We start from the raw sequence: 72,089 nt of genomic DNA, 5'->3' as shown, positions 1-72,089 counted from the left end.
ACATAGTTCCAGTTTCCAAAATATATTTTCAAATATATTCCAAAAAGTATTAATAATATTTCATAACCAGGCTATTACTACAAACTGATGCCATGGTCAACCCATTGCTGTGGACCGGCCTTAATAACAGCTAAAATAGCTAACCCTCATTGAACATGAGAATGAATGAATGAGTGAGTGTTTATCGACAGACACTTGACATTCTATTAGTCATACAGATAGATAGTGTGCAGGTAGTCTAGTCTTCTGTACCAGTTGTGTTATTATTGTGGCTACTGTACAAAGTCCTTACTTACTTACTTACGTCTATTACCCTTCCGTCTATTACCCTTCCCGGGGCTTAGGCTGTCACCCAGGGTTTCCCCTTGTTTACATGGCCCATATGTACTGTAGTCAACAGGTTTTTTACAGGGAAATGTAGCTAACATTAACCTCTGGCCCAACCCTCCTCCTCTTTCATCCAGGCTAGGGAGGGAGTGAGTGGCCAGCTCTCTGTCTGTCTGTACAAAGTCCAAGCAGCAAGTGTTGCTAAGCTTCTTAACCTCATTGTGACCTGGAGCCCAGCCACCACAGCAATCTGAAAATACCCACAATCCTCAGCTACCAGACAGTACCACCGCCTGCAATGCTATCCTACAGAATCAAGCAGCATGAACAGTACACAGCCTCTGAGCAGGGTGAGCAGGGTGACTCCTGTTCTGCTGCCTGGCACAGAATTAGATAGTTAGGTGTTTAGCAGCTTTTATGTGCACACAAGTATTGTACTGTTGAGTCATTTGAACGCTTGGGTTCTTAACAGCGCTCTTGTAGCCTGGCTTAATTGGGCTGCCTTAAACACATTGGACTTATTTAACAGAAAGATCTCAAGCACTCTTGCCAGACGTGGCTGTATGCAACCCATGGCTCCCTGAATAAAACGTGGCTGTATGCTACCCATGGCTGTATGCTACCCATGGCTGTATGCTACCCATGGCTCCCTGAATAAAAAGTCCCTAAACAATAGATTAGGGATGGACAATGAATCGGTCATCACGTCGGTATCGGCCGATGTTGGCCTTAAAATGCAATATCTGTATCGATCAGATATCAAAATAACATATCGGTTTTAGCCGATATTTTATTTTATTGCGGCCGTAGGTCGCAGTTTAGTATCAAAACCTCCACCGGCCGTCCGTCGGTCGGTCGGTCGGTCTGTCGGTCGGTCGGTCACACGTCACACCTTTGCCCTGCTCATATCTCCGCATCAGTATGACATCACACCACATGTGTACACAAACCTTTGTGTACGTTGCTGTGGCAACAGTCTGTTGTTGCTGGTCTGTTAGTGTACGTTAGCAACCACCTTAGCAACCATGGTTTTACCCTAGCAACCAACTGTTTACCCTAGCAACCAACTGTTTACCATAGCAACCATGTTTTTTTACCCTAGCAACCAACTGTTTACCATAGCAACCAGATACGCAGAGCAGGGATCTCCATATATGGGCATAAACAGGTGACATCACACTGATGTCAGATACTCAGAGCAGGGATTTCTCCATAATATATGGGCATAAAAGGGATTCTGTTAGGGATCTCCATATATGGGCATAAAAGGGATTCTGTTAGGGATCTCCATATATGGGCATACAAGGGATTCTGTTAGGGATCTCCATATATGGGCATAAAAGGGATTCTGTTAGGGATCTCCATATATGGGCATAAAAGGGATTCTGTTAGGGATCTCCATATATGGGCATAAAAGGGATTCTGTTAGGGATCTCCATATATGGGCATAAAAGGGATTATGTTAGGGATCTCCATATATGGGCATAAAAGGGATTCTGTTAGCTGTTAGTGATCTCCATATATGGGCATAAAAGGGATGCTGTTAGGGATCTCCATATATGGGCATAAAAGGGATTCTGTTAGGGATCTCCATATATGGGCATGAAAGGGATTCTGTTAGGGATCTCCATATATGGGCATAAAAGGGATTGTATCCCAGATGATGCCCTGTTAGGAGATCCACACTAACAGAATCCATATATGGTCCTACCGACAGCTGCTATAAGCCAACCCTGGCGATAAGGTCTGAGTCGAAGAAATGCTTCTTTCCTGGCAAGAATTGCCCCTTTATACTGTAGGGCTCGTTTGTGTATTGTATGACATCACGCCACATCATCGGCTGAGGACTGTGTGATGTCATCATATCTCCATATATGGAGACATAAGTTGCTCATGCCCAAATATGGGCTGGTGAGGTCAGACTTAGTGTGATGCGGAGGTTATCTCCATATATGGAGATTCAACTTCAATGAGTAACCATGGCAAACTGTCAACTGCCCGTATGTCTTGATAATTGGTAAAACAAACTTTTGGCCTATTTGTGGAGATAAGCGACCAACGGTCGCTTATCTCCCGATTAGGGAGTCTTACTGGTAATAATTATATTTGAATGTGAAGCTGAGAAAGCCGTTTGTGACGATGATGATCAAGGCTGCAGATTCAATCAGTGTTTTCTGGGGAAGCTTTCAAAAGGATCAACATGGAACATTTCTTTATAAAAATACTCCATTCAAGCAGTGTTTATGTTGGGATGTGGGCCAACATTTCAATAAGGATGTATCCCTAGTTTTGGAGAATGAAGAGGCATTGCTTTTTTGTGTGTTTATATGCTTTTTTCAATATAATATTTGAACTTGTTTTTATACAGATTCAACATAATTGCGACCGTCAGGTCGCAGTTACTATCAAAACCTCCACCGGCTGTCAGTCTGTCAGTCACCTCACGTCACACTTTTGCCCTACCCATATCTCCGCCATCGTTGCCATACTTTGCACACACACTCCTTGGCTGCCGACCCACAACCTCCACCCCTCATTTCTAACATGGCCCTCTTCTAGCGCCTCCATCAGGCCGATTTTTGCAAAACACATTTTTGGACACTGCTCCAACAGATTTTGGCCTAAAATCACGCAAAGCGGTACACAGTATCTCTAGAGTCATGTCATCAACATGGATCTGTCCCATTTCCCATATTCCCTCCTGATTGGCTGCCTTCTAAAGTTTGTGTATGTGACCCGATGGTCGTTTATCTCCCGATTAGGGAGTCTTACTGGTGTACTGTAAATATCGGTTATCGAACATGACAGCAATGTTGACATCGATTATCGGTAATTGGACAGAAATGTCACATCGGTGGCACGTACATCCCTACAACAGATGTTTGTTTTTTTCTCTGTTCATACGAGCTCTTCTGAGCAGAAGTGCATCCGGTAAAGAGACTACTTGTTGAGACTTGACTTGTCTGCTGACATCATCATCACATTCTCTTCACTTCAACACATGGTCTTCCTGACTCCGCCATGATCAGACCAGGCAGTGGCATTCAAATCTCCCAAAGAGTGCAAGGATCAGATCCTGGATCAGCGACCTTACAATCAGTGGTGTAAAGTGACTAAGTACATTTACTCAAGAAATGTACTTTGAGTTTGAGTTTTAGTTTACTAGAGTATTCCAGTTTTCAGTAACTTTACTTCTACTCCTCTACATCTCAGAGGCAAATACTGTACTTTTACTCCACTACAAGTTTGAAAACTTTAGTTACTAGTTGTAGATTTTGATTATTATTGATTATTATTACAGTAACCACTTCAGCCCTAAATACATTTCAGCCACTTGAAAATAGATAGCCGATCTACAAGCTCACCATGCGCCGCATCGCGACGCCATCTGCTAATTTTCAAAAGATTTACTATGCATTTTATAGTAAATTTGAAGACTTGCAAAATGGGACATTCTGCATAATGAGTACTTTCTACTTTTGGAACTGTAAGTACATTTTGGCAAGAATACTTTTGTACTTTTACTCAAGTACTTTTTAAATTCCAGACTTTTACTTGTTACAGAGTGTTTCTACTTAGCAGTATCGATAGGCTACTTTTACTTAAGTAATAAATATGAAAAGGTTTTCCAACACTGGTGGAAAAGGACAAGAACAAGGTCAGCGACGTTAAAATCAACAGGGATCCTAGAAAGATGGTGCAGGGAGGAAGTGACATCACCAGAATAAGAACATCAGATAAGGAGGAGCGTCTTGCGGTGACACGCTTCCTAGTTTCTTCTTCTCTGAGCTATTTTTTTGTTTTTTTCGCACTGATTTTTGACATTGCACTATTAGGTTGTGTTGGTAGTTTCTGAGTATTTTGCTTTGTTTAACAATGACAGTGAGATACTCGTTGCACTAACTAGCATTGACTGCTACAGTCTCTTTTTGTAAGACACTTTATGTATATATACTTATATATTATTCGCCCCCTCTATTGATGCACCTTCTCTTTATTGGTACTGTACTGCTCTTGTTTTTTTGTTTTTTTTACTCTTATCTATCTTTTTTCTTACTTCTCTGTAACTTTGTAAATAACAGTATACTGCTGTGCTACAACTGGACAACTGAATTTCCCCCTTGGGATAATAAAGGTATCTATCTATCTATCTATCTAGCTAGCAGATCACTTACTACTCTAGGAGTGTTTACTTTGTCTCTGTCATTATCATTTCACCCAGAATCAAACTATGAGGTTGAACTCTATATGAACCTGGTTCACACTGTAGAGTTTTCATTCTGTGAATCACAAAACAATATTTACATTAACACCTGACGCAGGGTTCACCAACAACTATTGGCAAGAACCTCACGATACGATGCGTATCACGATACTTGGGGTCACGATACGATTGTATCACAATATATTGCGATGTGAATGACATACTTGCGACTAGTTGCATTGGTGCGGTCTGGCCTTAAGAATGATGTGTTATTACTGTGTTATTAATCATTAATTCAGACGACAACATTATCACAAATCCCAATTCATAAATCCAGCTACACGATTACACTGATAGATGATAAATTATACCTTTCTATTGTCCTGCCCTTTAAAGGAGTACTGGAGGTCTCTGGACCTAAAGGGTCATGTATAGTTACCTGCACTGTTGTGTTCAGAATCAGGGACAAATAACTATTCAGTAGCAAGCATTGGTTACAAATGATTTAGTAAACATTTACAAATGTATATAAATGGTTTATTCATTATTAGTTTACTACTCACTAATACCTTACTAATAACATGTAAATGATGTTTAAAACAGTTATAAATGTTTAGGTAAACATTTACAAAATGTCAATAAACAGTTTGTTCATGTTTATTACTCATCTACAAACTGCTTATAAATGTTTATAAATGATTTATAACAGGTCATTATTGTAAAGTGTTACCCACAATTCTATAAAATATGTAGTGAGGGGGTCCCTGCTTCATCTCTGTCTCAGCCAAGGTTCCTTAGACTAAAAAACGTTGAAGACTCCTGTAATAGATTATTAATATACTAGTTTGATCAATTATATTGGGCTCCCAGTATGAAACCAGTTGAGAATGAATGACTGGTCTGTTAAATCAAAGCCTGTAATGACAGTGGAAGTGAAGTTATCATAAGTTAAAATGGACTGTACAGTATGTATACAGATTGAGCATCCATGTTGGTCAAATATGTATGTTGTGTTTGTTGCTATAAGCTCAGGTTCTAATAGGATTACTTTGTTTTCACATTTCAGACTCCGACTGTGAAAGCTCAAGTTACAGTCTAGTAGTCTAGTCTGCCCCGCGCACACACACACACACACACACACACACACACACACACACACACACACACACACACACACACACACACACACACACACACACACACACACACACACACACACACACACACACAAACAATGTGACCTCCCAAAACAATGATATTTGAACTTGGGGACCCCCCAACCCCGGGGACCCCCCAACCCCACCCTGACAAGCAGTTGGAATGTAGGAGTTGAGAGATAAAAAAAAAAAGTTTGCCTCTTTCTTATATTATTTGACAATTTGGCCAGTGGTTGACCAGGTTTTATCACATAGTTTGTTGATTATTTTTGATGCAGTAATGGACTTTTTTTCCCCTTTTCTTCTCTCCTTCTTTTTAGGTATTAAAAGGGTCTTGAAAGTCCTTAAATTGTCTTTTCAGTGTCCTCTGCCCCACCACCACTGGTCTAGTCTGCCACAGAGAAGACAGACTCATACACACCATATCCTACCCCATTCCCATGTCTGTAGACTAACCCTCAGGCTAAACTTAGTATGTAGACTACAGACAGACTGACTGACTGACTGACTGACTGACTGACTGACTGACTGACTGACTGACTGACTGAAGGACATAAAACAGACAACACACTGAACACAGACACAGAGAGATATCCTGTCTACAGTGGCTAAATCCTAAAAGAGTCCCTGTCTAGACTAGTCAGACACACAAACAGACACCCTGGCTATAAAACTCTCTACAAATGCAGTGCAAGGCATAATAAACCGGTCCATAGCGTTAGACAGGGAGCAACTCATTCTAGAGCTAGCATAAACCCAAGGACTCCTCCTTAGTCCCAAAATAATCGTTCATTTTATGAAGTACAGTCACTTCAAATGAGTCAGCAGGCTGGTCAGTGTCGTTATCTCCTACCACACCACACCATCGACCAATGCCACTACTTCAACAACAAGTAACAACCGATTCCTTAATAATAATAATAAATACACACTAAAAAGTAGAGTTTGTATCAGGAGAGCTGCTCTGCTGTCCTCACCTGGTGTGACTCCAGCGTCCAGCAGCACCGCACACACACAGCAGAGGACCTGGAGCCAGGAGGACTGGGACAGGAATGTCACCTCCATCTTCTTCTAAAGGGGAAAAATGTGTGTCAACAAAACGAACCCCAAACCCCCTGTCTGTCTGTCTGTCTGTCTGTCTGTCTGTCTGTCTGTCTGTCTGTCTGTCTGTCTGTCTGTCTGTCGGGCCGATCAGGGGACAGGAGGACACAGCAGCAGAGTGGAAATCAAAGCAACGCCAGCATTAACGGTTATCTTCTCAGTTCTTTAACGGTTATCTTCTCAGTTCTTTAACGGTTATCTTCTCAGTTCTTTAACGGTTATCTCCTCAGTTCTCCTCTGTGAAGGCGTTTCCTTCCTTCTTCTCCTTCTGATGTGAAACTGATGTTAAAACCACACAACTGCTTTTTTCTTTGGCCGTGCCATCATCATCATCATCATACTGCTGCTCTGCTCGCAACTAATTCACTGTTTACAGACAGTCAGAGGCTAAGAAGCTGCTTGGGTTCTTGTCAACTGCCTGCAGTGTCTGGTTTCCTGTAAATCCACGCGGTCCTTGATAAATCTACCGTTTAAAAACTTAAACAAACACGATCGCTGCTTCGGAAAATCAATTTGGAGCAGATCGAGATTTCTCTCTCTCTCTCGTCCCCTGCTAGAATGTATCAATCTGTTAGTGACCGCAACAATGTAACCAGACGTCCTTCCTTCTGGTGTTTGACAAAATAAAGGTCCTTCTAGAACTCTTCTTTTTCAATACCAAGCTGTTTCTCAAACAAAACATTTGTCCTGAATTAAAAATGTCAACTATTTTCCAAAAGAATTGCATGAATATGCCTGATTGAAAAATAACAGGAAAAAAATGAATTCCATACATTTTAAAACAAATTGATGTTATTAAAGAAGTAGTGAAAATATCCGATCTACAAGCTCACAGCGTGGCGTGAAGCGACAGGTTCTGAACTTGTAGATCTGCTATTTTCACTATTTTGGGAACCGGGCAAACGTCTAATTATTATTATTATTATTATTATTTTTAAGCTATATCAGTATCCATGATTAAATGTTAGATGTGTAGGCTACTCTCCGAAAAGAACTGCTCTACAACAATTAGTGTTTCATGTAACGGTAATAACGGTTAGTTTTCATATTTTATCTTGAAACAAACCTCTCAGAAGATAACTCTGGAACTGGAACTTCCGTTTTGTCCCAACAAGGTTCACTTTGGAAGGGCTACAGCAGCTACAACCACGCATGCGTATAAAACTGGACCGTGGCATCCCTCCCCTCCTACGGACACCAAACAACAGGGTCAGAGACTTGTGATATCAGCACTAAAATGCATTAATAAAATAGATAAATACAAATAAATAAATAACATCTATTCTATTTGTATCTCGAGATCCACATGATGGGACCTTTTGAGGCTTCACCTGAATCTATGGAACAAGTTGCCAGGCTGTGACGTCTTTTATGACATATCTATGACGTAGGTATTGTTACTCTAAATGTACCCCCTGGGGGTCCCCAGTTCACTAGTAGGATCTCCCCATCTCCCTGGGGGTCCCCAGTTCAGTAGTAGGATCTCCACATCTCCCCAGGTCTTAGGTCTTTAGTAGCCTAACTGAAAATATGGTGAGACACAATTCCATCCAACCAGGTCACCAGGAGAGCTAAAGGGTGAGGGTTCATTTGTTCCAGTTTTGTCTGCTCATTAAAAATATATAAATATCATGATAGTTATTAAATATTTTGAGCCAGGGACCCCCATACTAGATTTGTGTAAAATGGTTCAGAAATAGGCTATTACACATTACATTAAAATGTTATTTTTTTTTATGTTAAACGTTTTCTGAAGATTATTGAAAATATTGCCACATGAGCTTGTAGATCGGTTATTTTCAAATGATTTTTAACCACTTAAACCCTGTCTATTTGATCTGATCAGATGATTCAAGAAGCGCTCATATCTAGGTTCTAATAGTTATGACCCTCTGTCATTCAGTAGAGAAAGTTATTATTACAATCCACAGTATTGACTGAATGAACAATAGACATGATAATATTGTATGAATGCCTCAAATTGAAACTAGTTTCCTCCCCACCATGTTTTGTTTTAACTCTGGGAGCAGTAGATCGGTCCTGGGAGACCTGACACTTCTTCTCAAGGGTCTTCATCAGTGCAGTATCATAGACCTATTAGCCCTGATGAAGACCCGCGCAGTGCTGGTCGAAACATGTTGACTGCTCAGATCTCTCCTCTTTTTCAAGTTTTGGTTGATCCTAGAAGTAGCAACCTATGTTTTTAACTCTACTTTTATTTCCACTGAGCACCTGGTTGATCTCTTCTATCTATACAAGTCAGAGATACAGTATATTTTGTTCCTAAACCATTGAGTGATTTAAAGATATACAGTATATATATTTTACAATCAAGTGACATCAACAAACACAGTCCTACCTGTGCTCCAGAACAGAATGAACAACATTTGATGCATTTCTTTCTCCAGAGGATTCAGTAACACTTTTAGTCTGAACTGGACCTTCACTGAACAAGACAATCTGTCTTATATCTCGTATTACTGACCCTGTCAACTCTCCTCAACATATTTATCTCTTCGTGGATGTGATTTCTCTGTAATGTCACATGCAGTTTCTTCAAAGACTTTCTGAGACAAACGCTTGCTTATCAACACATCCTGAGCAGGAAGTTGGTCGGATCGGTCCGAAACTACCTATAAACGTTAGATATTACCTCTATGCCTGCCTTTAAAGCTGCAAATCTCCATATCTGTGTCCAATCCATTTTATGCCCAGATACAGACTTACAGAGATCTCTGTTACTGCCTATCTCTCTGTGTCCCTTTTATGCCAATATGGAAGTCCCTGATGTAATAATCCATATAACGTCTACACTGATAATGAGTACTACACTATGTACTCGGACAACGAGTTGGGTATAATGAGTACTCTGACAATGGATTCAACACATATAGTACTCTGACAATGGATCCAACACATACAGTATGGTTAGATAGAAGTAGAAGAAGCGCTACGTGGATCCGTAGGTAAAGCAAAAAACTGTAGTGTGGACAGGTGCTCTTTGGAGAGGGTATAATGATAAGGACAACAAAATCCAGTTCCATTCCATTGTATAAAAGATGTGTAAAGATAAGATGGCGAACTTAGACAAGATCCAAGGCAACTCTGTTACTTGCAGGTAGAAAACTATTTTATTTAAATCATGGCAGCAAAGTTAAAAAACGACCGACGCGTTTCAGCCTCGTAGGGCCTTCATCAGGGTCCGCACATACAGTATGGTATCATAACAGTACTCTGACAATGGATCCACCACACATCGTATCATAACAGTACTCTGACAATGGATCCACCACATATCGTATCATAACTGGACACACAGAGACATGGTTTCCCAACAGGATCCTTGCCTGCTGAAGGCAGACATAATGTGCTTTCCAGTGAAATCAAGTGTGTCTGCCTGTCTGTGAGTCACTACAGCACGCTGTGTTTGTGAGTCAGAACGTCGGTACCATAGCAACCTTTCTAACACCTCCCTTGTGTTTTGAACTGCATGTCCTGACAGTCCTATACCACACAGTATCAGTCCTATACCACACAGTATCAGTCCTATACCACACAGTATCAGTCCTATACCACACAGTATCAGTCCTATACCACACAGTATCAGTCCTATAACAAACAGTATCAGTATGTCCTATATGTCCAGTATGTCCTATACCACACAGTATCAGTCCTATACCACACAGTATCAGTATGTCCTATATGTCCAGTCCTATACCACACAGTATCAGTATGTCCTATATGTCCAGTCCTATACCACACAGTATCAGTATGTCCTATATGTCCAGTCCTATACCACACAGTATCAATATGTCCTATATGTCCAGTCCTATACCACACAGTATCAGTATGTCCTATATGTCCAGTCCTATACCAAACAGTATCAGTATGTCCTATATGTCCAGTCCTATACCACACAGTATCAGTATGTCCTATATGTCCAGTCCTATACCACACAGTATCAGTATGTCCTATATGTCCAGTCCTATACCACACAGTATCAGTATGTCCTATATGTCCAGTCCTATACCACACAGTATCAGTATGTCCTATATGTCCAGTCCTATACCACACAGTATCAGTATGTCCTATATGTCCAGTCCTATACCACACAGTATCAGTATGTCCTATATGTCCAGTCCTATACCACACAGTATCAGTCCTATACCACACAGTATCAGTATGTCCTATATGTCCAGTCCTATACCACACAGTATCAGTATGTCCTATATGTCCAGTCCTATACCACACAGTATCAGTATGTCCTATATGTCCAGTCCTATACCAAACAGTATCAGTATGTCCTATATGTCCAGTCCTATACCACACAGTATCAGTCCTATACCACACAGTATCAGTATGTCCTATATGTCCAGTCCTATACCACACAGTATCAGTATGTCCTATATGTCCAGTCCTATACCACACAGTATCAGTATGTCCTATATGTCCAGTCCTATACCAAACAGTATCAGTATGTCCTATATGTCCAGTCCTATACCACACAGTATCAGTCCTATACCAAACAGTATCAGTCCCCTTTTTTTACTTTCACTGTTTTCTGTTTGTTTCTGTCCGGGCACAGCCTCGACCATGTTGCAATTTGAAACCAAGATACATCGCTGGTAACTGGTGGCACAGAACAGGCCCTCAGGATATGGGATTGTGGTGGAGAGAGACAGACAGTGAGGGAGAGAAATGCAGTCAAGGCATATTTTAAATGTGTTCAGGCATGACCCAAATAATTATTTCCTGTTGCAGCGTTTATGAATATCAGTAGCAGACGGTCAGGAAGCAGCAACAGGAAATACACTTTGGACCCAGTCGTTCCCTAGCAATGCAATCCCACATGGCATGGATGCATGGATGCATGGATGCATGGATACATGGATGCATGGATGCATGGATACATGGATACATGGATGCATGGATGCATGGATACATGGATACATGGATGCATGGATGCATGGATGCATGGATGCATGGATGCATGGATGCATGGATGCATGGATGCATGGATATGTGATTACAATCTGTAGGAGCATGTCTACGTTCCATGTTTTTTCTTCGTTTTCTTTTCAACCACACGCATGAACCCAAATGACGAAACATACAAATCTTGAAACTAGATAATGAAAGCAACACTTCACGATTTTTGAACCACATGAGATTTAATGAGTTAATTATGCTTATGTTAAACACCACAGATGGCATTTCCTGCATAAATCAAAAACCATTTGGAAAAAAGGAATAAAAAACATAGACATAGAAAGGTAGACGCCTCCTTCGGCTAGGGGGGCGTATGCATTGAGCAACTAAGGGAATCTTCATCGCTTCCGTGTTCATTGCTTCCGCGTGCCTCACACATACGGAAGTCGGTAAGCCAATCAGAGGTAGGTGGGGGCTGGTCTTTACGTATGCAGCCTGTAAGAACAGCTGAGCAGAGCTACATCGGAACTGGCTCTGTTGAATTGGATTGTGGTCCTTGGATAAGTCCCGGAAAAGACACGCTGTGATTGGCCAGTAGTCACTTTGACTGACAGCGTTCCCTTAGTTTTTCCAGGAAGTCCGGACTAGAACTTTTGCACATCGCTCCAATGAACTGCAGAGGCGAACGAGGCATCGAGCTCTTTATATCTGTGATCAGTAATGTGGTCAGCCAACCCACTGCTACCTCACTTCCAGGTTGCTACGGTGTAGTGAGACAGGAATGTCTTTGTAGCGCAATTATTATATGACCATAAAGTTAAATTCAAAACAATTCACCAGCTTCTAATCTGGTTAAAAGTGAGGCACATAAACATAAAGGTCCATTCAGTGTACTAGATAAAGTACTGTATATAAAATTAACTTCAAAATCTTTAACAATTAAAACGTGTAAAACATCAAAAGCAGTATGAATATGAGTGCGTTGCATGTGTCTGTATTGCTGTGTAGCATTTGTAATATCATTGCCGCTGGCCAGTAACCTTGTATCTCTATATCAATATTTCTTTCATAAATTAATGCCCCATTTTATACTTCATCGTAAACAGCGTCACACAATTATAGCCCATCTACAATCTGACAACAGCTGATCTACAAGCTCACAACGTGTCGCATTGTGATGACAGCTGATCTACAAGCTCACAACAGCTGATCTACAAGCTCACAACAGCTGATCTACAAGCTCACAACGTGTCGCATTGTGATGAGACTACTTTTGAAATGTTTGAAACAATCGTGAACGTTTGCCTAAAATAGGGACCCAAAGTTGGAAAATGGTTGAGTTTATCTGTGGGTTTTATAAACAAATGGTTAAGTTTATCTGTGGGTTTTATAAACAAATGGTTGAGTTTATCTGTGGGTTTTATAAACAAATGGTTGAGTTTATCTGTGGGTTTTATAAACAAATGGTTAAGTTTATCTGTGGGTTTTATAAACAAATGGTTAAGTTTATCTGTGGGTTTTATAAACAAATGGTTGAGTTTATCTGTGGGTTTTATAAACAAATGGTTGAGTTTATCTGTGGGTTTTATAAACAAATGGTTAAGTTTATCTGTGGGTTTTATAAACAAATGGTTAAGTTTATCTGTGGGTTTTATAAACAAATGGTTGAGTTTATCTGTGGGTTTTATAAACAAATGGTTGAGTTTATCTGTGGGTTTTATAAACAAATGGTTAAGTTTATCTGTGGGTTTTATAAACAAATGGTTAAGTTTATCTGTGGGTTTTATAAACAAATGGTTAAGTTTATCTGTGGGTTTTATAAACAAATGGTTGAGTTTATCTGTGGGTTTTATAAACAAATGGTTAAGTTTATCTGTGGGTTTTATAAACAAATGGTTAAGTTTATCTGTGGGTTTTATAAACAAATGGTTAAGTTTATCTGTGGGTTTTATAAACAAATGGTTAAGTTTATCTGTGGGTTTTATAAACAAATGGTTAAGTTTATCTGTGGGTTTTATAAACAAATGGTTAAGTTTATCTGTGGGTTTTATAAACAAATGGTTGAGTTTATCTGTGGGTTTTATAAACAAATGGTTAAGTTTATCTGTGGGTTTTATAAACAAATGGTTAAGTTTATCTGTGGGTTTTATAAACAAATGGTTGAGTTTATCTGTGGGTTTTATAAACAAATGGTTAAGTTTATCTGTGGGTTTTATAAACAAATGGTTAAGTTTATCTGTGGGTTTTATAAACAAATGGTTGAGTTTATCTGTGGGTTTTATAAACAAATGGTTGAGTTTATCTGTGGGTTTTATAAACAAATGGTTAAGTTTATCTGTGGGTTTTATAAACAAATGGTTAAGTTTATCTGTGGGTTTTATAAACAAATGGTTAAGTTTATCTGTGGGTTTTATAAACAAATGGTTGAGTTTATCTGTGGGTTTTATAAACAAATGGTTAAGTTTATCTGTGGGTTTTATAAACAAATGGTTAAGTTTATCTGTGGGTTTTATAAACAAATGGTTAAGTTTATCTGTGGGTTTTATAAACAAATGGTTAAGTTTATCTGTGGGTTTTATAAACAAATGGTTAAGTTTATCTGTGGGTTTTATAAACAAATGGTTAAGTTTATCTGTGGGTTTTATAAACAAATGGTTGAGTTTATCTGTGGGTTTTATAAACAAATGGTTAAGTTTATCTGTGGGTTTTATAAACAAATGGTTAAGTTTATCTGTGGGTTTTATAAACAAATGGTTGAGTTTATCTGTGGGTTTTATAAACAAATGGTTAAGTTTAGCTGTGGGTTTTATAAACAAATGGTTAAGTTTATCTGTGGGTTTTATAAACAAATGGTTAAGTTTATCTGTGGGTTTTATAAACAAATGGTTAAGTTTATCTGTGGGTTTTATAAACAAATGGTTGAGTTTATCTGTGGGTTTTATAAACAAATGGTTAAGTTTATCTGTGGGTTTTATAAACAAATGGTTAAGTTTATCTGTGGGTTTTATAAACAAATGGTTAAGTTTATCTGTGGGTTTTATAAACAAATGGTTAAGTTTATCTGTGGGTTTTATAAACAAATGGTTAAGTTTATCTGTGGGTTTTATAAACAAACCAATGAAAAGTATTAACTAGCACTTGTTAATCAGTTCATTGGTTAGTTTTTTTCCATTTCCAGAAAAGTTAACGTTTTGGACATACAAGGTTTGCATCCGGCAGCCACGTTAATATGCTGTGTGTGTGTGTGTGTGTGTGTGTGTGTGTGTGTGTGTGTGTGTGTGTGTGTGTGTGTGTGTGTGTGTGTGTGCGCGTGCGTGCGTGCGTTCAGAACAGTGGTGCAGAGTCCAGGGCTTTGATACGGGCAGCAAACAGCAGCACATGTTTCTCCACCTCGGTGTTGATCTGCGTCTCTGAGGCGCTGGGGTTCTGCTGCACGAACAGAGCGATGTTCTGGATGCACTCCGTCTGGCACAAACAACAGCTGCAGTTTAGTCTCACAGGCAGCCACAATCTTCTAATCAATTTGAAAAAAGCATTTAACTCACAATCTATAACAAATAAATACAAAGCATGTTTTGATAAATAAAAAAAAGCAAAAAATAGATAAATATCGGTAATAACAAACTGAAGGAGCTATAGTCAACCTTTTCATTGTAGGGCCGACACTTTGTTTACATCCTAGTCTATAGACTAGAATGTAAACAAAGTGTCGGTCTGACAATGGCCAAAATGATTATTCTATCATTATTTTACGCTTTTTGTGGTCATTTTTGAATTGAAACACATATATGAAGCTTATTGTTTTATAAAATATTTTCAAAACATTTTTATTTTAGCATCCGTTTTTCAAGAAAAAGTTGACTATAGCTCCTTTAAATGTATAAATGTTTTACCTGTAGAAACACACTGCCTACTCGTTGTATTCTGTCGTTTTCACTGTTTGTTTTGGTAGACGGTTTTTTGGGCAACCAAAACAAACATTGACAACACAAAAGTAGAACGAGAGGGCAGTGTGTGGTAAACACCACCACACATGTAAAATACAGGGCAAAGTTACATACTATATACTTTAATCATTTAAAAACAATCAATAATAGTTGTGTGAGACATTGTGAGCTTGTAGATCAATTTATTTCCGTCTATAATTCGACAAGTTGAGTACCCAGGACCATTGGCTTCTTGGGAAAATCCTTTTAGCAGACCTTGTATTGTACTGTACTCCCCCGTAACCTGTCTCTGCAAACTGTTACATAAAAGTATTCAATCAATCAATCAATCAATACTAGAGCGGTGCCCGTTGGGCACTGGCCAACTCCGGAACAACACAAGTGGGAAATGAATGCCCCGACCCGGTTATGCAATACTCGTTGTCACCAACCAGTCAAGGCAGTCTATGATTTAGTAAGGGGATTTTATAAGATATTTGAACAATCTGCTAAGTAAATTGTTACCAATAAATGTCTTCACCAATGTGTTTCTAAAGGTGTGTAATAATATGTACTAAAAGGTTGAAATTCAACTCCCGGGGGAAACCTCATAAAAAACTGATTTGTGTTTGTGTCCCATTAATTTACTATACAGGAAAGAAATACAAAAAATAAATCTGCTTTAAGTAGCATGTGAGGGGTCAAACTAGGGGTTTTTCATGATGCTGAATCCATTGCAAGCATTTGTTTTGCACAAAAAACATTCCTTGGGCTAAAATCGGACCCACAAAACGATGGTTTAGTGATGAATCATCACTTTTCACCGTTTTGTGGGGGCCATTTGTCGCCCATGGAATGTTTTTCATGTAAAACAAATGCTTGCAATGGATTCAGCATCATGAAAAACCCCTAGTTTGACCCCTCACATGTTACTTAAAGCAGATTTATTTTTTGTATTTTTTCCTGTATAGTGACACAAACACAAATGATTTTTTTTATGAGGTTTCCCCCGGGAGTTGAATTTCAACCTTTTAGTACATATTATTACACACCTTTAGAAACACATTGGTGAAGAAATGTCTTGGTAACGATTTACATCGCAGATTTTCTTATGTTCCCCTCACTAATTTGGGGATTTGCAAGTGCATCTTGTCATCTCCAAATTTGGGCACTGTTTCAGTCCGATCCTAGCCGGACATGTGGCTGTTACCATACCAAAAATGTCTAATGTCCGATACATCAGCCAAACGAATATATTAATCGGGCTATACAACACAGAAGGTTCTATGCCATTCTAAAAATCGTTCTCTTCAAAAAAAAGAAGGAAAAAAAAAGTAATAATGCCATTGTTCAATTTGCCTCTGTGTGATAAAGTGCAGACTCTACTGTACAGTATGTTCACATTAAGTGTTTGATGTTGGTCTCTTGTATAATTAGTTTGTTATACAGTTTGGCAGAAGTCATACATTTAACAGTGCACGTTGTGACTTCAGCTAAGGCTTGTAAAGCAAAAAAAGTCCAAGGTCACAGTAAAATTGTGAAAAAAACACAATTAAAACCATACCACAGACGCAGTAATACCGCAGCAGTTTTTATTGCAGTGGGGACAATGGATTTTCTCTCTTTTCTTTTGTGTTTTCTTTTGCCAGTGGTATTATAAAATGTTGTCCTCAAGACAGTGGATGAAAACGTTACGGGCAAAGAGTGTGACTGACCGGGTATAAAGTTCTAATAATGGAGTCTGAATGAGGCTGGTTATTTTAGGAAATTGAGAAAAACACAATAAAGGTCCTTTTCACAGTTTATTTACCTCTCAACGGAGAGAACGACTGACGCGTTTCAACCTAACAGGTCTGCCTCAGGGTTGTCATTTTACTTACATGATTATTAATGATCCCGTTGATTCATAAATTGCTATTGTTGCTATAGACTGAACAAGGCAGCCGTTATATTCTATATATAGTTGTGATCACACGTCGCAAGACTCTCGGGGACTGCCCCATAGGTCGAACTTCCGTTGGGTTGAACAGCGTCTGTCGGCAGGTTAGATAATCACCCGCGTCACGGTTACTGAGGTTAGGTTTAGGGTTAGGGTTAGAGTTAGGCATAGTTTTACTGAGGTTAGGACTAGGGTTTGGGTTAGAGTTCGGTGGTCGATCCAAAGGGTGTTCGACCTAATGACATGTTACCCGACCTAATGACATGTTACCCGACCTAATGACATGTTACCCGACCTAATGACATGTTACCCGACCTAATGACATGTTACCCGACCTAATGACATGTATGACCTAATGACATGGTACCCGACTCGCAATGCAAAGCAGTGTAAGCGTGTAGACCCGATGCCAAGCCCGGTTGGAAGTTGCTCATGGATAGGCCTGCCACAATTATTATATAATCGTCTAATCGCAATTATTTTGTTATAATCGACATTTTTTTAAATTGTAGAAATAGCAGATCTACAAGCTTATAGATTGTCTTTTTCCACTATCAATGTTCTTTATGTATAAAGTCAAATATATCAGTCATTTCTTTGTATATTAATCGTCAACTTAAATGTGTAACCGTGACAGCCTTGCTCATGTGTTGTTAGTTACCTTGTACTGCTCCACTTGGTCCTGGCCGGTGACCCTGTTGAACAGCTCTCTGGCCACCTGAACTCCATTCAGAAAGATGAGAGACTGTCTGTCTGAGTCTGACTGAGACGACAGCCAGCGCAACAGCGCCATCTGCAGACAGAGGGAGGGAAGGAAGTATATACTGTAGCTTTTACTTGTCATGCTAGTGATGCTACTAGCCCTGGCTGCATCCTGCGTCCCTGACGCATATTTTTTTTAAAGGACGCATTAAACTAAGCATCACTGCATCCCGGGGATGCATACAACTCTATCCTTCCTGCTATCAGTCATTTCACTGCACCACCAGCTGAGCTGCATGTGGCGGAGTCTCCAGAGCTGTGCGTTGTGGCATTATTGATGAGATGATTGAGAACATCTTGTAAATCCATGCTTCTGTCCTTTATTAACTACATACAAGCCTACTGCTTCTCTACTACAGTGGTTCTAAATGTGAGAGAATGAAGGAAGCAACCTGAGGAACAGTTTAATTTCACTGTTATTTCACTGTCTACCTTAGAGGCAGACGATAGAGACATTTAGGGTGCTTCTTGATGTCATGACACACTAGATAGTGACAGCACCCGTATCATGTAACACTATAGGCTATTTAGTTGCATCTGTGACGTTGAAATTAAAATGTGTTTGTTTTTCGTATGTGTATTATATATGCTGTGATCAGGGCGTCCTTGAAAAAGAGAGCTTGCTCTCAAATGGGCACCTGAATAAATAGAAATAGAAAAAAGAAAGGAATATATAATGATAATTATAGCCATCATCATGGATTCTCAGTTGTAAAATATGTAATAAATGTAATCTATTATGTAATAAATCTAATCTATGCAACAACAACTATCTTCTCATAGGTCCTGCAAGAACAATACAATATCAATTTGGGGGACATTGATATGAAAATGTGTGTTGTCTACTCACCTTGTATGTGTGGACATACATATATTGTTTGAAATATGTTCGTAACGCCCCACAAGCCCTAAAAACTAAACTCCAAACAGCCCAAAATAAACTAATTAGGGTCCTGCTTAACCTTCCCTATCAGACTCACCTAACCGCTACTCATCAGTTAAGAGTGGGGTGGCTCAGAGTAGATGACAGAGTACAGCAACTTGCAATGGGCCTGGTGTACAAGATACACTACACCACTATGATACCCAAGTACCTGTCAAAATACTTTATAAACGTTAAGGATGTCCACAAGTCAACTCAAAGAAAGGGTCAAACTCGTTCTTCTGCTATACAACCAAAATGTGGAATGCCTTACCGAAGGTCTTAAAGGAGTGTGGATCTCTAGCATCCTTTAAAATCGCCCTGAAAAACCATTTACAGGCAGCAGCCGTTCGCAACTGGTAAAAAAAAAAACCTAGCCCAGCCCTACCCTCCCCTGCCCCCTCAAACAAACCTAGCCCAGCCCAGCCCTGCTCCTTTTATTTGTATATACTTACTGTTTGTATTGACTTACTGTATTTCTTTTACTGACTACATCTACTGCATAGTACTGTGTTCTATTCGTCTGTCATTCAATGTTATATTATGAGATACTTTAATGGTTTCCTGTGGAAATAAGCTTAGTCTTTTCATGGATCTCCTTTTAGTAGACCTTGTACCAGTGAACTGTACCGTCATGAAACTGTACCTTTTCCTATGCAAACTGACAATAAAGTCTTCAATCAATCAAAGAAAGAAAGACTGACTGACTGACTGACTGACTGACTGACTGACTGACTGACTGAGTGTGTGTGTGTGTGTGTGTGTGTGTGTGTGTGTGTGTGTGTGTGTGTGTGTGTGTGTGTGTGGGAGAGAGAGAGAGAGTGTGTGTGTGTGTGTGTGTGTGTGTGTGTGCGTGTGCGTGTGTGTGTGACAAACCTGTTGAAATAACTGAGCGTTTGTCATTTGTCCTCCTGTGTTTGATGATCCCGACATGTTAGCAGCCTTCTGTGGAGCAGTAGTATTAATACTGTAGTATTACTACTCTACTAGGCGTCACTCACCAACAACACACCCTTTAATCTAAACTTTAAGATCTCTTCTATAAAACATAACACGACTAATTTAACGTCAGTATGAGTAAATATCTTGTAAAGATCATGGAGTAAACAACTGAGCTGAGCGAGGCGTCACTCCTTCTACACTTCCTGTTCATCTGTTTACAAGTCTTCTTCTTTCTGGTCATAATGTTGGGCTTTTGCATGTGTCTGCCCCCTGGTGGTGAAGAATGACATTGATTGCCTGTTATTATTATTATTTTTTCCCAGTATAAAATAGTCGGACTCAACATCTGAATCAAAAATCAGTTATAAAAAATATAGGTTTGGATGCTGTGTAGACTAATGGAAAACAGAAAAAGTACTCGGCACTTGCTCTTCAACTCGTACATACTTTAATAGGCACAGTAATATAAAACAGATGTTAAGGCCTAAAACACTTATATTATATAATATTTAAAGGAGCTATAGTCAACTTTTTCATTGTAGGGCTGACATCCTAGTCTACAGACTAGGATGTAAACAAAGTACCGGCCCTGTAAATGTAAACAAAAGGCGAAAATGATTATTTTATCATTATTTTACGCTTTTTGTGGTCATTTTTTAATTGAAACACATATATGAAGCTTATTTTTTTATAAAATATTTTCGAAACATTATTTTTATTTTAGCATCCGTTTTTCAAGAAAAAGTTGACTATAGCTCCTTTAATATTTATTATAATATATATCATTATATTTCACTTTCAAACATGTTTAAAAGTATAAAGTAAATAGCTAATCCCTTTAATCACATATAGATATCAAGTTGTTTAAAGAGTAAGCCTATTCAAGTAGCATTAAATTGTTTCATTGCCCCTTGAATGCAACCCTGCATTTCTGCCACCTTGAATTGTCCTTCAGCATGTTGTTAAACCTGGTCCATTGGTGCCAACAGAACCAGCTGCATGAATTTCCCACATTATCAAACTGTTGCCATGTCTGTGCCGGGAAACACTGGACACATAATCTTGCGAAATGATAAGAATGAGCACAAACTGAAAGGCCATGAGATTTTATATTTTATCCCTGGGATGTTATATATTTCTGGAGAGGAGAGGAGAGGAGTGAGCAGAAGTGTGAAAGAGAGGATTTATATTTTAAAATCATATGTTGTTTTAAACGTGGTCAATTAAATTAAGTCACCAAATTTGCAACAAATTACATCCTGCACATAATTCTACATTCATTAAAAATCCGATCTTTGACTGGGGAGGGAGTCGGGGAGATAGGTGGGTTATTGCTCGGAGTCTAATGATCGTTATAACAATGTCCAGACAATCAAAATATGTCTGAATTTTTATGGGGTGTCATTAAAATCTATGTTGACATGGCACATTGACTATCTAGAAAATAAAAACACAGCACTTCATTTCAAAAAGGTTGCTGACCACTGGTCAATAGCAATCCGCCTCCCAGGGCCTTGGCACAGCTGGTGTTGAATATGTGTCCACTATAGTAGGCATCTGACTTGAATCTTACCGTCAGCAGCACTGACTCCATCCTGCATGGATGTGGTGGTACAGAGATGTGGTGGTACAGAGATGTGGTGGTACAGAGATGTGGTGGTACAGAGATGTGGTGGTACAGAGATGTGGTGGTACAGAGATGTGGTGGTACATGGATGTGGTGGTACAGAGATGTGGTGGTACATGGATGTGGTGGTACAGAGATGTGGTGGTACATGGATGTGGTGGTACATGGATGTGGTGGTACATGGATGGGGTGGTACAGAGATGTGGTGGTACATGGATGTGGTGGTACAGAGATGTGGTGGTACAGAGATGTGGTGGTACAGAGATGTGGTGGTACAGAGATGTGGTGGTACATGGATGTGGTGGTACAGAGATGTGGTGGTACAGAGATGTGGTGGTACAGAGATGTGGTGGTACAGAGATGTGGTGGTACAGAGATGTGGTGGTACATGGATGTGGTGGTACATGGATGGGGTGGTACAGAGATGTGGTGGTACATGGATGTGGTGGTACAGAGATGTGGTGGTACATGGATGTGGTGGTACAGAGATGTGGTGGTACATGGATGTGGTGGTACAGAGATGTGGTGGTACAGAGATGTGGTGGTACAGAGATGTGGTGGTACATGGATGTGGTGGTACAGAGATGTGGTGGTACATGGATGTGGTGGTACAGAGATGTGGTGGTACATGGATGTGGTGGTACAGAGATGTGGTGGTACAGAGATGTGGTGGTACAGAGATGTGGTGGTACATGGATGTGGTGGTACAGAGATGTGGTGGTACATGGATGTGGTGGTACAGAGATGTGGTGGTACAGAGATGTGGTGGTACAGAGATGTGGTGGTACAGAGATGGGCAAAGGTCAAAGTCTGGGGCATGAGGATCAAGGTCTGAGGTATAGGGGCGCATGGGGAATCTATCAATTAGAACACCCAACTATGTACAGCACTAATGCAACAGCATATAAACATAAGATGGAAAAGAAAAAGGTGCCCAGTTTAGGAAAAATAGGAGAATATATCTCCGCTGCCTGCTTGGTACCCTCTCTCTTCTCTCTTGTATCATGTGATACAGTGTACACATGTGGTTATCACCAATACATTCCCACACAGATCTGCATAAATACTAGTAGGTCTGGGTCAAAAAAGGGGGGTATTTGAAAGCGGTCAGGACCTGTGTCCACTGTCCAGACATATCAAATAGAGAATGAGAGCCTTTCTAATAATTGTGCCAGCGTTTCTGTTGTGCTGGGTCAGAGACAGCAGAGGAAACATCCTGGACTCAAAGGTAAATGACAGTGAGGTAGAAGGAGCGGTTGAGAATGGAGGAGACTGTGAGCCTGATATGTGTGAACTGCTGATGAAGATTGGAGCCATGGACGCCAGGCTGAAGACTACAGAGGAGCAGGTGGACCTTCTACAGATGGAGAATGAAGGTAATTCAAGTAAATGTGCTTTGTGAACATGTAATATCTACTTTAGAAACCACAATGTAATGTTTAAAGGGGAAGACCACCCATTTTCAATATTGAACTATGTCATTAATATACCTTAGAGGAGTTATGTGGAAAAAAAGTCCCCCCCCCCCCCCCCTCTTCTGTGTTGCCTAGAACTGGAGGATTGATTTTGGGGTTTGTATTGTAAAGTACTGTACAACTTGATGACATCACACATTGTACTTTACAATACAAACCCCAAAATCAATCTTCCAGTTCTAGGCAACACAGAAGTGGGGGAACTTTTTTTTTAATTTCCACACAACTCCTCTAAGGTAGCCTATATTAATGATATAGTTCAATATTGAAAATGGGTGGTCTTCCCCTTTAAAATCTTCTGTTGGCAGAGGGGAACCAACTTTGTCTTAGTTGCTGTATTATTAAATGAGAATGTCATAATATAAAAGTACAAACCATGTTTGAAAAAACCCACAGAGGCACGGTCTGTCTATCCAAATTTCAAGTGCATTCATGCTCCTGAAGATCACACCATGGTATGAGCGTTCATTTAGCACCACCTTCGGGACAAAATGAAGTGAACTATTCCTTTCCTCATGGCAGCATGTCATGTAAAAACAAAGTGGGTTGCGCACATCCAGCGTGTTGCTGTTGCTGGACACAAACAGAATATAGCCGGGGACCCACAAGCCCAAAAGCTCAAGGAATAGGGTAGGACCTGTGATTTTCTGCCGTACTTTTTATTTCTGTTTTATCTATTAGTTTGGTCATTAAGGTCCACAGAATGAGAGGCCTGCTCTGCCGGAAACATCGCGAAAAAAAGTTATGGTGAAACTTTTCACAGTTTTGGGCCAAAATCTAGCCCAAGGAATGTTTTTCATGCAAAACAAATGCTTGCAATGGATTCAGAATCATGAAGAACCCATAGTTTGACCCCTCACATGCTACTTAAAGCACACTTTTTTTTTTCTTGCGATGTTTCAGGCAGAGCAGGCCTCTCATTCTATGGACCTTAATGACCAAACGAATAGATAAAACAGAAACAAAAAGTACGGCAGAAAATCACAGGTCCCCTCCCATTTTGGTGAATGGGTCCCCGGCTAATAAAAGTCTGCTCAACAGCTTTGCTCCTCAGTGTTTAACTTGTACTTAAAGCACAGACATTACAGGGTACATGTTTAATTCAGACACAATTGTCCTTTGTGTGTTATGTACGCACACCTGGATAGGATACGCATGTGTTTCTAAAATAATCTGTAGACACATGCTACCATTCTAAACATCATGTTGTATCCTGTGCTTTGTCTCTCTCTCCTGCTCCTAACTATACCTCTACCCACCCTCTCTCTTCTCATGGGCATCAAGTGGCTCAGCTCATATTGTTAGAGCAGTGATGCTCAACCTTTTCAGGCTGTGACCCACCAAAATAATCCTATAGGACTGGGGACCCCACAACCTGATAAGCAGTTGGAATGTAGGAGTTGAGGCATCAATTTAGTTTGACTTTGTTCCACAGACAAATATCCGATCTACAAGCTCATACCGCTTCCCATTGTGAGGCGCAGGCGCTGCAAGCTTGTAGATCCGCTATTTTCACAATTAGTGCCTCTTTCTTATAATATTTGACAATGTTTGGCTGATGTTTCTACTTTCTCTTTTGATTGATTTTGATGCAGTCACTTCTTTTGTCTTAAAAATCCTTAAATTGTCTTCAATTGGTCTCCTTATTCCAGAGGTGAGGAGCAGGCTGACTCTAAGTGAGAGCCAGGTGGAACACTTGACGTCCACAGTGAACACACTACAGACACACAATCAAGGTAATGTATATTGAACTGACCACTATACTCCCATTATGATTGAAATGAGTGGGCGTTGGGTACAGAAGTGAGATATTAGTTTAAAGGCCATGCATTTCACTGCCATGAACAGACAGAGGAGCTTCTGCCTTCATGCTGAAAGTGCTGTTCTAAATGGACAGAGTATAGTTTACATAAAATAATTAACCACAAATATGACAAAATGTTATAATCTCTGGCGCTTTGTGTGACACGTGCCAAAACAAGGCCAAAAATATCCAATTATGAATGAGGTGAAGGAAGGAAGGAATAACAGCTTCAGCAGTTGCGTTGCGTTGCGTGGGAGACCCGGGTTCGAATGCAGCTTTAACTCTGTGTTGTATATCGTCTCTGTCCAATGGAAACCTCGTGTGTCCAAAACGATCTACAAGCTCAAAACACAGCGCTTTGAGCTTGTGGGTCTGTGCTACGCTTGATGCGTTTCTGTGACACTGTGTGTAGTGTGAACTTTGGCATTAACCCCCATCAGAACTGGTACACATTATTGTGTATCATTATTTTATGCTTTAACTATTGAAAAATAGCAGATATACAAGCTCACAGCGCGGCACCGAGTGCCGCGCTGCGAGCTTGTAGATCTGCTATTTTTTTTAAATCGTGAAGATTAGAATTTTGACCCGATTCTATAAGTGTCTTTTGAATCCTTCTAAGGTTTTTTTGAAAAACCCTATGTTTCTATGTCAGCAATCTGGCTGTAGCCATCGTCAAAGAAAAGGTCCTTTTCACTTAACTGGAGCTCAGTTAGTCTGTTCTTGAGAGACTACTATGTCAGTGGTTCTCAAACCTTTTCATGTGAAGGACCCCCAAAATTATATGTACTTGTCCACGGACCCCCATCTCAAAATATTTAGTTCCAGGGACCCCCCAGAAGCAAAATTTGAGTTACAAACGTTCGCTTTAAAAATACATTATATTCAAAGATTTGCACCCATTTTCACGACTTAAAAAAAAAATAGCAGATCTACAAGCTTGCAGCGGTGCCGCGCTGTGAGCTTGTATTATCTGCTATTTTTTGATAGTTAAAGCATCCACAAATTTTAGGCCTAAATGGGTTAATTTATGAAAGGACTAAAAATGGAAATATGGAGACAAGAGGTTTCTGCCCGACAGCAACGATATTTGGACAGAATGCACTGATGTGTCATCATGTGTGCTGCATGTCTACAGAGCTAACTGAAGGACTGGACGCTGCCGTGTCACAGCTCAGGGATGTCACCACCAGACTGAGCTCTAGTGAGGATCACCTGCACCAGCTGCTGGAGACAGCAGGTAGGAACATTTTATCTACACACGAAGACGGGTAGAATTACTAAAAGCCAAGGGGAGGAATCATCACTTGGGGTTTCAACATTCTGTAAGAAACTCGAAGGAATGCTTGTTTTCTTCCACAACCTTATCTCCATTATATGGGTAGTACTGACTCACTTCTCACTGTAGGATGGGGTTTTGTTTAGTCTTTTAAACGGATGGAGGCTGAGCCTTCCTCTTCCAGGAGCATAATAATGCTAAATAGTAGCCACGGTTGTTGCATCTATAAAATAAAATAAATAACATTATAAAATGACATCTAAAGTTGTATTAATTGTAGGCTACAGTAAATGTAACCCTTGTTGCTGGAACTGTCAAACAACCATGAAACATCTTTGTAATGTCATCTATAAATGTCTGTAATGTGTCCTAGACAAATCTAAAGTGGCATTCTCAGCTGGACTTGGGGGTGAGGGCAACACTGGCCCCTTCAACACAGAGACCACCTTGAAATACACGAAGGTTTTCACCAACATTGGCAACGCTTACAGTCCAAACACAGGTATGACCTATGCACAGCTGAGCTCACAATACAGTGTGTGTGTGTGTGTGTGTGTGTGTGTGTGTGTGTGTGTGTGTGTGTGTGTGTGTGTGTGTGTGTTGGGGGGGGGGGGGGGGGTATAGTGAGCAAACAAATTAATTAATATAACAAAAATCCTCTTCCATACAGGTATCTTCACAGCACCTGCAAAAGGAATTTATCACTTCAGTTACCACCACCACCATACTCCAACTTCCACTGGACATGGCAACCATGCATTCCTCTACAAGAACACACAACGACTTGCAACCACAGCCGCCTTGAATAAAGACGGCTCCTTCAATACGGGTAATGGTGTCACGGTGCAGTTGGAGCAAGGAGATGAGGTCTACGTCAACTTACATGCAGGTGCATTGCTGTTTGACAATGGTGATCATTTCAGTAACTTCAATGGAATTCTGTTGTTCACTCTGTGATAGAAATACATCATTTATAAATTGTCTCACAAATCCATGGCTGCAGCTTTCATGTGTGAAGATATTGTTCAACCACTTTCAACCTGGTGTTGCTGTTTTGGGTATGGTCATTACAGGCAAACATTTAAAAGTTTTGTAAAATAGCAAAAATAGCTGCTATAGTTTCACTATATTTCAGCACAAAACCGTTAGGATTAAGTATAAAATAGTGCTTTAAGGTTTAGATCCCACTCAGGATGCCATGGTTTGTCTCTCTGCCGTCTTGTATCACCTTTTCTTTCTGTCTGAGCTGTATTAATTTGTACTTTTTGGTGTATCCAATAAAGAAATGCAGAAATGCCTTTATTTAAAAAAGGTCTATTTCCAAAATGCTGCTCATCCATTTCAGGTATATTTTACATTGTGATATTCTGTGAAACATTGGGTTGTGCAAAACAATATGTTCACCTACTCTTTTACCCTTGTAAACTTGTGAAGTGACAATAAAGTTGAAGTTGTAACATGAAGCTCATTATTTTTTGACAAACCCTCAATGTACAATATGTCTATTAAATTATGGATCAGATTTCAAACTAAGGGTTAAACTAACACTAACACTCTTGTGAATTCCAGTATAAGGCTATATTATATAGTGTCTTATAATATAATTACTGGATCTGCAATTTTCAGTGGTACCAGTAGTATTTGCTGTTGAATTGTAGCATATCACATGACATGGTTACACATGACAGTCTTACTATAAAGTCAGTCTGCCATGTTTTGGACCTTCTGTAGTTTTTAACCAGGAAAAACAAACAAACATTGTACATTATTATACATTATACACGTTGCCCCTCTAGTGCAACCCCACGTTTAACCTGAGTTCACTGGGCCTGGATGGCCAGCTTGGTGGTCTGGGCACCTCGGCTGCTTGACAGCGTGAGATCCTTTGTTTAAACTCGTATAACATTGAATGACAGACAGCTAGAACACAATACTATGCAGAAGATATCAAAGGAAAACTGGACACAAGCGAGATGCTACCACCAGCCATCATAGTTCCATGCATAGTGGGATAAAAACAACCACACACTCCTCTCCAAGAACAACTACTTGTAACAGGAGAGTGTTTTCTGCTGGTGTTTCCGAGTGTATCAAAGGGTACGTTCGGAAATGTGCACTGGTTCTGGTTAGGGTTAGTTTTAGGCATAGTTTTACTGAGGTTAGGGTTAGGGTTGGGTTTAGGCACTCACTACACTGAGCACACACCAGGTGCGCATTTCTGAACGCACCCTTTCATACACTCAGACTGAAACACCAGCAGAAAACACTCTCCCTACTTGTAACAACAGCTGGCCATAATAGAGATGGTCAGTTCAAAATGGCATAGTAGTGGGTGTGGTTTATTGGTGCCACAAAAATAATTTGGCATTCATTTTTCGTAGACTTCATAGACTTTTACAAAAATATTCATATCAATTATTTCAACAGAATCAAGACATCCAGGATCCTGGTGAATCATGACCATAAAAGCTTTGATTCTGTGAAATAAATAAATACCCTTGGTTTTTACAAATGCCAAAAATAGCCAATCTGCATGCTCACAATGAGTTTTGAGCTGTATTTTTATGCAAAACCATTGTAGGATGAAGTATAAAATAACACTTGAATCGAATGATTAACTGGGTTACATTTTATTTTATTTACACATGCCATTCACGTGCCTCCCTCTTGACTACACTGAGGGATTACCAGTGAAATAACAATCATGGCAATAACAAGATGTCATTGTTTGCTTCACATTGTCACTAAACTATCCAATCCATCTTTGCCTTGAACACAAAGCTGAAAAAAATGACAAAATTGTGTTTGTCCATTTCATGTTTAATTGGGTCTTACATTTGGGTCTTGCACAACACATTATTTTATCCACTCTTTTACACCTGTGACAATTAAGTTGATGTGAACCTGTTGTTCATAATTTATTATTTTGATAAACAAGGATTTATGGCACAATATTTCTATACAATTACATGTCAATGTAGTTACTACTACGGTATAACACTTTTGTGAATCTTTCAACAAGACTTCTTTGCACAGAAGGGCAGCAAGTGTATTATATCATATTCCCATTAAAAACCTTTATTGATGTGTTTATGCCTGTGGTAGCCTACTAGCAAAAACAGCATGGTCACTGGCTGACTGTTGACCCCACAGTCCTGCTTCACAGGCCATTGCTAGTGAGACCATCATTGACTCTACTGTCCATATGATGACATGGAGGACATTGCAGCTTAAAGGCACTGTGTAAAGAAAGAAGGTAACTACTGTAAAAAACAAACAAAAAAATATACAGCTGCCAATTAACATGAGGGTAGGTGCAGGACCAATGAAAATCACAGGCAAAACAATAAAAAGTCTGCACACTGTAGTTTACACTACAGAGCTCCCAGTCAAAAGCTTTATTAACAACTCTTTAGTCCACATGATGTGGGAATGTCCTGGAGTGTTAAGCCCGTATCAGAGTGTACGGTGGAGAGCTATCCACCGCAAATTTGAGGTGGAAAGCCTTCCACCTCAAGTCAGAAAATAAGTGCAGGACATCATAGTCACTCACAGTAGAGTCCTGTACACCGTGACTGACTGGTCTAGATCGACCAATCAGTGAACGGGGTGTAGAGCCTGTCTGTCTGATAGTAAAAATCACACTTGTGTGAACTGAGCGGTGGAGGCTGCGTGTGTGTGTGTGTGTGTGTGTGTGTGTGTGTGTGTGTGTGTGCGTGCGTGCGTGTGTGTATTTGTGTGTGTGAATGTGAGTGTGAGTGTGCCTAGCTGGCCTGAACAACAGCGCCCCTCCCTTAACATGTGTGGTCAGAAAAGGTATAGCAGCCAGGCTACATACACCACAGGCTACATACAGACAGACAGACACACACACACGGATACACACACGGCCACGCTATGGAGACGGTGTGACCACCGCTCAAAAACAGAGAGATGTGTTGGGACTTGCGGTGTAAAGCTCTCCACCGCGAGGAATGATGTAACGTTGTAGTTTCATGACTCAAAAAGACTCGAAAAGACTACACCGCGGTGTAAAGCCTTCCACCGCCCAGGCGACTATGATGCCGGCTTTAACCTTCTGTGCTGCGGTCGCATCATTTCTATCTGATAAAACTGAGCTGGACGTACCTTGTTTACCACACATTCTATTACTTAACGATGACGCATCTCTACATTTAACAACCTGTAAGAAGAGAATATTTCTGGCTGGTCTAACGGCAGCAAAAAATAATAATATTTGTAATGAGATGGAAACCTCATAATCTCAGTATCAACCGCTGGAAAGTGTCCTTTTATGAGTTCCTGATATCAGAGAGGCATCCAGTGCTCGTGCGCAGGGCGAAAAAACGATTCAAACATTACTAACTGCAGCCCAGAAGGTAAAATCATTAGGATGTTTTGTTTTCCCCATGCCGTCTTTTTCATCTGTTTTAGGTTCTCTTTGTTTTCCTTTTTCATTTTATAATTTTGACCCAGAAGAAGTGTCTATATGGTTTCTCTCTCCATATAAAAGTCTGTGCAAATGTGGGGGTATGGGGAGAGAGATAAGAGACTTTTTAGTAGGAAAAGCCACTGGAACATATATTGTATGTCAAATGCAATGAAATGCAAAGAAATGTAATGTCTCCTACTCTGTTTTAAAGAAAAGTTGCATAGTTGGTCACAAAAAAACAACTCTTTAGTCAAAACATTAATCAATAAAGGTTTTGACTGGGAGCTCTGTACGCCACAGCGTGCAGACTCTTATTTTTGGTTCACCGCTGTCAAATAAAACTCCACTAGCAGATGTTGAAAATGTTCCAGTTGAATGAATATACTAAATTCTTATTGACTGAAAGGGTTGTTTGATGAATGAATTATAAATGAGCCTCAACTCATCCACGCTCCTTTCCTATACCAGTCAAAACAAGGTTTCCGTATAATGTAGCTTCTGTCAGGTTTCTGTGTTCATAAATGGAGATTAAAACTGTCCACGTTAACAGAAATATGCAGATCCATCTTTATGCAACACTGTACTGTCCCTTCAAAGGACGCGTGGGGTTACTGGTTGTATCAGGTCCCTTTAGAGGCCTGTCAAGAGGTCAGCTGGGGTCCTTGGGCTTGGAGAAGGAGCCCAGCTGTTTGGTGTTGGTGTCTCTGAGCTGCTCCAGCTGCCTCTGCCCTCGGCGGTACAGGTACTCGATGTGCATGACGTCTGTCTTCTTGATGCGAGAGTTCTCCCGGAACTCGTCCCTGATCCGCGGGACGAAGCCCGGCTTTTCCCGACCGGCGCGGAGGAACTGCCGGTACAAAGCCAGAACATTCTTCTGCAGCTTGCTGTGACGCGCCATGGCTATAATACACAACACTGATTTGTTTTATTTGTGAGACACAGCCAGTAGGCTAGGTGAGAGAAAGGGAGATAGTAGAAAAGCTCAGAGGGACACGGTGTAATAGGAGGGAGTCTCTGTGATGAATGAAGTTCCTCTAAGGTCCAAATGACGGTTTACTGGTTCCAGACTGAAGAACCAGAGGCACAGTTCTAGGCAGAGCTGTGATTTGCTTATCCAGAGACAGTTATGTATAGGACAGTCAGTATGACTCCTAAAAAAAAGAAAAGAAATGTCAGTAATTGTTAATCCAATAAAACAGATATAGGCGAGCTACTGTTCCTCCAGACTAGACTAGTGGATCATTGTTATACAAAAAGGTGATTTCAGATGGACTATGTCAGTGACTTTATACATGTTGAGAGCTAAATGCTAATCACACCAATGACAAAACAATATTGATAGAGGCTTATGAATTAATCTTAATGAATGAATGATTGAAACACATGTTTATCAATACATTTTCTCCCTTTCTCCATAACCATATTGCATTAGTGCACATGCATAAGTCGTTAACAGTAGCTATATTACATGATTATGAAACTAACTAGAAAATAAAATTGCAATGAATAGACAGAAATTTAAGCAGACCTGCTTGAGTGTCACGTTTATCAGCTGTGATGGTTGCTCTCTCCTCTGTCAAACGGTGCATTCTCCATCAAACCACACTGACACAAACATAGGCTTACCATCTGTTGTTGTTTTTGTGTTGTTTTAACGTTCTACGGCTGGTTTTATGAACGTTGTGTGTCAGTTACATATCATATCTCCATGATGACCTCGCCATGCATGTTATGACCGGTTATGACAGAGCAGGGTTGCGTCAAGTTAGACACAGCAAGCGGGACAACATTTCCTTCAAAATAAAAGATGTGTTTTGGATGCTTTTCGATAGACTGAGCTAAACAAGGGTTTTTGATGTGCAGGAGTTCTAATAAGGCTATTTGCGTTTAGAGACATCATTTCAGAAATACTCCTGGGAAGCAAAGAAAGTTTGTTTAGACTTTTTTTTTTTTTTTTTTTACTTTTAGATCAAATGTAAAATCTTTGTTTGTTTTAAAGGTTAAATTATCCTCATCAAACGTCTGGTGTGATTTTATATTATTATTATTATCATAAATTTTTGTTATTATTATATACACAGTAATTTTTAAGTTATTGTTTTGAAGTTTACACCGGGGAAATGTTGTTTCATTATGGCCAGCTTGACGCTGGTTGAAGTGTCAAGAACAACTTCCGGGTTATTCTGTCTATTTTAATTTCCTTGATCGTCCTCACTTTTAAACGAATCCACGTTTCATAAAGAATATTAGTTTATTTAAATATTACACATACTTGGTATATTTAACTGACAACAAAAATAAATGTAGCAATTTACGAGGAACAAGGGAACGCTCCCAAAGGCCGGCATAGGACATACTTTTAATTTGACACACAGGATGTGAAGTTGTTGATCATCATGTCAAAACAAACATGGTGGCCTCCTGTCAGTTTGGTTGACAAGTGGACGTATTTTATTAACGCCTAAAGGTTTGACATCTATTTATATACACTCTGCAAGTTTATAATATGTTCACCAAATGTTGTTTAGTGTCAGTGAAGCTTTGACAACATTAACCAGCTTTGACTAGCTGGTTAATATTATAAATGGAGAGGGAACAGATTAAGATTACAGCTCAACTCAACTAATAGCCTTATCGACCAGCTAAAGTCAAACAGTTTACAGGGTGAGGATCAGAGATATAAAGTTACTGTTACTAAATCCTGCTTTCATATTCACTCATTCATGATTTTCCCCCTTTTTTTATTTACCATGATTGATTATCATCACATCACACCATGACCTGACCTCTTGCATTCCATTCATCTCATTGTTGTTGTCAACAGAGTAGACTAGTATAGGCTATATTATTATGTAAAATGAACAGATTAGTAATGGAGCACAGAACAATAAGAAATGTCCCTTTACAATGTGGTTGTACTACCATCAAGCCTGGATGCTCTGAAGACCTGATGAAGATCTTTGAGGTCAAAATGTTGCATCATTAATTATTTGGGAGCTTCAAACCAGTGTGCTGAGGTTTAACCTCCAATTTAATTCTTGCCTTCATGTCCTGCACCTGGCCTAAACACAGGCTAGATGTGCACACAATCTGCTCTTGTACTGACCAGACTGTGGCTGTTGGCCTAAAATCCTAATGGTCTGGGATATATATACACTATGTAAAACAGCAGGATTGATTGATTGATTGATTGATTGATTGAAGAATTTATTAGAAGGTTGCATAGGAAAAAGTACAGTTTCATGACAGTACAAATCACTGGTACACTGTCAACTAAAAGGAGATCCTTGTAAGCTTTTCGGTAGGGCCGCGTTCCACATGTTAGTGGAGAACGAATTTGAGCCTTTTTTAAAGTCAAATCTGGGTTGAACGTGATTTGTGGAGCTGCCTCTGGTGTTGTAATTGTGGACAATCTTGACGTTTAGGAAGTATTTGTCAGGTACATGGGTATTGGGTATCTTATTGGTGTAGTGTATCTTGTACACCAGGCCCATTGCAGGATGATGTACTCTGTCAGCTACTGTGAGCCACCCCACGCATATTAAAACTAAAAAATCATAATTTCACATATTGTTTGTGTTCACAGCACTGTTTCCCAAATAGCAATTAGGAAATATTTCAATCATGAGAATTAATGTTGCTTTAATCCATGTAATGTGTGTAACTAATGTGTGTTACGTAAAGTAACCACCAACTCAATCAGCGTTGTTCACTACTATGTTATCCAGCGGCTCCAGGAGTGTGTGTCCATTCCGTTGCCCTGACCTCTCCTCCAGCCAGCAGCCATCATGCAGATGGAGGTGGAAGAGAAGGAGCTGGAGAAGCAGATGGGTCGGCTGTTGAGCGGTGAGGGGTTGGAGGTCACACTGTTAGATGTGATCCCTGAGCTGGCCAGACCAGCGGTTCTGAGGAAGACCGTGTCCTACATCGTCTGTGCCGTCATCTTCAACGATAAGGTCAGCACAACGTAAAATGTATGTGTGTGTTTGGGTTTTACGTTGCAGGCCTTTGAGGAGGGAATCTCAGGATGGATGGGCCGCTGGCACTGGGGACATCTAGGGACATCTGGGGACATCTGGGGACATCTGGGCACCTCGATTTAAAATCAGTAGCAATTTGTAGCAATTCTAGAAATGTTAGACCATAATCGAATATTTAAGCATGTTCTAATCATGTATACTTTACTTTACAAATCGCACTGGTGCGAAGTGAGTGATGCACTTTTCACATGGTATCAAACTCAACACACGTGCATATCTCCTTGTATGGGCCAATGGGCCATTCTGTTCTTGACGAGGGCTATCTCCATACATGGAGTTCTGTGCTCGTACGGACGCTCATACAGATCTACACACAAAGCCAGACGTAGGACCTTAAAAACATTTTCCAAATATATATTTTTTTAACATTTTCAGAAAAATAGCCAATTTAACACAGAGGTGCCCACCTATACTGTTACCATCTCATTGAATCACTGGGCTGTTTGCCTCCATAACATGAGTTAACAATGAACTGCACTAATGCAACAACACAAAGTATTCTATTGCACATTTCAGTCATATTTGGACACTGTCTGTGTTTCAAATGATTGACAGTAAAAGACAGAAATACAACTTTCACTTCCAAAATGGACTACAAAGAATGAGGCATAGAGATGATTTTTTTTTTTTTTTAGTTAAGCGATTGTATAATGCAGCATTTTATAAATGCCCTATGTGGAAATGATTTAAAATACATTTTGATTACAACCAGCAGATGGCATAGGTCTGCACTTTCCCTCTAAATTGGATGGTATTCAGGACACTAACAACAATATGTATTTTGGTGCGAATGGATCGTGCAAGGGGAAGAAATGCTTAAGTTGTGTAAGGACCTTTAGTCTTGTTACATAATGCATGTGCGTTCTTCCTACTGCAAGATACTGGCTCTATGAATTTGTAGTGATTACGGTTGTGTGTCCCGTCAGGAGGAGGTGTTGATGGTGCAGGAGGCGAAGCAGGAGTGCTTCAAACAGTGGTACCTCCCTGCTGGCAGGATGGAGGAAGGAGAGAGCATCGAGGAGGCTCTGAGGAGGGAGGTGAGAGGAGGTGCAATAACAAGGACACTGTACAGGACACATACAGTAGAGTAGACACACTGTACAGGACTCATACAGTAGAGTAGACACACTGTACAGGACTCATACAGTAGAGTAGACACCTCCCTGAGGAGGGAGGTGAGAGGAGGTGCAATAACAAGGACACTGTACAGGACGCATACAGTAGAGTAGACACTGTACAGGACTCATACAGTAGAGTAGACACTGTACAGGACGCATACAGTAGAGTAGACACTGTACAGGACGCATACAGTAGAGTAGACACTGTACAGGACTCATACAGTAGAGTAGACACACATGGGCATGAACCCATTTAGGCCTGAACGCAAAACTGTGTCACTTTGGATTTGAAACACTTTAACCATTATTTTATGCTTTAACTATTAAAAAATAGCAGATATACAAGCTCACAGCCGCACTGCAAGCTTGTATATCTGCTATTTTTGAAAAATCGTGAACATTTGTGCAAGTCTTTGAATATTTTTTACCCGGTTCCATAAATGTCTTCTAAATCCTTCTTGTTAATCAGTGGTTCTCAAGCCTTTTCATGTCAAGGACCCCCAAAATGACATGTATTTGGCAGATAATATAATAGCAGATCTACAAGCTCGCACCGTGGCACTCTATGCCGCTCTGTGAGCTTGTATATCTGCTATTTTTCAATAGTTAAAGCATTAAATAATTCTAGGCTTAAATTTAAACATGTGATGTGACCTCCTTTCCTTGATCCATGCTTTGGACATAATTATAGGAATCATGGTCCGTCAAATTATCTGTGATATTTTATAATCAATTTTTTTTTGATTATATGATTATGGACATTTTGTAAGAGATGTCATTACCGGTTTTGTGTTTCTAAAACTCTTTACACGATTATTCAATATCTCATGACTGTCAGGCAGAAACCTTGTCTTGGAATATTTTACTTTCGTTTTGTTGGCAGTTGGCAGCAAGCGTGCAGTGTCAATAAACACACATCTCCCTGAATCATTGGTCACATTCCCCTGAAATAATTCCTGTCAACCTGAGAGAGAGGTACTGTAAGTGGAAGCTAGCATTCAAGCTGTATGAACACATTTAAAGGTACTGTATGTGAACGCTAGCATTCAAGCTGTATGAACACATTTAAAGGTACTGTATGTGAACGCTAGCATTCAAGCTGTATGAACACATTTAAAGGTACTGTATGTGAAAGCTAGCATTCAAGCTGTATGAACACATTTAAAGGTACTGTATGTGAAAGCTAGCATTCAAGCTGTATGAACACATTTAAAGAACGTTTACCGTTTGTCAGGTGAAAGAGGAGGCGGGGTTTGACTGCCAACCAATCACCTTGCTGCTGATCCAGGAACAGGGACCTCAGTGGATCAGATTCATCTTCCTGGTCAAGGTCACAGGTCAGAGTAGAGGTCACACATATGTTCATGATTGTAGTTGTTTTGTCTGTTTTGTTACTAAATAATTCCATAGGCATTACATGTATGTTATAGTTTTTTTAACTTTAATGAGTAGGTGTGTCTAAACCTTTAATTAGTACTGTGTGTATTCTGGATGTATTGGCTATAATATATTTTAATTGTGTACTGTTGTATATAGGTACTCTGGGTATATGTATATTGAGATAACAGGTGTAATTTAGACTTGAATCTTTCATTTAAAAAAAAAAAACGTTATGAAATTCACTAGAATATGTTTGCTTTTGTGAAAGACTCAACTTCGTACAAAACGTGTTAACATAACTTTCTCCCACTCTGTCTGACTGTAGGTGGGAGTCTGAAAACTCCCCTAGAAGCTGATCAGGAGTCTCTACAGGCAGCCTGGTGGGACAGAACATCCCCCCTGTCTCTCAGAGGACGAGACATCCTTCCACTCATTGACGTCGGACTCAAGTATGAACAAAGAGTTTTATGACACTATGGTGCAGTGGAGTAGCCTGGCATAGCCAGCCTATATACTAATGCAGCTAACTAACTGCAGTATACATCCCCACCTTGTTTTAACATGGGTGGATTGTTTAGCTGTGCTAGGCTAGCAGTGGAGAGACAGACAGCACACAGAGAGCCAGAGACAGGACAGAGAGGTGGAGAGACAAACGTTCACATTTTGGTGAAGGCCTAAATAGCTTAATGTGAACCATTCGAGTCTTTGACAGGGGGTCCTCAGACCTAAAGGCCCATTCCCACTGGGCCAGATAACAGATATCTGGAGATATTTCTCCAGATATTTTTCCATGCAAAGTGGATGGTAGATGCAGATAAAAAAAATATTTGCCACAGATAAAAGTATCTGTGGCAAATATCTGTGGTAGACTTTTTTTTTATCTGTATCTACCATCCACTTTGCATGGAAAAATATCTGGAGAAATATCTCCAGATATCTGTTATCTGGCCCAGTGGGAATGGGCCTTAAGTAACTTAGTTTTCCTCAAAAAAGATTTTATGTCTGAAAATACACAGTACCATGAATCTAATGCAAAGATAATGTGTAAACAAACAAACTTTACACAACAGTGCTGTTAAACAGATCTATGTAGCCACCAAAGCAGCAGCATCACATGGAGGCAACCCATAAAGACCTGTGGAATACTTCATCTAGTTAGAGACAGACATTGATGAGACAGTCAGCTAAATATGGTGAGCTAGTTTTGAAAACGTCTCACGCAGTTGAATGGAAGAAAACTAACAACAGTTTGATATGCAACTCAATTTATCTAGTGGAAGTCCTTGGCTACTCAATTAATCAGTTAATCATTACACCCTAATTATTTGCAAGGATACATACAGTGTGCCAATAGTTCTGCTAAGCTACCCTGGGATAAATGAAAATCACAATTATATCACTTTAGTCACTTTAGTCTGAAATGGACCATCACTGAACAAGACATTCTGGCATATCTCTCTCCATTTTTGACACGTCAACTGTCCTCCACACCTTTATCTCTTCATCTGGATGTGGTTTCACAGTTTGTTCACTCATTCTGAGAGGAAGCGGTTAGGATCATATCTTCGTTCTAGTGCATATGAAATGGAAAATCCAACGCAACGCACAGTAAACCATACTTGACAAACATGCCTATCAGGCCTATATAGAGTGAAAATACAAGTCTTTTATAATCATGTGTGTGTGTTTATAGGTACCGCCAGTCGGCCTGGCATCCCACCACCTTGCCCATAGACATGCCCTGTCAACACGTTGCCCAGAGAATCATCATGACCTTCACCAACTCACAGCAGGAACTGTGGGTACTGCTGGTCACAGGTACAACGCCTCTTCTCAACCACAGAACCTATTATAGATGTTATTTTGTATTTGTACAGTATGTGTATAATGTCCTGGTGTGCACTCTGGAATGTCCAAGAGTATAATGTACATAACATAGATGTAGATGTACATGTTTGTACATGTACAGGTAAATCTGAGACTTGATCACAAGGTATTTTATTTTAGCGCACTGCAGTGGTTGGATGTGGTCTCCCTACTCTTCACTTGAGAAGTCTTGCTCTCAAGTTAATAATGTCAAAGTTATTTGAAGCAGACAGTGCACTTGATTGCATAATACTAGATGTGCTGCCATCTTCAATGTAGTTCAGACATTATTGTAAATTCCTTTCTCCGCTGGGATAAACATAAAATGTATTGGTTGTAAGTTTAGGGATCCTTATCAGAGGCCTGGACTATAAAGTAAGTTCAACATAGCCAAGATATATATTATTCATATTGCAGTCTTAACAACTGCAATCACGCTAAGTGGTCACATGACGATACTTCATCATCTGAGTCACATGTTTTTTCTTTTTTTTCTTCCTACTGGCATTAGAGCGGCATATTACACGAACCAAACTATATTTGCAAACAAACATATTATAGTAGACATAGTGTATGATCAATTCACATGAACCAGACTAAACGCAACAGTTAGAGCTGCCAGATGCGGGAAGGACAGCTGCCCAAAATAAAATCACATAATCACATCGCTAACTCCCTCCCTCCATGGCCGGATTAACAACTGGTAACTGGTAACAACTTTAGTAACTTAACTATACATTGGTTTGGTAGCCTATACATTTGTTGTTCATGTGTGTGAAAGAATGTACATTTTAGACTGACTCAGATGATATCCAATAGCATTCAATTACTTTGGAAAGCCAAAGGACCTGGTCTCTGAACACACTTGCCCACCTACACTATCCGCCAACCAAGCTCCACAGGCTCTACAAGTAGGAGATGTCTGCGCGCTTCAGCCAGAAGTTATTGGTAGAAGGACTTGTCGGTGCTCAACAAGGACAAACTATATAAAAAAGACATTACCTGGCACAAAAATGACTACCCAAATAAAAGATGGAGCACTCAACTGTCTGCACGTTCATTTATTGTAGAGCGACAGGGTGACTGACGTTTCGACGTTTAGTCTTCCTCAGAGTCAACCAGAACAGTGAAAGGGGAGGGTATATATAGGCCCTCCCCTTAGTGATGTCAGTGACAGCCATTTCTTCATAAAAAATATACAGAAAATGAGATATCAAACATACTACCACCATAAATAGACAGTTATACATACATAGTAACTAGGGATGCCCCGATCAGGTTTTTTTTGCTCCCGATCCGATACCGATCAAATATCATTGCTTCCGATTCGATCCCGATCTTTCCCGATCCGATCTTTTGGCAAGGCATTAAGAAAAAAAATTCTATTCATTCTATCACTTAGTGCAGCACTGAATCAACAAATTAAAAACAAAGCTTATGAGTAGTGTATAGTGATATAGGCCTACTAGTGCAGTGTTTCTCAAGCATTGTGCAGCGGACCTTTGGTGTGGCCTTTGAAATTTGGCAGTGAAGTCACGATTTAAGGACTTTTAAAACCTGTTTAATACCTCAAAAAATTAAATAAAATAGACCATTACAGCATCAAAAATAATCAACCAACTATATAAAAACTGGTAAAACACTGGCCAGTTTTAAAGTTGAAACAAAATAAGTTAAGAACCAATTAACCAGTCTGCTTGAAAAGTATGCATCTGTAGCAGCTAGTTGACACTGCAGAGAGACATAATTGCCTTCCTTTGATCCATTGACAAGGGGCCAATTATTACTTACTAGAAGCTGGGCCGCCCTTCGGGCGGCCCAGCGTCTAGTCGGCGACCTGGCCAACTCGGAACAATGTAAATAGGGAATGAATGCCCCGCCCTTTAATGCAAACCCCATTATACCTGTTTTCATAGGACCCGTTTTGACCATTTGTCTGCCTGTGTCCATTTTTGCCCATATATGGAGATATCTGTATCTGTCTGTCGGTGTCCATTTTATGTCCATATATGGAGATCACTGCAGTTATAGTTCTGGGTCCATTTTATGCCCATATATGCCCATATATGGAGATATCTGTCTATCTGCATCCATTTTATGCCCATATATGGAGATCTCTGTATCTGTCTGTCTGTGTCCCTTTTATGCCCGTATATGGAGATCTTTGTGATTCTGCATCCATTGTATGCCCATATATGCCATATATGGAGATATCTGTTTATCTGCGTCCATTTTATGCCCATATATGAGATTTCTGTCGCTTTTTCAAACAATCGTGGGTCGGGTCGGGTTGAGGCCGAGCACTGCACTACCTGCTGCGGTGGGGAACGCACGTGCCGAATTTGAAATAGGGAATGAATGCCCCACCCTTTAATGCAAACCCCATGAATGCCCCACCCTTTAATGCAAACCCCAATATACCTGTTGTCATAGGACCCGTTTTGACCATCTGTTTGTCTTTGTCCACTTATGCCCATATATGAAGATCTCTGCACACACAGTACCGGTTGCGGAAAACTCTGATGTCAGACTTTATGCCCATATCTGGAGAACGCGCGTGCCGGTGGGAAGAAGGGTTCTCGAGATACGCGGATTACATACATACATACACATTCACAGAGATTTTGTGTTGACTCATGTGGCGTACGTGATGTCAGAGCCTTTTATGAAGTGATGTCACAATGACTCAGCGCTTGCGCCGATTTCCTCCGGAACAGCCTGATGTTAACAATCAGCTCCGCATAAGGAGATTCCGAACGTTTCGCGCCGGTTTCGGAAAACCGCGAGTCGGGTCGGGTCGAGGCCTGGCACTGCACTCCGCGCGGCGGCGGGGAACGCGCGTGCCGAATCTGAAGCCGGTGGGACGAACGGTTCTCGAGATACGCGGATTACAAACAAACAGACAGAGATTTGTCGCATTTATAGATAGATTGGCATCAGCTGCCAGCTGGACACAGAGTCTGACACAATCACCTCCCCTCTGCAGGGCTGTGTCTGTCTCATTTCTCGATTGAAAATGATTAAGGATTACTGTGATTATGGTAAGCTTACATTTCATATCGCATTCACCTTACCTGTAACTTTCAGTACTCCCAGAAAATATTTTTTTGAAAAAAAAAAAAAAAAAAAAAATCGATATTTTTTTCCCGATCTCCGATCTTAAAAAAATGACCATATCGGCGGCCGATCCGATCACGTGATCGGGCATCACTAATATTAGGGGTGCAACGGTTCACAAAATTCACAGTTCGGTTCAATATTTTGGTGTCACGGTTCGATAATTTTTCGATACAAAAAATGAACAGAAATGTCCTTGATTTATAAATATATGTTTATAACTAAGTGGGCTCTGCAGACCCCTAGGGGTCCTTGAGGGGGTTCCAGGGGAATGTGGATGTGGAGTTGTATTGTATTGTTCGGTACAGGGTAATTCGGTTCGGTACACCCTCGTATTGAACGGTTCAATACCGGTACAAGTATTGTTGCACCCTAATATATATATATATATATATATATATATATAGCCGAGCTGAGTGTGCCGAGCAGAGTGTGCCAAGCCAAGTGTGATCTACCATATAAGCTCACAACAGTCGACGAGACACGACGAGACATGAGCTTGTATGACGGCTGTTCTCAGCTGTTCTCTACAATCTTACCAGATGCTTCCCAAACATAATTCTACAGTAAATTCCCGCAGAGACAGGTGGATATGGTGTGTTTTTTCTTTATGCTGTTGTTATTCCCTGAAGAAGACCTTTCCAGGTCTGAACGTTGGTTTCTATATAAATAAATCCTGCACTGTGGCTACGAGTGTGCAGCCTTCTTCTTTTACATTAATAATCATAATAATACAAATTCTAAAAACGAACATGAAAAAACAATTGTGATACAATCGTGGATTCTGACTCATAACATGGTGTAGTGGCCCTCGTCACATCTAGTATGTTACAGTTGCCTAGAGGGTCAACTGGCGGAAAAGACGACACTTAAGCCATATCATAATAATACAATATCCAAAATTGATTATCACATATCACAATATCCATATAATATTGATATATTGCCCAGCCATAGTTTAGGCCAGGGATACTTAAATAGCTGAACCAGTGGTCCACATTACCAAAATGGCAAGGGGCCAGTTGATGAAATGACAACATTAATGATACTTGATAACTTCTGTCTTTCATTGGTGCCTTAATATATTGTCGATCTTACTGTAACAACTGACACTGTTTTCTGGCAAATTAAACATAATGGTATTGAATTTGCATGATGATATGAACTCATAAAAAGCACTGCTCACTTCGCTTCTTCTTCTTCTTTTTTTCTTTTCGATCGATTGATTGATTGGTGGGCCAGTCAAAATTGTGCCATGGCAATAATGCCTCCCCCTGGCCAGCCGGGGCGCCTGATGGAGGGGAAAGGAACTGGTTGGAATAACGTGTTCCTTCCACGCGCTACGTCCAAACCAGGGAAATCTCCACTGTCAGGTGAAAAGAAGCAACTTGGACTCCTCATGCATAGAAGGAAGCATGAGGTTGTCTCCCCAGGCGCGGCAGAGGGAGAGCAGAGCCCAGGTTTACCTAGGCAATTAGGGTGAAAAAATAGGTTACAAAATTGTGGGATAAAAATTATAAAGAAAAAAAAAAAAAGTGCCATGGGCCGGAAGTGGCCTGCAGGCCTGAGTGTGAGTATAACTGGTTTAGTACTGGTTTAGGCACTTCCTTCGGCTTATCAGTAGAACTATTGGGTCTCTGTTATTGACATGAAAGACAAAACCCTTTTGACAATGCGATAAAGAAATCTTTACAAATAAGTGAAAAGTAAAAAATAAATGATGTAACCAATTCAACTTTTCTAATGATTAACAACATTATTAACATTAACATTATTATTATTTATTTTTTCACATTAATTAAACACCTTAATCATACAATTCTCACTCAGGTCTCTAAATACATGCCAGAATAAGGTCAACACCCTTGCATTTACTGGTAGAAAGTTTGTTCTCTAAACATGTTGAGTTTGTTGACACGCCTTGGATGTGTGAAAGGCGTGGTGCGCTGTGGTTTTAACACCTCCGTAGAAGAGCTAAGCGATGGGACCAAAGTTTCCCCATGTACCATGACATTGTGGTCGGCTTAGTTTCTGGAAGCTGCTTGCATCACTTAGAAAAGCTGTGGTTTTAACACCTCCGTTTACTTAGAAGAGACTAAGCCAGGGGTCAGCAACCCAAAATGTTAAAAGAGCCATATTGGACCAAAAAAAAAACAAAACAAATTTGTCTGGAGCCGCAAAAAATTATAAAAGCCTTATATATCGTCGTTGTCGGGTGGAAACCTTGCATGTCCAAAACTTCGTTTTGTATTTATCATTTAAAAAATTAACTAAACTAGTGAAAACAGCCGATCTACTTGTAGATCGGCTGTTTTCACTACTTTTGTGCGTCAGTCTTGTATGATGAAGCAGGGCTTTACTTTGCGAAAACAAAAAAAAAACATACAAATTTGAAACTTGGAGATAAAGGTTTCTGCCCGACAGTGACGAGAAAAAAATCATTAAAACAAAAAATATTTTTTTTCCCCCCATCTTTTTCCATTTTCATACATTTTTGAATAAGCTCCGGGGAGCCACTAGGGTGGCGCTAAAGAGCCGCATGCGGCTCTAGAGCCACGGGTTGCTGACCCCCGGACTAAGCGATGGGACCAAAGTTTCCATATGTACCATGACATTGAGGTCGGCTTAGTTTCCAGAAGCTGCTCGCATCACTTGGAAAAGCTGAGAAAAACAGGGTCGAATGCGTACACGGCAACCAACTGTTGAACATTCTTTTCTCCTCCCTTGATGATTTATTCATATATTGTAAATATGTTATGTGTAATAAAGAACTGTTTTCATTACTTTGTATACATCTCTATACATATAATTAATATAACTAAGATTGTGCCAAAATATTACTATAAAAAACAAGTCACCATGCAGGTGCCAATATTTATGAATTCCTTCCCAGCTATTCTGTTTAAGGGTTAGGTTTAGGGGTTAATCCCCTGCAGATTTCATTCATGAAAATGAAAACTGTTACTATCTTTGAAATAGTCTGCCCATTTGATTTGTTTATGGACATTTGTTTTACATCCAAGCTTATGATATATCATCCTTTGATGGAACATATAGTAGTATGGCCTTGGGATATAAATATAACTGTCAACTATATGCCTGGGCCACATTCACAAACTTGTGCTCTGTGGCCTGCACAAGAGGATTGCAAAAGACAAATGCAAAACAAGTTGTCTGGTTCTGTCTCAGCTATCTGTCTATCTGGAGAAGACGATGTTTCATTTATCCTTGAGTATCTAAAGGAAAAATAATCATCTGTCAAATTTCTGTATTGTTTGTCATCATTGTGTTATCTTTCCTCTGTGTGTTAATAAGCATGTGCAGCAGTTGTATCAGGTATAATGTAATCTTCTTCTGATCAGTGTTTGGATCTATCTGTATTGCCTTTTCTGTGCAGATCCTCACATATGTAAATCTGTCCTCATGAATAAAGTGTCAGTTCTTTGTTCACATTCTGGAGACACATTTGATACGTTGATTTAGATACAGACTTTTAAAGGGTCACTGCTTGTTGTGGAGTGTTCACATTCTGGAGACACATTTGATACGCTGATTTAGATACAGACTTTTAAAGGGTCACTGCTTGTTGTGGAGCACAGAATCGACATTTAATCAATCAATCAATCAATCAATCAATCACAGTCTGTCTGCCTGCTTATCATTATGCAAGAATCGACACACTAGCTCTGCAGCACACATGGTGAGGAGAATGATAGTTTATCAACCAAAATATTGATATACCCTTTTTTTCAGTTAAAAAGTCAACTTCAACGAAATGTACTTTATATATCTCTTATAACTCTATTTCTTGCTATTTCTTCACTTTCATTTCTCTGAAGTTCAATTTCTTTACTTTCATTTCTCTGAAGTCAAACAAACTATAGGCCTAATATAAAAACAGGTCATTGGCCACATTGTCAAATAATATATAAGAAGGAGAAACTACAACACCTCACGCTGCGAGGCGTTGTGAGCTTGTAGATTGGCTATACAATGTTTATCTGTGGAACCGAGTAAAACTAATATAAATATAATGCCCTACTAAAAATGTAAATTGTGCAGGGCCCATACGTCTATTGGCCCTATCTTACCCCTTATGCCTAAACTTTTTTGGGTTTTTCGTACTATTTTGAAATAAACATTTTAAAATAGTGAAAATAGACAGATTGTCTCCGCCAGGCTGAAACGCGTAGATCGACTATGTTTTGCACCCTGTCTGTCCGTGTGTCCGTCAACAAAACTGTACACACATACTCCTTGAACCTTTATCCCGAATTATTCAGATGGGCCTGTTATAGCACCACCAGGAGGCTGATTGTGTCCACATATCACGCAAATTGGTACACAGTATCTCGATAAACAGCTATTTCAGATGTTCCTCAATATCAGCTTTGTCCCCCAGGCTTGGAAAACGGCAACTATTGTCCCAGTGCCCAAAACTGCTCAGGTCAAATTGCCAAATGATTTTAGACCAATTGCCCTCACTCCTCTATTAAGCAAATGCATGGAGTGTGTAGTGAGTAAGGAACTCTCACGTCCATGGACCCCATGCAGTTTGCTTATAGACCTAGAGGTGTAGAGGATACCACTCTTACTCTGTTGGATAAAATACAAAGCCACCTAAACAAGCCTAAAACATACAGTATGTCAGTGTACTCTTTATGGACTTCTCCTCTGCTTTTAACACTGTCCAACCCCATCTTCTCCTAAGACACCTGTGTGACCTGAACGTCAGTAGTAACCTCATTTTGTGGATCAAAACACTTACTGTTTCCATTTCCTCTTGCAAAGGTGCATGTACTTAACCAAAGTTTTCGAGCTGTTATACCAGCAGGCAGGAGGCTTAAAGTAGGCTACCTCTAGCAAAAAAGAGGGGTTACAACAAGACAAGAAAATGTTTAAATAGTTCCAACCCCTACAGCCCTTGATCACTGCTGTTATGGGATGCATTTTATATAGTTTTTAATGCATTTGTTGTATACTGACTAACTGCCTGTGTGCCAAAGACACATTTTCAAAATGTTATTGACGATAAAGTGCTCTTATCTTTTTCTCATGCTGAAATAACAGTAGACAGTGTGCAATCAGGATGTGTGAGCTACTGTATAAGACTAACATCTCTAAACTTGAGTCATATTATCTTCTGTCGACCTTGAGAATGTCATCCTTTTTTTTAAAAACCCCTTTCTGCAGTCTTGAAATGTGACAAGGGCTGTGCCTCAGACCCCTAGGGTAGATATACCCTCACAAAAAACATGCAGTAGCCTGGTCTCTACTGCATACCCCCATGGGCAGCTGGGGCGCCTGATGAATTAACTGGACAACGGCGCGCACGCGGATCGTGCATGATCAGTGCACCATCATACGATGGACATAAACGCGCCCACGTTAAAAGTAAAAAAAAATCGCTAAGTTCACTAATTTAGCTGGGGACCACTTGGAACCCCCTCAAGGACCCCTGATCTAAATGTGTGTGTGTGTGTGTGTGTGTGTGTGTGTGTGTGTGTGTGTGTGTGTGTGTGTGTGTGTGCGTGTGCGTGTGCGTGTGCGTGTGTGCGTGTGCGTGCGTGCGCGCGCGCAGTATTATTTCTACACTATGTTCCAGCACAAAGATCAGAGGTCAACTACAGATACAGTATAAGGTCATATAAAACATCCTCAACTCAGAGGTTCTTTCAAGGACCCCCAGTTTGTCAGGCATGATTAGGCCATGTGGACCCTCCATATAACTCTGAGGCTGGATTTAGACTGCAGTCTAGCCTAAATCTGATTTATTTCTCAAATCCAATCTTTTGGCCTGACTGTTCACAGAACTTCGCACAGCATTTGCAAGTGACCAGATTGGATCTGTGTGTTCAGACTGATTTTAACAACATCAACTCAAAGCCGCCCTGCGTCGACATATCTGCTTTGGTTACCGTGGTAACGACGTAGGCGTCATGACTTTTCTCTCTGTGTTTTTACATTTTTTAAATGTCCTCTGACATTGCATATATTTGTGAACCCATGTTCTTCATGCCGTGAGATATGTCTTCATATATTGCCTTAATTGTTCCTGTACATTTCTCCCCCACAAAGTGCCAGGAGACGTTGAATGTATCCCTCTGTCCACTGAAAGCTGCTCGCTATTTCTTCTGTAGTGTAAAGTAAACTATAGGCTGAACTATTGTTTTATTTTCATTACACCCTCAAAATGCAATTCTCGGACATCAGTGGCGCTCAGGTCAAGCTGCAAGTGATGTTTTGGACAGTTTGACTGACTTGGTTGGCTTTTCAATGCTAGTTTAAGGACTGTGGGGTCGCAAATTCTCACAGTCCTGGTTTTTACCTCAGAGTGACCTTCTCCTAGGTGGGTTGCCTACCATGGCTAAGAGCCCCACCCGCCCTGACTGATAGCTCAGATTGCCGGATCTGAATGGTCCACATGCTGATGTTTTAACTCACTGAATGGTTCTAATTCAATACAAGTGGTTCTAATTCAATACAAGTTCTAAAGTGTCGAAGTTCTCACCTGAGTTGCTCTGTGTTGATTTCCACCAGCTGTGTGTCCCATGTTTCCTGTCTGACCCATGAGTGAGCTTGTCTTTTCACCTGCCCCACTTATATGCAGTTTGACATGCAAATTAGTTGGAAGATGTGAGAAGAGCCAGCCACTCACAGAGGCAGATGTGAAACAAAGGAGTTTCAGCTGAAACCCCCCACAGAAACCTAGCTCAGAAACCTAGTTCTAATTCAATACAATTCTATAATTCAATACAAGTTCTAAATGTCAAAGTTCTCACCTGAGTTGCTCTGTGTTGATTTCCACCAGCTGTGTGTCCCATGTTTCCTGTCTGACCCATGAGAACAGATGTATGGAGAACCGAGATGACTGGAAACAACGATGGAGGGCTCGGCTCGTCTGAGGACGACCTAGATAGATAGACTGACTTGGCTCGTTAGATCAGGTTACTGCGTTCAGACTGAGACACATCTTTAGAACTCAGATCTTATTCAGATCTGAAACCACCTCTGATCTGATTCCATCTGACCTGTCTGCATTTAGACTATTTTAAACAAATCGGATTCCACTCTTGATGTGGCACAGATCTGATTCAGGCTGGATTTGGCTGGCAGCGTAAATCTGGAGTGAACAAATGGAACCAAAATTACCCACTAAGCAATTTGGGGGTTATAACACGTTCAAATGACGTCTTCGCCCTAACCGGACGTATAGCTAGATCCGGTCTGTGACGAGTTTAAATTTTAAAGTTTTTTCACCGGCTATACATCACCGTCATTTAAACGCCTTTAGCGGCCCCTAGCGGCCGCCGAAAGTAGTGAAAATGTAGTGAAAATGATGGCAGCCAGCAGGCTTTAAAATCACTATTCCTTGGTTCTGAGAGCCGTATGCTACCTGAACCACCGCAGCTGATCGTATTTGTAATGGATTCTTGCACTGTTATTATTTGACACAGGGAGTCGACGGGATTCGAACTCGGGACCTTCTGACAATGAGACCTGCGCGCTACCGCTGGACCACGGCAACACGTTGTAATTTACATGTGTCCAGCAGCTATTAGTAGTTGATCGCCTCCCGCTGTTCGTTTTACGTCGGTGCATTTTGTTTGACAACACAAACTAACTTTATATTGATGGATAGCTATAAAACGATTTTATTTAATCATTATCGTATGCTGGGGGTGGGGATGTGGCTGCAGTCTTGTGTGTTTGTCTGTTGGTGTCAGAATTAATTATGTAACTCAGAGAAGTAATAGGCTAGTATGCTGTCATGAGCAGTACCACGGCATTATGCCATTATTTATTACACTTTTAGAATTTTTCAAAGGTATTGCCAGCACGTCTTTTAGACGCCTAAAAGATGCGCAATGCTCAGTGGATGCAATTAAACTACAACTATTAAGGTAGAACCGGGATGAGATACTGTTAGCATCTGATAATGAACAACTTGATAAAAATGTATTTAAAAAAAAAGATGGTCTAACACACGTTTGTCCTAAACCGGTGATCTATCGTTACATGGAAGCGTTCAGATGACGGCTACAACTCAACTAGACTATATAGTGAAATTGGCTCTTAAAATTACTTTAGTCCAATATTTGAAAACCAGGTGTGGATATTAAAGCTGTTTTTTAAATCAACAAGTGTGGAATAATGGATTAAATGTAATCAGCTACAATCGGTCTATAGACAGACTGACGATAGACGGTTCAAATGAGGGCTAAGCATAACCATTGGGCTAAATGACGGGTAGTGTTTACTGGGTAGGGATGCCCCGATCACATTTTTTTTTTGCTCCCGAACCGATCCCGATCAAATATTGTTGCTCCTGATTCGATCCCGTTCCTTCCCGATCCGATCTTTCGGCAATGCATTAAGGAAAAAGAAAAGAAAAATGCTTTTATGTTGTCCCTTAAGGTTTTTTTATTTTTATTTAAATAACAGTATCCATTCTATCCAAGCTTCTTTTTTCACTCAGTGCAGCATTGTATCAAAACAAATTAAAAAATAAAGCTCATCAGCTTATATATTTTTTTAATATATAAAGACAAGGTGTTTCCCGATCTTTTTCTTCCGATTCCGATCTTTTGAAATCGGCCCCGAACTCCCCCGATCCCGATCTCCCGATCCCGATCTGGGCATCCCTAATAGTAACTATACAGTCAGTGTTAACCCCAATTAGGGCAGGTATTAAGGGCTGTGGGATTTTAGAGATATCCACACAATGTTTTATTTTTATTTATTTAATAGTTGTTTCTTCGTTTTTATTCATTATTTAATTTACCTGAAACACTGAAGAATTCAATATGAGTAATGACACATATTGAAAAACTGGTTCTGGATATTACATCCACAGGCTCTACTTTGAATTGGTGATGCCATTTTCCAAGGAAGTTGGACCGATTACATCAGTCAGGCTCTAGAGTTGTTCACTTCTTGTACTCATCATACATGCTTGCAAAACTGTTCATGTGTTTGTTTTGAAGCTCCGTCGGCCCACCTGCCTGCAGCCGCCGCCGTGAAGACCCACACAGTGACCTGGGCTGCTAGCATGGTGCTGCAGGAAGCCACGCCCAGCCGTTACCACGACTATGACCTCTGCACTCTGGGCGTGCTCGGCGTACAGCATAGCGGAAGGCAGCCGGGCAAAATGGACGGCGTGTGTCTCAACGCGCTGGTCGCTTTGGTAGAAGACCGCCCCCAGCGCGACGAGGACGGAGAGCGTCTGGAGCCGGTGGAAAGTGCCCCTCCGCCCCTGGAAAACCCCCGGTACCGCTGGTACAGAGTACACAACCACGAACTGAGACAGGATATTCTGGAACGAATCAAGAACAAGTCCATTTTGCCTCTCAACAGTCTGTATTGACTACACGTAGAATATTTGAATTCCTATCACACTGTTAGCATTTTGAAAAATAGTGATTTAACTGTTGAGTTTGTGAAAATGAACCTTTTTGTGAAAGGAACAGATTGCGTTATTTAACTGTTTTAGGTCTCAGTCACGCATACACTACACAGCCAATGCATCTGCAATTCACGCCAAGGCGTCATGTTGTCTTGCGGCGCCCTGGGCAGTGCTGGTAGTAGTGCCTGTTTTGTGGTTTGTATTTTGTAGTTTGTTTCGCTTATGTTGGAGTGTTGGCACTGACAGAAAGTCTGATCAATGCATTGGTTGGCGCCTGGGCAAGGTTCACCAATGTTAAAGGAGTAGTTCACCCCCAAAATGATGACTAAAACAATAAATTTACCCCCATTCGTTCCGGATCCGGAATCAATGGGGGTAAATTTACTCGAATCAAATTTTTGTCTTAGGAATGTGACAAAAACCAAAACATATTATTGAACTCTACTCTCCATGGCATGAGTAATCAATAGAAAAAAAGTCATTTTGGGGGTGAACTACTCCTTTAAACCCGACACTTGGGACTTCACACACCTCGGAGCTGTCGACGCGCCGCCACGCCCCTTTCCTCCTATGTAATGGAAGTGAACAGGGAAGCTGCTGCGTCTGAAGCTCATAGTGGCCGCATTCAACATTGGTGAACCTTGGCCTAGCATCAGCCATATCTATTGTGGTTTTCTTTCAGGTTGCCAGCTCTCCAAACGAACAACACTACTGAAAACTGGCACTCAAGCTGGCAATGCCTACAACGGGGAGCGCTCTCCATTTCGACATGCTGCCATTCCGACATTGACTTCTAATTGTCATAGTGGTGGTACTTCCATTCCATAGGGGTTGGGGTTAGGTATAGGGTTAGAGTGAATGATGCACCCGCCTACAACAACCTGCATCATGGGAAATGTTGTTGAAATTGACACATCCGTTGCATGGGCTTGCGTCTCAGATGCTTTGACTACAACTCTTTTTAGGGAAAACTATAAACTGTATGTTATGGATCTCCAATGGCCTTGGGGAACTACCCATGTTACTTTTTACATTATTTAATTTGCTTTAACAAAAGGGGGATGTAAAATAAAATGCATGGGAGACAGCTGGTCACCTGAACCCAACATAGAGCCATTATCCAGCATGCCACAGTTTTACAGTTACAGTGTACAGGTATAGATTACAGTGTACGGTCTGACTGGTTTCAGTATCACCATTTGCCAATGTAGTTAGTATACAGTAGCATGAATTAACTTTTACAATTATTACACTGTCATAGTATAGTAGCTCTGCAATTGAAGCCATTCACAGCAACTTTGTCAAAGCTATCATACTCCTTTCTCTTCAAATCGTATATATGTTTTTCCTAAATATTTCCATGGAGAGGAACATTGAGTATGAACTTAATATTTTGTATAATTTTCTCTGTCTATTTACTGTGTTCTGTTATATTTTTCATAGATGATGCTTATACTATGCACATGAACAGTATGTTGGTTACTTTTTCATGTTATTTAGATAGATATACCGGTATATTGTTTGCAAAGCTAAGAATGTTATTAGATACAACATGTAGCATGTTGTTTTACTCACAGATGCTAGGTTTGATGTGGTTACCTGGTATCTTTGTAACACCTCATTGTTTTTTCTTTGGAATCTATTAATATGACCATTTACCCTGTAGTTTTTAACTAGGGTTCATGACATTTTATCTGATCTTGCACTTTTAAAGGCCTGTCCACACGCAATGCAACTCTTTATTACTGCTTGCAACCATTATCCCCATATGGCACAGGTCAGCAACTGGTCTGTCCAGACTGCTAGAACAGATTTCCTGCAACTGGTTGGTGTGGACTGACCTTTAGTTGCTCTCAGGATAAGAGCTAAATGACTACAATTCAAATTGTGATATATACCTCATAATATATATCATTTATATACTGTACTGTTTAGCTAGCCTGGGGGACTCTGCTAGTCACATAATGCTGTCTTAATATGTTGTCTTCATTCATGTAACTCTTTAGTTTAGACAAAACCAGTAAGTATAAGGACACTCATACTGTAGGTACCAAGGTAATATAGGGACACTCATACTGTAGGTACCAAGGTAATAGGATGAATCCTTCCAAAATGAGACAGACTACGTCAGGGATGTAAAAAGATATACTGCAACCAAAAGGTTTATAACAAAAATGAACTGTTTTGTGTTTTGAGAGAACAATAAAACACATTTCCCAGGGAACATCAACGCATTAGATTACTGGTTCATAACCTCCATTTCATATTGTTTGATATTGATTCCACCAGAATACCCAATTAAACTGGTCACTGATGTATTTACCACTATCTGGTGGTATTTTCAGCTTCTTGCAAATTCAGAAGACTGGTGGAAATTGAGGTGAAGTCTGAGAACATTTGGTGGATTAGTGGAGAATGGCAAGAGACCGGGAAAATAGAAATGTGGTCGAATAGGAGAGAGTAGATTGTGACAAATGACGTGTTTCTGTGCACCAGCATGAAGTTCCATAGTAAAGATTGGATTAGATTGGCTATTTACTTTTGATTGATTGAATACTTTTAGTCAGAAATGCACAGTAAGACATTTGGGGTTCCATTGTGGTCCTATGTATTCAATTAATACACATTGCATATATTATTAACACATTAATTCATCAACAAATACAAATAACGTATGTATAAAGGAGAAAAAGGAACAATGTATGTGGTGAATGACGCCTATTTCTGCCTCCCCTTGTGGTCTCCTGAAACCAGTGATTCATATCCTTTAATGGATGGTGTCGGGGCATTCCACATTGTGGCGGCAGAGTAGTAGAATGAGAACTTTCCCATGTTTGGGGGACGTACAATGTGTGTCTTTCTCTCTGGTGTTATGGCTGTGGGTGTCACTTTGAGTATCTTAAATACCAATCCCATTGATATTTACTTACTTAGTCCTCTTCATCCAATGCTCAAGTAATGATCAGATAACTTATCGAGGAAAGCTTATTGTGATAGCCATGTTCAGTTTATGAGTGGACTGGTGAGTTCAAGGTTCAAGGTCTGAGAACCTGAAAATAAAAGATAGAGACCCTGAGAAGGCGAACATTGTGTGTCAGTAGAGATGTGTGAGATATACATTACAGAGTACACTAACAAGCAGCCAGGGGAGGAGGAGATAACAAGACTTCTCCTTTTACCAACTCTAGTCTTTGGAGGAGCTGACAGTCTGCCATGAAGAAGATACGGGCCAGCTAGAAAAGTGGTTATTTAAAGTGAGGAAGTTCCAGGGGGTCCCCAGCTAAATGATGGTTGGAAATTAAATGAACCCTTGTGGGTCTGTAACTCGGCTGTAGGCTACAAATGGTCAAATGGAACCAAAATTGAACCAATGGACCTGTTAGGGTCCATTGGTTCAATTTACACTCTCAGAGTTAAAATAACATTGATTATATAATAGCCTATAAATTGGGGACCCATCTATAGAAGTGCAATTAAATGGGGTCCGACCGTAGCCTAATGCATGTCAAACTGGGGGGTCCCTGATGGTTGAGAATCACTGCTATAACAGTACAAAAATCAAATGGGGGTCCGCGACTTGACATGAAAAAAGTTTGAGAACCACTGAGCTAGAAGACCACCACCATCATCTGGAGGCCACTCCCTCCACACTTGGTGGCGGCAGAGGTCTTTCTGCTGGGCTGCTGGGCTCACAGCCAGGGGACCGTCCATGTTTAAGGGAGTGGCCATTGGCCAAGTCATTCACATTCAAGCCCTGCCTTGCACTGGGACGGGACTGCGACGAGTAACGTAAAGATTGACATCAAAACAACAACGAAGGAACAAACAAAACTGGATGCACCGACATGCAACAGGGCTGACGGCGTCCCTTTTGGTTTAGTTCTTTACATATTTTTGTTTAGTTTTTGTGCAGCTTTTGAATCAGGCCGAGATAAATACATAAAAACATGCCTTCTATAAGACAGTTTAAGCTCACTTATGACCCCCTCAACGACCACGGGACGTTTTCGGAGGGCGACACCATCACGGGTAAAGTAACTGTGGAGCTGGAGAAGGACGTTAAAGTGGAGTCGCTGTTCGTCAAAGCCAAGGGCGACGCCAACACGCACTGGTCTGAGCGACACAACGACAAGAACTACAGTTACAGCGCGCACAGGAGGTTCTTCAAAGAGAAGCAGCCTCTGGTGGAGAAAGGTAGTCAATATTAGTATATACTGTACTAGGAGGCCATGAATGAATCAGTGGTGGGACAACATTCTGGAATGTTTTGTTAAACTAAGTAGTAAAAGACAAGTAGCAATATAGCCTACTGCAATGTATTGTAGAAATATAGGTCTGCTAAAAGTCAGAAATTCAAAAATGTAGGCTAGGCCTACTTGAGTAAAAGTATGCATGAAGGTTTTGGCGTCACAATGTACTTAAAAGTACCAAAACTAAAAGTGCAAAAAGGTTTGAAAATAGCAGAGCTACAAGCTCACAACGTGCAGTAGAGTAGTAGTAGTAGGCGTGTAACTACTACTCTATGCTACTACTACTACTACTACGTCTACTACTACTACTACTACTACTACAGGTGGCTTTCATTGCATGTTGCAGCAGCAGTTACTGTGTGGTGTGTGCAATGCCAACACATTCTCACCCCCAAGGTGTCCATGCATGTCCTGGAAGAATGTCTGCACTCTGCAGATTTTGTTGTGTTGAATTATCATGTTGTTGCTTGATTGATTGAATATTTTAATAGTTTGGAAAAAAGAAAAGCATAGATAAGTACAGATCTATAATAAATAAAAAAGGATGCTGAAAGCATTAAACCCAAGAAAGCAGCACTAGGGCTTGTTTCCATTAGTGTCCTTTGTTTTAAATTCATCCATCAGTCTTGTTTATACTGGCTAGGATAAGATTGGTTTAATCTCAACCATTTCTCCTGCAGATCATGTTCTTCCCAGAGGGATCCATCACTTTCCATTCTGCTTGAAGATTCCTGCGGGGTGAGTCAGAATTTGGTTGAAATGCTTACAACTTCAGTGATGTCATTACGTGCGCATCCCGCATCAAAAACTCATTCAAGTCACCCAGGGACTCATTACATTGAAAACCTAGTAACATCACTGCAACTTATTAGCAGATCATGCATTGTACTTGATAACAGAGAGCAGAATTAGAGTGTACATACAGATTTATCATAATATACAGTATGTCAGTGGTTCTCAACCTTTTCAGGCTGTGACCCGGCCCACAAATGAATCATTTTTTAACTGGGGAGGAGGCGGCTGATCTACAAGCGCACACCACCTCGCCCCCAAAGTGATGTGGGGGCCCCCCCTGGTCCAATTACAGCCTTCTGTAATGGCCTTGAAATATTATTGTAATCGAATTAACTATTATGAAACATCCTGGTCATATAGCATTAGAAACCCATCCTCATACACTAAGCTTCACAACTTTACAGTCTGTAACTTTGTTGCTGCTGTCAGATCACACTTGACATTTTTTGCTTCAGGGGGGGGGGGGGTGGGGGGGGGGTCCCTGGAACAAAATATGTTGAGGTGGAGGGTCCGCGGTCAATACATATCAATTTTGAGGGTCCTTGTCATGGAAAAGGTTTGAGCACCACTGATAAGTGCAATGTTTCTAGGAAACAGGATTTAGAGGATGGGCCTCAGGTCTAGGGGTGGGGCGGTATCAACATTTTGTTATCGCGGTTACCGTCCTCCCATTTACCACCGGTATTGCGGTAATTACCGCACCCCCGTAGGCCTATCTATTAATTAAGGTTCGGCGATAAGACAAAATATTCCTATCATCTGCCCAAAATTCGTCGCTCCACAGTCCTATAAGCCCGACTGCTCGAGTTCCCCGTACAGCACAGTGGGTCTGGCTTTTGAAAGTAGCAGATCTACAAGCTCACAATGCGTCGCGTTCGCAACGCGTTCTGAGCTTGTAGATCTTTGCAGTGTCGGGTTACTATAGTAACGTAGGCTACAGAGGCGTCAATTGGGTATGGCAAGCTATGGCACCTACAGTGCCTACAGCTACAGTGGGAAATAATAAAATGTACAACATCGTGCCTGTTGCTAAGGTATGGCAACATGACTGGTGTCTTGCACGCGCGCGAGGGTGCGCGTGCAAGACACCAGTCATGTTGCCATACCTTAGCTTTTGCTGAACTGACGCTACTGGGGCTTCAGACATGTACTGCACGCTGGTGAACAAACCAGATGAGACGGGTATAGTGATTGTGTACGGTCTGTGATTATGCAAACTCGCTTCTCCCCCGTTTTAAAACTCGCTCGTTCTCAATAAAAATAGCCTATTTTTTGTCTTTTTTGACCGCGGTAAGGACCCTGACACCGCGGTAGGCCGCGGTATACCGCGATACGGCGGTTACCGAACCCAGCCCTACTCAGGTCTTAATGGGTTAATGGATGCTGCACAACACCACTGCAGCACACATGTCTGTCCGTCCACTCCAGTCCAGTCCAGTCCAAACATCCACACCCTGAACAGGCACTGACTGCACATGACTGTTATCTACCGGTACAGCCTAGAAATATCGGCATGCAAGTGTGAGTGCATGCGCACCTGCATGCATGCATACTGTATGTCTAATTTACAGTTGAGTTTAGGTATTTTGTAGATGGCTCATATCCAGAGCGACTTAACAAAGTGCAAGACAAGTAAATGTCATGGACCCGAGTCAACAAACTAGTAACATCAAACCAAGCATCTGTCTACTCTAAACTATGTCATCTAAATAACATACTTGAGCCATTTTCAAGCCAAGTAACTGACCCGTTCCAAAATTGCCACGCCCTGAACAGTCACTGCTTTACGATGAAAACACGACTACCCTTTTTCACTGAAAAAATAAATAAAATAAAAACAAAATAAAGATTTCAGTAAGCTGTGATACTGAGACTAAATACAAAGACAATGTTGTCAACAAATAGAAACAAGACAAAGAAGTTAGGGAGGGACTAGTGAACAAGATATCCAGTAAGACAAGGCTGAAAATATCAGAGCTGCTGCGACGCAGAAGATAGTGAACTAAATAGTAGATTCAGTTGACTAAAATCTTATGATATTGAGTCAACTAATAACTAGACAAAAACATTTCAGATGTCTAGTAAAGACTAAAACTAAATGTAATTTTATTCAAAAATATTATGACTAAAACTAAATAAAAATGTGGTGTCAATATCAACGCTGCTCAGCATAAACAATAAACACGAAGTGTCTGGTTTATCGTTGCAGATCCATGCCGTCCTCCTTCAAAGGGACTTATGGGAAGATTGTGTACGACATCGAAGCTAAGATGACGAGGAGTTGGAGGATGAACGAAACCGATTCGAAGCACCTCAAATTCGTCTCCAAGGCTTTCCTCAACAACATTGGCCACCTGATGGTATGTAAATATTATGCTCCAGCTCATGTTGAGATGCTACAGGGTTTTTCTTAGGACACCACATTGGAGGGCATACCATTACATTAGTAAAGTTATACTTGATCCCCACAGGGGATTTGACACACCCTAGTTATAATTAGGAGCAGTCACGACCAATGAGCAGTGCTGGGAGAATACTTAGTACAGTATGTCACACATGCATGTCTTCTGGTGTAGGAGGAAATTGGACACAAGGAGAATATTGGTGCTGTACTGTAACATTTTGTGGGTTTATTTTTTCACCCGTAAATTAACGCCCCTACTTGATCATACTACACACGGCATAACACAAAAGCATCAAAAACAGCAGATCTACAAGCTTTGGAGCAATCACTTGAGAAATGACCACGTATGGGGTCGGGGAACTGACGCAGCAAGGAGGAGGCGATCAACATTAATCTTATACCGACGTTGCTTTCATACTGTATAGCTTTTTATTGCCTTGAACTAAAACAATATTTGACAGACATGACTAGCCTATCCATTTTACTGATGCTTTGGAATATGGGCTGGGATGCGATTAAAACAATTAATCGAATTAATTACAGGCTTTGTAATTAATTAATCGCAATTAATCACATTTTAATCGCGTATTAATATTTGACCCGAGAAGCATTTTTTTTTTCAAGTAAAACACATTTTGTTCCTATGAGTGAATCAACGAGTGAGTTTTTTAAATCTAAATTTTGCATCCACTGGGCCAAGCAAAGCGATCTGATCGGCTACTTCTCCCTTTGCGTTTGTTGTCTCTTCTTGGTTGGTGCATCGCTATGATCGGTATGCCCGAAACTGAAGGTTCTGTGGTGCAAAAACTAAGTGCGATTAAAATGCGTAATTATTTTTAATCGTGTTAATTTTCTGTAATTAATTAATCGCAATTAATCAGTTCCCAGCCCTAATCAGTCCCAGCCCTAATATATATATATATATATATATATATATATATATATATATATATTTGTCTACTGTCTCGGTACCTCTCCCCTCCACCCGCTCTAGAAGTAGTTCGCGAAAGTGTATTATTTTCTATTATGCTACAATTTCATCACTATTATTTATGATTAGACTGCAAAACAAATCTAGGTTGCTACTTATAGCCATTGCTAGCTTAAAGGTAAGGTCAATAATATGGGCAATATTGTAGTTGTGTTGGGCAGGGTAGGGGACTTAAAGACTTATTGTCGTGTTGTAATTTGACAGAAAGTGATGTGTTTCTTTTCAGTCGCCCCAATTTGGTTCTACGAATAAAGAGATGGGCATGTTCTCCAAAGGACAAGTACACATGGACGTAACTGTCGACAAGAGGGCTTATGCTCCAGGTAATGTCACCACAATTGTATAACTTCTGTATTCAGAATAGGGTCCATAGTAATTGATTTACTTGTTTCTACTGTAAAACCCTTTTTTCTTTATTCTTTTGGGGGGAGTGGCATAGCTACTGGCTAATTACCCTAGCTGTCAAACATTTTGCTAGGGATGTTGAATTTCAATATTTGGTGAAGAAATTGTTTGGTAAGGAATTTATTCCAAGATTTGACAGGTATTCTGCTAATTTCCCCTGACTATAATAATATTAATAAGGGTAATAATAATAATAGAAATAAATGTAATTAGTTACAAGTTACAGTTAATGTTCTCTCCCAACAGGTGATACTGTGAACATTGTTGCCAAAGTTAAAAACGCGTCGTCCAAGGACGTGACCCCTAAGTTTCAGTTGAAGCAGAAGAGGTTGTTCCACGCCCAGGGCAAGGTCAAGTACGAAAGCACCGTGTTGAGCAAAGTGGTGGCAGACGTCATCAGTCCCAACACGGAGGAGACACAATCCATCACGTGTAAAATGCTGCTCGGCCCTGACATCACCCAGACCATCCAGAACTGTGACATCATCACCCTGGATTACGAAATAAAGGTACAGGCCGTGGTGGAAGAAGTACCAGGGTTCCCACGGTCATGAAATTCCTGGAAATATTTTGAAATTAGAAAAATATTTTTCCAGTACTGGAAACGTTTTGGAATTTATCAAGGGTCCTGGAAGGTCCTGGAAAAAATAGCTATGCATTGTCTTTGGTTATTGATTTTGTTGTAAAAAAGAAATTGTGAAAATAGCCGATCTACGCGAGGCGTTGTGAGCATGTAGATCTGCGATTTTCACAATAGAACCGTGTTATACAAAATTCCTCAACTCTTAGTGCTCGTCAGGGTGGGGGGGGGGGTCCCCAGTTAAAATAGGATTATTTCGGGGGTCACGGCCTGAAAAGGTTGAGAACCACTGGCATACACTACCTGTCTTTGGGCATTGCACATAGGAGTAAGCGACCTGTTATTGAGCTGAATTATTGTTATATAGTCCTGGAAATTGGGTTAAATATTCAGGAAAAGTTTTGGAAATTAATTGGTAAAATGTGTGGGAACCCTTAAGTACTCAAATATCTTACTTGAGTAAAAGTATCAATACTGCCATGTAGAAACACCCTGTTAGGGTGCCCTCAGTCAGACCAAAATACCTATGAGAGTGGAATCCGGGTTCCGCCAATGCATTTCAATGAGAAAGGGGCAGTTTCATGTCAGTGGAGGATATCTGCGCTCCGCGCAGACCTTGCGTTTATGCTGGAGCAAAGAAATTCTCCACGCAGATTCTGGTTTCCCCCCTCTGTCCAATCGGGTGAGTCGAAGGCGTAACATTCTGAGAATCAGGAAGGGACTGGGAGATGTTTTGTTTTGAAGAGTCTCATGATGCACCCAAACTCTTCTCTTTTTAGCTTGTTGCATCTCCCCTTCCAATAAAGCAAGGGCGAGTACCCTTCGCCTGTCCATTATAGAGTTGACATGTAAAAGATGATGATAATAAAGCCTATTAAATTGATGACCTGGCAAGTCGCAACGTAACCTGGCTAACGTACCTCTGCAGACAAAGGATTGCTACGCTAGGCTACAGGCTACAGGAAGGGAGGGTGGCGCGGGAAGTGAGTGACAGACGCGTCACTGGTTTTGGGACGGAATACACTCTCTACGTTTTTAGCCAGCCGTGCACCAGAAGAGTTTATCCACTGACGACCATGTTTTGGTCTGAGGGCACCCTCACAAGTGAAAGTCCGGTGTTCAAAATGTACTTGAGTAAAAGTACAAAAGTATTGGCATCAAAATATAGTACTGAAAGGAAAAGTAAGCATTATGCCGAATGTCCCATTTTGTAAGTTTTCAAAAGTATACTGCAAAGTGTACTGCATCTTGTATAAAATCTAAATTGACACATAACATCTAAATTGACACATAAAATCTAAATTGACACCATGACCATAATACACCACAAAAGTAAGGCTAAAATGTTAATAGGACACAAATAAGAGCATTTTGGAATCATGTATAAAGTAAATACAATCTAAACAAAACAAATAACTGATTCAAGTCTCGTAAAAGGGTATGAATCAAATATCTATTGTGCAGCAAAGTGGTTTGAGATTTTAGGGAACTGAAAGGAGTTGCTAAGCGGATGTGAAAGAATTAAGGCCACAAATCTTTCAGATGTTTAGGATTGAGTTACAGAGACACACAGAATGGTCCACAATAAACTTGACATTTTGACTTGTAAATGCAAAAGAATACATATAAAATACACCACAATAATATACCATATAACATAGTAAAGGTATACGTATAGAAAATATTAATTTAAGGAATATAGAGTCAGTCATTGCAAAGAGTATTGGCCATGATGAGAAAAGTTAACTGTACATCTGTCCAAAGTGTCCATCCATGGTGACACACAGAAACACCTAAATGAAACATCTGTTATTACCTTCAGCTGTGTTTACATTATTAAATTATCTGCTGTAAAGAGGGTTCATTCTCAGCATCAGTGTGTCTCATATACAGCTTTGGTTTAATCATTTTTGTTGGCATAAGCAGGACACCTGGTGGTCAAAGATGTAATGCACATGCTAAGAGACATACAAGAAACTTTCAGAGGCAAATGTAAACAGGAAATAAAGGAAAGCAGAACAATGCAAGTAGGGAATTCTTCTTTTTGTTTTTATCAGGAAGCTGGTCCGGGCTCGGTTCCAAGTATAGAAAGGCATTTGAAACATTTACTTTCCATTTTTGAGTAAGAAAAAACCTGAGGGAATGTGAGCTGACGTCTGCACTTCTTTCTCCTTAACACTTTTACCAGCTTGGACAGTAACGCGTCGATGAGACATAAGAAATTGTATTATTAATCTGCTTCTGTATCCGTAGGCATATCTGGACATCAGCTTTGCTTCGGATCCAGAGGTCAAGTTCCCTGTGGTCCTCCTTCCTCTCGGATACACAGATCTCTGCGCCCACCCGGGGGGCCCGCCAGGGGCCTTCGGGGGGCCGACCAGCACCGATTTCCCCCCTCCTGCTTTTCCTCAGGGCCCATATCCGCCCGCACCCCCGGGTCAGGTTCCGTATGGCCCATATCCCGCTGGACCCCCAGGTCAGGTGGCGTATGGACCCCCAGGTCCGGGTGCGTATGGACCCCCAGGTCCGGGTGCGTATGGCTACCCAGCAGCTGCCCCCGGCTACCCAGCAGCTGCCCCCGGCTACCCAGCAGCTGCCCCCGGCGCCCCACCTATGTACGCAGGCGCACCACCTATGTATGGCCCGCAGCCGGGCATGTACCCGGCTCCGCCCGGCGCCACCATGGCCGGGGGTTATAACAACCCGCTGCCGACGCAGCCGTCTCCTTACGGCTCTCCGTTCACCTCGTCTTCGACGTCTCCGGTGAAGCATCCTCCTCCTCCTCACGCCAACGCCTTCCCGCCGCCTCCTCCCTCTGCCCCGGCCCTCCCCCAGAAGTCGGACCTGTCCCCGCCCACCACCCAGCTGTACAACATGAACCTGTCGGACGCGTCGCCCGCCTCCGCCCCGTCGTACTACAGCCTGTCCGACGCGTCCCCCTCCGCGCCGCCGGCGTTCAACCTCCCGGACATGATGAACACCAACTTCCTGTCCGGGGAGGAAGTGCCTCCGTCTTACACGTCACTTTACCCGTCGCCGCCTTCTTCTGATGCCACCACTGCATCCGATGAAAAGAAGTAGTGTTTCTCAGTGGTATACTGGGGTTAAAGGAGTAGTTCAACTAAGAAATATATTGTTTTGGGTGAACTTACTACTGCTTTGAGCTTGGGCTATGTCGCTTTACTGAAAAGAACGGACGTAGCAACTTGAAGGTCGGTTCTTGTCGCCAAGCGACATCGTCGCACAGAGTGGTTAGTGTGAAACCATGTGGCCTTGTATCACTTATCACCCACAGGCATTGATGTTGTCACCTTCTTGTTATTGTCATATGAATCCGTTCATTATTTTGGAATTGTATACATTACAATAATATACAGTATATACGTGGTATATTATGACCGTATGGGTCAATAAATGTACCGTTTTCGACTTTTACGCAGAGGCCACCATGAATCATAATGTCTTTTTATCCAGCAGCTACTGTACCGTGAATGTCTGTGATGTTTATTATCCGCTGATAAGCTACCTTGATGTTTATTATCTGCCCACTTAGACAGGAGCCGGGTCTTGGGCAAAAGTCATAATGATGCTCCGGAAAATGTTGTGTGTGCATTTACCTCTCACCTACACTGACCGATATCTAGCCTACGGATACCTGATCTGCAGTTATCACTTAACAGATTAGAACTATGTTGCAAACCTTTGTTGTTTAATCCAGTGTTTCTGGTCAACAAGTGACATTGTCATACTACAGCATGGGTTTTCAACAGGGGGTTCTCAAGTTCTAAGTCTGTGATAGGATATTATTTTTACATTAACCACTTGAACCCTAGCATCCCTATTTTGAGGAGAACCTTAGCCAACAATAGCAGATCTTTACAAGCTCACAATGCCTCACACTGTGAGACATCGTGAGCTTGTAGCCATACCAAGGAAGATGCCTATAAAGGTAACTTTATAGTCTGTTAGGGTGCATTTACCTTAACTCTAAATATATACATTTTTTTATCGTACTAACTTGAGTCAATCCGCACCACAACTATAACTACAGCAGCCGAGAACGAGAATCATTATCATAATCATACTCCATCCATTTGCAGGCTGTCGTCATGTCAAACATGTTCAACAGGTTGAAAATATTTACAGAACATTTAACGTTTACCATTCAGGTGTGGATGCTCATTGCTCAGATGCGACTGTGGCGTGCCACGTAACACTGCAGATAGGAGGGAGTGGAGGGCAGAGATCCAGGAGTCATGAGTTGGTGTCGACTACTAGTCAACACTAGGCCTGTGAATCGAATGAACGACTCGATTCCGATTCTTGGGGCTCATTTGATTCAAAATAGATTCTCATTCATGAATTATTTCCATCAGTTTGACCTATTTTAATTCACACATAATGTTGTCATCTGGACTTTAACAGCCAAGTGTAGCCTTCTTATTGCCAACAGCTCAAACAAAAAAGGATTTAATGCCAGAGAGGGTCGCTTGTAAGAATTATTGGCTTTGATGGCATCTTAGATTAGGTGTAGTTCTATTACTTGCTGAAACACACCATAATTGCCTTGATGCAGGTAACATTAACTAGTGCCAACAAGCCTCAGAAAACAACATAATTGCCTTGATGCAAGTACCATTAACTAGCATTAACTAACTAACTTTTCCTCCTAAAGCCCTTGAAATTAACAGAAGACATGAATGATCATGTTTACTGTGATTGTGGTAAGCTTAAATTTCAGATTAAAATAGTTTTTAATCAATTTTTGGAAATTGTGAATTGATTCTGGATCGTTGATAATAAGAACACCCCTAGTCCACACCCTTGCCTTGCATTATGATTTCATTATCTTTACAATTATCATTCTTGGTGTGGACGGCCCTTTTGCAGTCAGGTCACATGTTCCAACAGTCAGGTCACATGTTCCAACAGTCAGGTCACATGTTCCAATGGCCCTTATGGGAAATGGTGTCATGTTTTCCGGTTTGGACAGACACGGAGGTTCCACAGAAAAGGCCCCCTTTATTACATGAAATGTAGAAAGGAGGAAACAGGAAGAACGTACAGTTTTGAAATGTGAACACCATGAGATGATACTTTGGATGTACAGATCCAGCCTAGTGTACTGTACTACCCCTTTTTCATGTGAAATATACTTTTACAGAAAAACATTGTTGCCATTCTTTAAAAGCAAAACATCACTTCCAGGAACAGCCTTATGTTTTTATTGGGCCATGTCACATTGAGGTCAACCTATGATGACCTTGTCTCATGTTTGTGGCCATTTTACACACTTCACACTTTGTTTATCAAAGTGCATGGTGTTTTCCTGTATTCTGTCTTGGTAAAATTAAATTCCTGTTTGATTCTGATATTGATCACAGAAGAGTATAGCTGCACACTCGTAGCTGCCGATGCAATCTTTTTATTACACAGAAAGGACCAACGTTTGTTCTTATAACCCTGAAGAAGGCAGCTTGTCTGTCCCAAACGTTGGTCCTTTCTGTGTAATAAAAAGTTTGCATCGGAAGCTATGAGTGCGGCTCTACTCTTCTATGATTAGTTTCTGTTCCGTTGGCACCTCATAAGGACTGGTGTGCTGTGCACTTTCTGATATTAGTGATTTGGATAAGTGTGGGAGTCGTATGTTTTAAATGTAGATAATGTATATATATAGATGTATTAGTTAAAACTAATTAGCATCCCCCTCTGCGGTCACCCCATGATCATCTTTAGTTTGCACCGAAATACTGATGAATTAATAAATAATTTGATAAACAATAAACGTGTTCGAAAAGGAGTAGGAATAATGATGCCTATTTATTCCTTACCCCAGTTCACATACTAGGTGCATGATACTGGTTTTAACTATACTAACCACTATATTTTCCATGTGAGATATGAATAAATGTCTTGTTGTTTGTTGGTGCATATTCTCAGTAAGAAAGCCTTAAATTCATTCGCTCTTTTGTGAACCAGCAAGTCCTCCATAAAGAGCTGGACGCTCGCCCCACCCAGCGGTTCTTGTGTTCTTGTATTCGTTTTACTGAGGTTAAGGCTAGAAAAATATGTTTAGGATTAGGCATAATTTTACAGAGGTTATAAGTTTAGGAATACCTGGTTGCGATCATTCAGACGTTGCCGTATTTGACCAGGGGCGAGCATTCTTGTATTCCTGTAGCATTTACAGTACCCATGTTGTTTCTATTTTACTTGTCTAGTACATTGGAAATTGTATGAATGTATTTACAGTATTACTGATCACTCCCCATTTGTACTCGAAGGACTACACTGGAAATATATGCTCTCAGGCTTTTTTTATCCTTTCGACAGATACAAATTATGTTTGCATTTTTGTCAATAAAAACAATCAATCTATGATATGTCTTTGAATCTAATATTTAAAGCCAATGCTATTTTTGTGTGAACTATCTAAAGCTGATCGTGTGTGTGTGTGTGTGTGTGTGTGTGTGTGTGTGTAAAAATAAAATATTGCCAAATTAACTGAAAGGATGACTTGACCACTTTTCATGTAACGGCTGAGGCAGTGAGTCACTCTGCTACATATATTATCGCAAAAACAATGGCTTCCATTATAGAATGGTGACTTTTCAGGAGTAGAAAGCCTGCTGTTTCTATTAGCTTGGATTCCCCATCGATGATGTCAGTGTCACTGGTAGACGGGTTTCTGAAATGCCCACAGCCCTCCTATGAGACCGTTTACACCGTTTAAATGTGGAAGTGGAACATAAGATTTCCATGGATTGTGAAATCTTAAGTTGTTTGAGTTGGGGCCACATGATGACGACAGAGCTTTGTATGTACTGAAGGCTATATGTACTGAAGGACACCATGGTAGGCCTACGCCCTTAGGTTACATAGATTTCGTGTTTTCCAAACAGTTATGCCTTCAGTGAAAGATCCTTCAAGGGGCGATCCAGTCACAGGGAGAGTCACGTTCCAGCTGGAAAGAAATAAAAGAGAAAGTACCTGTTGCCATAGGCTACTGCCAATTAATAGTTTATTTTGATACTCTTTGAACAATGCACGGTGAGACATTAAGGTATAGACAGAAGCTTGTATCTTATTAGTGCCTATCCTTTCAACATTTTGTTACTTTTTATTTTAACCACTGTAGCCCAGTGGTTCTCAAACATTTTGAGCTCAAGGCACCCCGTACACATATTTTTTCATCCAAGCAAGGCAACATTTGATAACTTTTCTCTGCAGATCAGGCATATTGGCATGGGAGATATCTAACCGCACAGCAGATGGGGTGGGGTGGGACTTGGGCCCATAGCATTTACTGTAGCAATCGCCTTCCCCAATGACCGTCCATACATGAAAGCTAGATAGCATTTTTATTTCATATAAAGCTTTTTTATTGATTAGGTGCTCGGTCTACCTACGTATTTTTTTCTAGATTGATATTTCTATATATTTGATGTTGATGTATTGATGTATTGCTTATTGTTTTGATGCATTACCTTACTTATTGTAAGTCGCTCTGGATTAAGAGCGTCTGCTAAATGCCTAAATTGTAAATTGCTGCTCCTGGCTAATCAGACAAGGCCTCCAAAGTCAGTTACAGAATGGGTGTAAAGTTATTTGTTCTCTTATGAAACCTCCATATTTCTTTTTGATCTCCTCTATATCTGTAGCCATTTATATCTCTATAGCCATCTATATCTGCTAACAGGTAGAAAACGTGAGACTAACCTTTTCGGTTAGAACCAACTGATTGAAATGAAAATTGTACTTTAGATGGATAACTTTGGACTTTAATTGGTACATTCCAAATATTATGAAAGCATTCCGCAGCAGCCCTGGAGTGGTCTCACGGCACCCTATCCACATGATCACAGATATGATCCACATAGGCATGAAAGTTGGGCATCACTTCCTGTTCCTCTTAGCTGTAGCATAACTCCTGTCCTGTGTTTCATTCTGACTGGTTGCTGTTGCTGCTGTGAGCCTTGCACCTGGGACACCTGAATCTTTCTATGGTGATTACTTGGTGTTTGTTTGAATCAGCAGTGAGTTCCTAGGGAAACTTGTGGATATGGGGAATTTTACAGGGCTGGAACTAAGGGCCCACGGCCCTGCATGGCAACAGGTGGGCACTCTCCCACTCTGTGATGCGATTGGCCCGGTGCGCCCAAACCCTGTTTTCACTGGTTCTGAGAGCGGCGGCATCCAAAGAGGAAGCTAAATGTAAATGTAACTGACTTTTGTCCAACCTTATAAAACAACCATGAAAAAACCTGCAAACTATAACATCCTGACCTGCATAATATTCTCAAAAGTAAGCATAGGTCTACAACTTGAGTGACAAGTGGGTTACTGGAGAACTAGGCACTTGAGAGAATTGGGAACTTTTTCTAGAGAACTGGGCCCTTGAGAATCAGAATCAGTGTTATTGTCACATCACAGGTTTACAGGTGTAAACAGTAAATGAAAAAAAGGAAAAAAAAACATTTGGGGGAAACCAGACACTATTTTGAGAGGAGAATTGGGCATTATTAGGCTACTTGGGGAGAACTGGGCACTATTTCCTTTTATTAATACATTTTCAATGAAAAGTATGTGTAATAAAGTCATGTTCATTCATTAAAACCCCTTATATTGGGCTATATTACTCCACTCCACCTTTAACCACACTTTTATTAATTATTAGCTTATTACATATTTTGTTCATCAAAAGTGCCAGTTTGTGCCAGTTGACATAAACGAGAATAAAGCGTATTGCCATGAAATGCAACTGTTTGTCTCTTTTATCTGCGTGGTATCAAAAATAACTAGAAGCAGTGCTCTTCCGAGCACAGGTCTCCACCAGGCTGTGCGTCCTGGTGGTGCTACTGTATAAATAATAGGCCAATGTAAAAAGGGTGGCATATGTTCTTCACCTTAGACCAGTGGCGTAGCTAGGGGTAGGAAAGTTAGACTGAGGTAAGGGGGCCCAAGGTGCCAGAGGCCCTCGAAAAGTCTGGATTAAAACTCTTTTTCCCCCAATAATAATAATTATTATTATGATGTTTATCATTTGTGTCTAAAAACTTAAAATTACTGCTGGAATAAAACCAATGAGCGATACAATTTAAATAATTGAGGGTCCCTATATTATATACTCACCCCTTACAAAGCTAAAATGGTTTCTCCTGCTTTCACGTTGTTTTGAGACCTATAGTAGCTTTGCGGTTTGTGCGTCCGCTTGCATCATGTTATGGTTGTGAAACTTAGGTGTGCTCTACAGGATAATTATGATCATCTGAAGTAAATGGAAAAGTCTTTTCATTGGCCCTGCAAACATAAGATCAACTCTCACGTTCTGTTCGCCCCACCCTCCCCCGGTCCTGACTGTAAAGCAGCTTCTTCAGCACACAACAGCATGCATTGAACAGAGACAGGGAGAGGGAGAAAAAAAAAAAAAAAAAGACTGCAAACATAAGATCAACTTTCAGGTTCTGTTCGCTCCACCCTCCCCCGGCTTCTTCCACACACAACACGCATTGAACAGAGACAGGGAGAGAGAGAAAAAAAGATGTGACATAGAGTAGCATGTTTCATTACTGTAAACTGAGAGGAGAGCTTGACTGTTTACACTCAAGGAAGCAGCTGATGTCTGTGGGTAAGCATGCAACAGAAAATCTTCTCCCCTCTTCCTTCTTCCTTCTTTATCCAACACCATTAAGCAATAAGCATGGATATCGTTTTAAGCACAAACGCAAGTGTTTCGAACGAAACACCTGTTTGCTAAGTTCTGGAAGGAAGCACTCCCAAACTAGTGACATGATCAGTTGATCACAATCGCATCATGTTATGAATGTATGTAGGTTCCCAAATCAAAGTGAAAAATGGTTTGGTTTGTTGCAACAATGACTAGTTATCTAAAGTATGGTAATAGTGTCAAGTAGTGTGAGGATTAATGTCAGAGTGTTTGTGTTTGAGCGCCTCATTGCGGCCGCTGCAGAGTTCATGTGCAACCTCTTCCAGAGAGAGATGGAGACATTAGAAACTCTGCTGGAGAAACAAGACAAACTGCTGGATGTCCCTAGTAATAACAATAATTGTATAATATCCCATCATCTATCTAGTAGTCATATGATTATGTCATACAAAAATAACAATCTAGGCATCACAATATTTTTGTTTCAGTCAGTCACAGTACGCTATTATCGTTTTGTGAACTCCCAAAATGTTCACAGGATCTTGCTGTAGATTAAACACACTGACTGACTTTGCTGTTAAAACAATGTATGTGCATACACACAGACACAGTACACACAAGAATGTCCTGTTATGCCATTCTCATATAGCCTTATTTGATCTAGCCTGTTATACAGTAGATGTATTCTCAGATCATTATATCCAACCCTTGTTTTCCATAGTTTAGCTAACTAGCCAAAGTTCTGATTGCATGCAGACTCATTTTTGCATGTAGGCTAATCATGTTCATACTTCACCCAATCTGAATAGTCCTATACTGCTTATTTTTTCTCCTATTCTACTTCCTATGTATAGCCTATATGCTTCACTCCTCATGTGCATTTGCTTGAGCACTGCTGCTATTGATTAGTGATTGTATATTCTGCACAACACCTGCACATATTTAAGCTGCTACTAACAATACAATGTAGTGTTTTATTGTTATACTGTTTTATATTGGCTTGCATGGGAGGCTGGGCTCAAGTCAGAGTTCTGGTGTCTCATTCACTTGCTGGTGATGATGGTGGTCTGCACTTTTTATTTCATGGGACTGTTGTGGATTATACTGTATTAATAATACAGTAGCTGTATCTGAGTGTGCATGTAATGGATGATTATGTGTAGTGATCATGGTTAGATCAAGTTAAAATTCCTGGACTTTGTTTCAAGAGCTAGCATTGTCAAATTGTTACACCAGACACTACA

At 40.6% G+C, this 72,089-nt stretch overlaps 5 protein-coding genes across 5 annotated transcripts in view; 2 read left to right on the top strand and 3 right to left on the bottom strand.

The window, feature by feature from the left end:
- Positions 1–7,327, bottom strand: part of LOC308295976 (disintegrin and metalloproteinase domain-containing protein 9-like) — a 92,529-nt gene extending 85,202 nt beyond the window's left edge. Inside the window, exon 1 of the mRNA XM_080739079.1 lies at positions 6,666–7,327. Coding sequence (XP_080595205.1) covers positions 6,666–6,753 — 88 coding nt within the window. The 5' untranslated portion in view covers positions 6,754–7,327. The remainder of the gene's footprint in view (positions 1–6,665) is intronic.
- A 7,298-nt stretch (positions 7,328–14,625) lies between these two features.
- LOC308296017 (uncharacterized protein) lies at positions 14,626–20,409 on the bottom strand. Its single transcript, XM_080739126.1, has 3 exons — positions 20,144–20,409; positions 18,245–18,376; positions 14,626–15,183 (listed from the first exon to the last, which is right to left on the bottom strand). The coding sequence occupies exons 1-3, from the start codon at positions 20,198–20,200 to the stop codon at positions 15,043–15,045; spliced, it is 330 nt and encodes a 109-aa protein (XP_080595252.1). The 5' UTR covers positions 20,201–20,409; the 3' UTR covers positions 14,626–15,042.
- Positions 20,410–31,248: 10,839 nt separating this feature from the next.
- sdhaf1 (succinate dehydrogenase complex assembly factor 1) lies at positions 31,249–31,724 on the bottom strand (the record flags this gene model as incomplete). Its single annotated transcript, XM_080738338.1, has 1 exon — positions 31,249–31,724. One exon carries the CDS (start codon positions 31,722–31,724, stop codon positions 31,476–31,478), a length of 249 nt encoding a protein of 82 aa, XP_080594464.1. The 3' UTR covers positions 31,249–31,475.
- Positions 31,725–33,241: 1,517 nt separating this feature from the next.
- nudt18 (nudix (nucleoside diphosphate linked moiety X)-type motif 18) lies at positions 33,242–51,714 on the top strand (the record flags this gene model as incomplete). Its single annotated transcript, XM_080738829.1, has 7 exons — positions 33,242–33,293; positions 34,555–34,782; positions 35,793–35,903; positions 37,219–37,321; positions 37,690–37,813; positions 39,058–39,182; positions 51,335–51,714. The coding sequence occupies exons 2-7, from the start codon at positions 34,615–34,617 to the stop codon at positions 51,712–51,714; spliced, it is 1,011 nt and encodes a 336-aa protein (XP_080594955.1). The 5' UTR covers positions 33,242–33,293; positions 34,555–34,614.
- A 3,864-nt stretch (positions 51,715–55,578) lies between these two features.
- Positions 55,579–65,278, top strand: LOC308296051 (arrestin domain-containing protein 3). Its single transcript, XM_080739168.1, has 6 exons — positions 55,579–55,947; positions 56,684–56,741; positions 59,008–59,158; positions 60,420–60,516; positions 60,845–61,107; positions 63,432–65,278. The coding sequence occupies exons 1-6, from the start codon at positions 55,701–55,703 to the stop codon at positions 64,257–64,259; spliced, it is 1,644 nt and encodes a 547-aa protein (XP_080595294.1). The 5' UTR covers positions 55,579–55,700; the 3' UTR covers positions 64,260–65,278.
- The last annotated feature ends 6,811 nt before the right edge of the window (positions 65,279–72,089 follow it).

The sequence above is a fragment of the Nannobrachium achirus genome (assembly GCF_963921795.1).
Source record: "Nannobrachium achirus genome assembly, chromosome: 12".
Taxonomy (NCBI): domain Eukaryota; kingdom Metazoa; phylum Chordata; class Actinopteri; order Myctophiformes; family Myctophidae; genus Nannobrachium; species Nannobrachium achirus.
The sequence above is the reverse complement of the archived record's forward strand: the minus strand, read 5'-3'. Positions and strand labels throughout refer to the sequence as shown.

Excerpts from the sequence above, each read along its gene's own strand:
- LOC308296051 (XM_080739168.1), top strand. The coding sequence starts at position 55,701 with ATGCCTTCTATAAGACAGTTTAAGCTCACTTATGACCCCCTCAACGAC. Across the intron at positions 59,159-60,419 it reads ACAACATTGGCCACCTGATG|TCGCCCCAATTTGGTTCTAC; the intron begins GTATGTAAATAT and ends GTTTCTTTTCAG. Across the intron at positions 61,108-63,431 it reads CCCTGGATTACGAAATAAAG|GCATATCTGGACATCAGCTT; the intron begins GTACAGGCCGTG and ends CTGTATCCGTAG.
- LOC308296017 (XM_080739126.1), bottom strand. The coding sequence starts at position 20,200 with ATGTCGGGATCATCAAACACAGGAGGACAAATGACAAACGCTCAGTTA. Across the intron at positions 18,377-20,143 it reads ACGCTCAGTTATTTCAACAG|ATGGCGCTGTTGCGCTGGCT; the intron begins GTTTGTCACACA and ends CTCTGTCTGCAG. Across the intron at positions 15,184-18,244 it reads ACCAAGTGGAGCAGTACAAG|ACGGAGTGCATCCAGAACAT; the intron begins GTAACTAACAAC and ends TGTTTGTGCCAG.